The 68,310-nt window shown below is 60.5% G+C and overlaps 3 protein-coding genes and 1 long non-coding RNA gene across 4 annotated transcripts; 2 read left to right on the top strand and 2 right to left on the bottom strand.

Annotated features, from left to right (window-relative positions):
• Positions 1-2,763: 2,763 nt before the first annotated feature.
• KIRREL2 (kirre like nephrin family adhesion molecule 2) lies at positions 2,764-20,376 on the bottom strand. The gene is made up of 15 exons (XM_054010344.1): positions 20,080-20,376; positions 12,509-12,658; positions 12,047-12,196; positions 11,748-11,905; positions 11,282-11,432; positions 10,772-10,877; positions 10,400-10,548; positions 9,913-10,040; positions 9,438-9,564; positions 9,102-9,202; positions 7,374-7,572; positions 6,688-6,798; positions 5,722-5,834; positions 5,177-5,260; positions 2,764-4,802 (listed from the first exon to the last, which is right to left on the bottom strand). Exons 1-15 carry the CDS (start codon positions 20,129-20,131, stop codon positions 4,383-4,385), a joined length of 2,199 nt encoding a protein of 732 aa, XP_053866319.1. The 5' UTR covers positions 20,132-20,376; the 3' UTR covers positions 2,764-4,382.
• On the top strand, positions 7,488-8,666 carry LOC128826839 (uncharacterized). The gene is made up of 2 exons (XR_008442897.1): positions 7,488-7,577; positions 8,248-8,666. It is a non-coding gene; the product is annotated as an uncharacterized LOC128826839 (long non-coding RNA).
• A 13,020-nt stretch (positions 20,377-33,396) lies between the features above and the next one.
• Positions 33,397-58,921, top strand: NPHS1 (NPHS1 adhesion molecule, nephrin). Its single transcript, XM_054010958.1, has 30 exons — positions 33,397-33,437; positions 37,151-37,275; positions 38,008-38,202; positions 38,485-38,607; positions 38,707-38,838; positions 39,143-39,224; positions 39,810-39,913; positions 42,486-42,607; positions 43,020-43,191; positions 43,549-43,706; positions 44,054-44,195; positions 44,645-44,769; positions 45,103-45,271; positions 45,557-45,686; positions 45,893-46,065; positions 47,018-47,158; positions 47,371-47,511; positions 50,595-50,716; positions 53,239-53,410; positions 53,796-53,952; positions 55,576-55,727; positions 55,886-55,997; positions 56,572-56,744; positions 56,996-57,046; positions 57,222-57,338; positions 57,455-57,479; positions 57,651-57,756; positions 58,279-58,387; positions 58,465-58,634; positions 58,727-58,921. Exons 2-30 carry the CDS (start codon positions 37,215-37,217, stop codon positions 58,859-58,861), a joined length of 3,771 nt encoding a protein of 1,256 aa, XP_053866933.1. The 5' UTR covers positions 33,397-33,437; positions 37,151-37,214; the 3' UTR covers positions 58,862-58,921.
• A 2,127-nt stretch (positions 58,922-61,048) lies between these two features.
• NFKBID (NFKB inhibitor delta) lies at positions 61,049-65,125 on the bottom strand. The gene is given in 12 exon segments (XM_054011348.1): positions 61,049-61,117; positions 61,331-61,495; positions 61,724-61,834; positions 62,155-62,300; positions 62,507-62,558; positions 62,711-62,857; positions 63,145-63,250; positions 63,712-63,935; positions 64,215-64,432; positions 64,435-64,486; positions 64,716-64,749; positions 65,041-65,125. Coding segments are annotated over 12 exon segments (1,341 nt in total). The 5' UTR covers positions 65,058-65,125.
• Positions 65,126-68,310: the final 3,185 nt, after the last annotated feature.

The raw sequence follows: 68,310 nt of genomic DNA, 5'->3' as shown, positions 1-68,310 counted from the left end.
GGGGGCAGATACCGGGCTGGATGGGTTGGCTTCGGGAGGTTGGGGGGGGGTGTAAGGCTGGATGGGTCGGACATGGGGTGCAGCGAAGGGGCGGGTGTGACAAAGTGTGAGGTTCTCTTGTTTTTTTCTTGTTTTTTTTCCAATGGTTTGCATGCAGAGGGTTGGGACTCAGTTTCCCTGGGTGTTACTGGTTTAACAAGGTGGTGGGAGAGGGAGTTTGTTGTTACAGAGGACCAGCGAGGGAACTTGGGACCCTCTTCAGTGTGACAGCCCTTCTCGGGCGTCCACTCTCTCTCGGAGGGTAAGCCCCTCTGCCTCCTGGAACTGCACCTCTCTGAGCCTTAGCACGTCTGTCTCTTGCCGTGGGCCCCCTCAGGGACTCCACTTGCTCTGGACCCCCGGAGCCTCCACTCTCAGGCTACATCTACACTACAGGGGGGAGTCGATTTAAGATACGCAAATTCAGCTACGTGAATAGCGTAGCTGAATTCGACATATCGCAGCCGACTTACCCCGCTGTGAGGATCGCGGCAAAATCGACCTCCGCGGCTTCCCGTCAACGGCGCTTACTCCCACCTCCGCTGGTGGAGTAAGAGCGTCGATTTGGGGATCGATTGTCGCGTCCCAATGGGACGCGATCAATCGATCCCCGAGAGGTCGATTTCTACCCGCCGATTCAGGCGGGTAGTGTAGACCTAGCCTAAGAGGGAATAATGCAACCCTGTTCTCTAGACTGGAGCGACTCTCAGCCAGTGAAAAACAGGAGGGTTTTTTGAGTGTCTGAACACCGCACAGGAAACTCTCAGGGCCTCAGGCCTGGCCTGCCTCAGTACAGCACATCTAAGTCTCTCCTGCATCCAGGTGGGCTCTGCCTGCTCTCTCTCTCTCCAGTCCAGAGCCCCCCTGCTTCCCAGCTGGGCATCTGATATCACTTCCCCCAAGCCCCACCTCTGTCCATTGTCTTCTACCAGGTAAACAGGGTCACCTGGGCGAGAGAGGGACATAGGGAGGGGGTGGGTACCGGGCTGTATTGGTTGGCTCTCGGGGGGGCAGGGAGGGGGCAAGTTCCAGGCTGGATGTGTTGGACCCAAGAGACCGGGAGGGGGCAGGTATCGGAGTAAATGGGTCGACTCTAGGGGCGGGCAGGGAGGGGGTGGGTACCAGGCTGGATGGGTTGGCTCCGGGGGGTGACTGTTACCAGGCTCAATGGGTCAGGTCCACGGGGCGGGTACCACGCTGGATGAATAGGGTCTGGGGGTGCTGAGTGGGGCTGGTACTAGGCTGGATGGGTTGGGTCTAGGGGGCACGAAGGGGACAGGTTCCGGGCTGGATGGGTCAGCTGTGGGAGTGGGGAGGGGGCAGATACCTGGCTAGATGGATCTGTTCCAGGGGGCAGGGTGGGGATGGGTTCCTGGCTGGATGCATTGTCTCTCTGGGAGCACTTACGAAGCTGGATGGGTTGGGTTCAGGGGGCAGGTTCCAGGCTGTATGGGTAAGCTCCAGGGAGTAGGGAGGGCGCGGGTACTGGGCTGTATGTGTCAGCTCCGCGGGGAAAGGAGGGGGCGGGTACCGGGGTGGATGGAACGGAGACAGGGAGGGGGCAGGTATCGGAGTGAATGGGTCTACTCTAGGGGTGGGCAGGGAGGGGGCGGGTACTGGGCTGGATGGGTCAGCTCTGGGGGGCAGGGAGGGGGCGGGTACTGGGCTGGATGGTTTAGCTCCGGGGGGCAGGGAGGGGGTGGGTCCTGCACTGGATGGGTTGGCTCCGGGGGCCAGGGTTGGTGCGGATACCGGGCTAGATGGGTCAGCTCTGCGGGGCAGAGAGGGGCTGGTACCAGGATGGATGGGACAGTTCCGCGGGGCAGAGAGGGGCAGATACTGGGCTGGATGGGTCGGCTCTGGAGGGGCTGGGAGGGGCAGGTACGAGGCTGGATGGGTCGGGTCTGGGGGACAGGAAAGTGGCGGGTTTTGGGCTGGATGGGTCGGCTTCAGGGGGCAGGGAGGGGACAGGCACCATGCTGTACGGGTCACCTCAGGGAGGGGGCAGGTACTGGGTTGGATGGGTTGGCTCCGGGGGGCAGGAACGGGGTGGATATTGGGCTGGATGGGTCGGCTATGGGGGGCAGGGAGTGACAGGAACCAGGCTGGATGGGACAGAGATGGGGGCAGGCACTGGGCTGGATGGGTTTGCTCCAGGGGGCAGGGAGGGACAGATTCCAGGTTGGATGGGTCAGGTCCAGGGGGCAGTTTCTGGGCTGGACATGTTGGCTCCTGGGGGCAGGTACCGGGTTTGATGGGTCAACTTTGGGGGGCAGAGAGGGCGTGGTTACCAGCCTGAATGGGTTGGCTCTGGGGGTCGGGTGGTACCAGACTGGATGGATCAGCTTGGGGGGCAGGGAGGTGGCAGGTATTGGGGTGGATGTGTCAGCTCCGGGGGCAGAGAGGGGGTGGGTACCGGGTTAGTTGGGTCAGCTTTGGAGGGGAGGGCAGGGGCGGGTACCAGGCTGGCTGGGTGGAATATGGGGGGCGGGGAGAGGGCAGGTACTGGGTTCGATGGATCGACGCTGGGGGGCAGGGAGGGGTCGGGTACAGGGCTGAATGTGTCAGCTCTGACGGGGGGGCAGGGAGGGGCGGGTTGGAGGCTGGATGGGTCGGATTCGGGGGGCAGGGAGGGGCCAGGTAGCGGTCGGATCCAGGGGGTGGGCCCAAGCAGTATTTGTCGGGCCCTGCCTCGTCAGGCTGGTTCCCCAATAAAAGTCTCACTGACTCTTTCCATGTGTTTTATTAATTATAAATTATTTGTCTGCACAGTTGTAATGGGAGATTGACAGGTGTGTGTGTGGGGGGGTTTACCCTGAGAACTCCCATCCCCCCTGTGGGGGAACACAGTGCCTGGGGATGGCAGGGAAACGGGGTGTTTTTAATGGTGGGGAAAAACCCAGCCCCCCCACCTGGATCGATTTGGCCCAGCTCTGATTACTGCCAGAGGCTGTGGCCAGGCCCATCTATAACATCAACATCTTGCCCCCGTGGTCTTGCAATGGGGAATTAGAATTGGTGCCCCTTGGAGGGGAGAGGTCTTGTGCTCTATTCCCTCCCCCCCGCCCCCCCAAGCCAACCAGGCCGCTGCCCGGGGGCATGCCTGAGGTTGCACGCTCTGAAAGGAGGAATCTGCCCTTAGTATCCCCATGGGCTGTTAGCTCCCAGCCCCACCAATCTGTGGGGCCCCTACCAGTCCCACCCCAGCAGGGGGGGTGGGTGGGGGTGGAGCAGAGGGCAGCAGACCTAGGCCCCCCCCATTGGTGGTGCGTGGGAGGGTGCTGCTATCGGGGGGATTCACGCATATGTCCACTGCCCCCCATGAGCCCCATGGTCAGGCTGCACAGGAAGTTGAGAGCTGCCATTTTTACTGGGCCTGCAACTCCAGCAGGTGGGGCCTAGCATCAGCTGCCATCTTGGTCCTGCGGTCGCCATCTTGCTTCCAGGCCTGGCTGATCCAGTGCCAACTGCGGTGGGGGAAGCCATTCAGAAATCCAACATCCACTGGCTCCTCCCTCCACTTGTCTCTGCAGGAAGCTGATTGGGCTGTTGGCCATTTTGAGCCCCTCTTGGTAGCCATTTTGTATCCACCTTGGCAGCCCCAGACTAAGCCAACCGGCCAATTTCAGGAAATGAATGGGACCATCAGCCATTCTGAACCCACCTCAACGTCCCAGGGCTAAGCCGGACTTCTTCCCCAGCCAATTGGATTCATCACCAGGCCCAACCGAAGAAGCTGGGCAGTCGGCCATCTTGAAACACTGGAATGCGTTACCTAGGGAGGTGGTGGAGTCTCCTTCCTTGGAGGTTTTTAAGGCCCGGCTTGACAAAGCCCTGGCTGGGATGATTTAGCTGGGAATTGGTCCTGCTTTGAGCAGGGGGTTGGACTAGATGACCTCTTGAGGTCCCTTCCAACTCTGATATTCTATGATTCTATGATTCTATGAACCCATTTTTGATGGCATTAGCGTATCCAACCTTGTGACTTCTTCCCTATCCAGTGCGAATCCATCCCCAGCTCCAAAGGAGGAAGTCAACAGGGCTGTCAACCATTTTGAACCCCCCTTGTCAGCCATTTTGAACCCATGCCCTGATTCCTACCCCCAGCCAATAGCCACTCATCCCCACCTCTAGAAGCAAAAGTCAGTTGGGGAGACAGCCATTTTGAACCTCTTCCCCCAGCCGATGGCCACTCATCTCCACCTCCAGCAGCACAAGTCAGCTAGCCTGTCGGCCATTTTGAGACAGTTGGCTAAGCTGAACCTCCACCAACCCCCTCCCACACCAGGGATGGCCCTGGGTGTCTGTCCCCCAATGGCTTGATGTGTGTTGGGGAGGAAGAGTCACACATGTGTCTGCATGCGCTGCTGGGCGGGTCGCCCGTAGTCCGACTGTTGCGAGAGGGAGGTGTAGGAGAAGCGGGAGCCACCCGACACCTTGCTGGCCTGGTCTGACTGTTCGTAGCCGTTCTCTGCCTTCTCGTAAGCGCTGGGCTTGATGTAGCTGGTGAAGGCCCGGGTGTAGGGGGCTGTGAGGTAGCCCCCCCCGTACACCCCATCCTGCGGGTAGTGGGGCTCGTAGGCTGTGCGGGAGCTGGGTGCCCCTAGCGTATAGCGGTGGCTGTAGGGCTGCCCTGAGGGGGGGAACATGGCGGCGTGGGACCCGGCGTAGAGGGGGCGCGAGGCCGGGGCGTATTCCGAGAAACTGCCAGACAGGTGGGGCTCCTCGTGAGCATGGACCTTGTAGTAACCATTGGTGGGGTCCTGGGGGGGGGGTAGAAGAGAGACATCAATGATCCAGAGAGGGGAGGGGAGATTGGGGGCTGCCCCTCAGAGGGAGGGAACTGCCCCAAGTGCGACCGACACAGCGACGCTGCCTGAGTCTGCAGAGAGCCTGTGCCCCTCGCTGTTAGGAAGAGAGGAGCTGCTGTCTGCATCCCAATGCGATGTGAATTCCCAGCCCCCTAGCCTGGGGGGACCCCCAACCCCACACCAGCAGGGCACTCAATGTGGGGCAGGAGGGGGACAGGGGAAGTATAGGGGGGCTACTGTGCCTTTAAGAGAGGGGGAGGAGACACCATGGCATTGCCTCTTGGGAGAAAGGAGGCGGGGCCTGGGTCTGGGGCGGGGCTTCCCACCTTAATGTCCTGGCTGCCCTCTTCCTCCTCCAGGATCTCGCTGTGCTCCGTGTGCGACGTGGCTGGGGACTCGCTGCTCGTGGCCTGTGAGGGTGGGGGGGACGGGCTGAGTCTCGGGGTAGGGGGTCCAGCTTTGTCACCCACCCCACACTCCCTGCAGCCAGATCCCGGGGCTTCCACCCCCCATGAACCAACTGAATCTGGATGCATAGCCCAGCGTGGCATTGTGGGGCGCTGGGCTGTGGGGAGCAGGGTGAGGGGCTCAGTAGGGGGTGCTGTGCTGTGGGGAGTGGGAGGTTTGTCAGGGAGCTGTGCCATGGGGCAGGGGCGCAGTGCTGTGGGGACCATGGGGCTCGGTAGGGGGCACAGGGGTGAGGGGGCTCAGTAGGGGGCGCTGTGACATGGAGACCGGGGGGCTCAGTAGGGGGCATTGTGACATGGAGACCGGGGGGCTCAGTAGGGGGCGCAGTGCTGTGGGCACTGGGGGGCTCAGTAGGGGGCGCTGTGCTGCGGGGGCTCAGTACAGGACACTGTGCCACGCTCACCATGGGCTCCTTGACATCATCCTCTGTATCGCTGGGTCGGCTGGGGCTGCTGTCGCTCGTGGTGATCTGCACCAGGACATCCGTCTTCGAGAGCTTGGTGCCTTGTTTGGCTGCTGGACAGAGATAGACACAGGGGCGTGAACCTCTCCTGGGTCCCTAGCTCCCCTATGGGCCCCACCCACCACTGGTTCGGGTGTGGGGGGGAATCTGTGCGCCCCATGGGTGTGGTCCCCCGTCCCACCTCTGGGGTGGGGCAGCTGGGTAACAGCTGTACATAACACTGCACGGGGATGACTCCCCTGGTGCTAAGATGCAGCTGCCTCTGCATGGGAACAGCTCGCCCGGCACTGAGATGCAGCAACTGCCACTGGAACTGGAGGAGTCACTCCATCGGTGGGTAGCAGTAGAGGTCTGTTATCCTGCACCAGCCATTGGAGGGAGAGGTTACACTTAGCCAGCGAGCTGTCCAGATCCAGTCACACACATGTGTTAAAAGAAACACGCAGTGGGGTTACCAAATCAGTGCAGACGTGTCTGAGACACGTTATGGCTCCAGGTGCACATGGGAATGACTCGTATGTTCATGTGTCGGGGGCCTAGGCACATGTTAAAGGGGCTGCCCACGTATGTGAGGGTATGTTTGTGTGACCTTTACATGGGACACGTTTCATGTCTGTACAGATATGTTCTCCGGAGCATCAATGTCATCACAAGACTGCTAACACCAACCCGCGTGGGTTCCTGTATCTAAACCGGCGTGTCCATGTGTGTCCTCATGTGTCCCTACCCACAGAAGCACGGGTCTGTGTGGTACCATGTCGGGGCGTGTGTGGATCCATGTATTAGCCCAGGCATGTTAACACATGTTAGAAGTGTGTCTGCATGTGAAGGGGGAAAGGCCCATCTCAGCCTTGCAGGTGATCACATCTGTAAGTGGGGAGGGGCAGAGCTAGCCAGTGACCTCACCTTTCCCGTGGCACCAGCGCAGGCAGCAGACAGACACGCCAACGACCAAGACCAGCAGCAGGGTGATGGCGGCCGCGGCTGAGGCCCCGATTATCATGATGGGCAGGACCTCTGTGGGGGAAAGAGCAGATGAGAGCGGGTCCCTGCTGCTAAAGCACACGGACAGCTTGCCCAGTGCTGAGATGCAGCCACCTCTGGGGTGGGGCAGCTGGGGAACAACCACACATAACACCACATGGAGACAGCTTGCCTGGCACTGAGACACAGCCACCTCTGGGGAGTGGGGGCAGCAGGAGAAAAGTCGCACATAACACCTCACAGGGACAGCTTACCCAGCACTGAAATGCAGCCACCTCTGGGGCTGGGCAGCCGGGGAGCAGCCACACATAATGCCTCACAGGGACGGCTCATCCGGCATTGAAATGCAGCCACCTCTGGGGCGGGGCAGCTGGGGAACAGTCGCACATAATGCCTCACGGGGACGGTTCATCCGGTGACAGCCACCTCAGGAGCGGGGCATCTGGGTAAGTTGTAGCCGGTTTGGTGTGGGAGGGTGGGGCAATTGGGTCAGGGGTTGGAGCCCATGGGGCCCATACTGTCAGCATGGGGCTAAGTGGTGCCAGGGTTGGGTGTGGGTGGGGCCAGTTGGGCTGTGGGCAAGGCTATGGGCGAGAGGCAGGGCTTACCCTGCCGGCGCAGCGTGACGGCCGCCGAGCGGGCCCCAAAGCGGTTCCAGGCCGTGCAGTTGTAAGGCAGGGCAAAGTCCTCTGGGCGCGTGGGCTGGATGAGCAGGGCCGAGAGCACCCCCTGCTCCGTCAGCGCTGTATCCACTGTGAATCGCTCCTCCGAGCCACTGTCCAGCACCCGCTCGCCCCACGCCCACACCTGCCGTGAGACCGGACACGGGCCCTGTCAGTGGGGGGCAGGCTGGGGGGTGGGCAGAGGACAGCAGCACTCACGATGCGGTTGGGGAGTTCAGGGGGGTCAGTCAGGGGCCAGCCCTCACGATATGGTCGGGGCAGATTGGAGGGCCGGGGGGCATCAGCACACACAATGTGTTCGCGGGCAGGTTGGGGAGCTGGGGGTGAGTTGGGGGGCAGGCAGAGGGCAGCACTCACGATGTGGTTGGGGCAGGTTGGGGAGCTGGGCGTGAGTTGGGGGGCAGGCAGAGGGCAGCAATCACAATGTGGTCGGGGCAGGTTGTGGGGCTGGGGTATCGGTGGGGGCAGGGGGCAGCACTCACGATGTGGTCGGGGCAGGTTGGGGAGCTGGGGGTGAGTTGGGGGGCAGGAGGGGGCAGCACTCACAATCTGGTCGGAGCAGGTTGTGGGGCTGGGGTATCGGTGGGGGCAGGGGGCAACACTCACGATGTGGTCGGGGCAGGTTGTGGGGCTGAGGTGTCGGTGGGGGCAGGGGGCAGCACTCATTGCAGTCAGGGACTGTGACCAAGTGATGGATTTTCTTGGTTTTCCAATGGTTTGCATGCAGAGGAGGTGGGACTCAGTTTCCCTGGGTGTTACTGGTTTAATGAGGTGAGGGGAGAGGGAATTGTTGTTACAGAGGACCAGCGAGGGGACTTGGGACCCCAGCCAATGGCCTGGAGGACAGATACCCCTGGTGACCTGGAGGCCCAGCTCAGGAGTCACAGCGGTTCTGGCCAGTGGGAAGACAATGGGCTGCGAAGAGAGGACCCCAGTGACCTGACCAGCCAGAGGGGGCCAGAGGACAGAAGAGAGGAGGGGAGGCCACGGTGACCCTGTTTACCTGGACAGACAACAATGGACAGAGGCAGGGCTTGGGGCCGGTGATATCAGATGCCCAGCTGGGAAGCAGGGGGGCTCGGGGCTGGAGAGAGAGAGAAGGCAGAGCCCACCTGGATGAGGGGGAGACTGGGATGTGCTGTGCTGAGGGAGACCAGGCCTTAGGCCCTGAGAGTTTCCTGTGCTGGGTTCAGACGCTCAATAAACCCTCTGATTTTACACTGGCTGAGAGTTGCTCCGGTCTAGAGAACAGGGTTGCATCATCCCCTTTGGGGGTGGAGGCCCCGGGGGTCCAGAGCGAGGGGACTCCCTGAGGGGGCCCATGGCGGAGACAGACATGCTAAGGCTCCGAGAGGTGCGGCTCCAGGAGGTGGAGGGGCTTAACCCCCAAGAGAGGGTGGACCCCCACAAAGGACTGTCTCACTGAAAGGGGCACCCCCCCACACAGACCACACAGGGCCAAGAGTGGGCTTGATCTGTGAGTCCGTGACAGGGACAGGTTGTGGGGCTGGGGTATCGGTGGGGGCAGGGGGCAGTACTCATTGCAGTTGGGAGCAGGTTGTGGGGCTGGGGTATCGGTGGGGGCAGGGGAGCAGCACTCAATGCAGTTGGAAGCAGGTTGGTGGGCCGGGGGAGTCAGGGGACAGCACTCACGATGCGGTCAGGGGGCGGCGTGCTCCTCACTAGACACTCCAACTGTGCCTTGTCCCCCAGCGCCGTCTGCTGGCTGGTCTCAGTGGTGATGATGGGGGGCCCTGCAATGGGAGGAGGCAGAATTAAGGGGGGAGGCACCTACTCGTACCCCTCCCCCAGCACAGAGACACCCCCCTCCTCAGACGCCTTCCCCACACCCTATGAGAAGCAACCCCCATGGGGATGGGCCACCTGAGGCTCCACCCATGGAAGCCCCACCCCCAGGCAATGCCCAGCCCCCAGGCAATGCCCACTAGGATGCCCCACCCCCAGGGAATGTCCCACCCCTGCCCTCACCGTTGACCGCCAGCGTCACCTCCTTATCAGCCACACCGATGCGTGGTACGATGGCCTTGCACACGTAGGTGCCAGCGTCCTCCTGCGTCACGGCCTTTAGGTGCAGGGTGTTGCCATTGCTCAGCACCTGCAGCCACATGGCGGGGGTTAGAGCAGGGGGCCAGGACTCCTGGGTTCGATCCCTGGCTCTGGGAGGGGAGTGGGGTCTAGTGGTTAGAGCAATGGGTCGGGGGCCAGGACTCCTGGGTTTGATCCCTGGCCCTGGGAGGGGAGTGGGATCTAGCGGTTAGAGCAGTGGGGCTGGGGGCCAGGACTCCTGGGTTTGATCCTTGGCTCTGGGAGGGGAGTGGGGTCTAGTGGTTAGAGCAGTGGGGCTGGGAGCCAGGACTCCTGGGTTCGATCCCTGGTTCTGGGAGAGGAGTGGGGTCGAGCAGTTGGAGGCGGGAACCAGGACTGCAGTGGGCAGGTCACTCACCACACTGGATCCCTTCTTGGTCCAGGCCAGGGTGAGGGGCGGGTTCCCAGCCCAGGTGCAGGTGAAAGAGGCGTCGGCCCCGACATCCACGGTGAGGGGCTTAGGCTGGGAGACCAGGCGGGGCCCGACTGCAGGGAGGGGATCCAGTCACTGCTTGGGTGGGGCTTGTGGTGTGGGGGTGGGGTCATCCGCCCAACACTGTCAAACCCACCCCCTATGGTTCCCTGCCAATACTGTACCCCTCCCCCATGCATGCCCACCTTCAATTGTCCTCCCTCTGCTCAGTGCCCAGCCCCTGCAGCAACCACAGCCTGGCTCCCTGACTGTGCCCTTCCCCCCAACCCATCCCTCACCCTCCCATCCCATCCCCATCCCCATACTCTTCCCCACTGACAGCACCTTCACAGCATCCTGCCCCCCATATCCCCATCCCGCCCCTGCAAACCCCCCACAGACAGGGATCACAGCGCTCATCCCCCCCACTCACAGTGCACATCCACCAGGGTGCTGACATTGGTGCTGCCCACGGCGTTGGCCACCTCGCAGGACACAGGCTGGGTGAAGAAGGAGTGATCCACCCTGGCCTCGTAGCTGTCCCCATTGGCCTCGGCAATGACTGCGCCGCCCTTCGCCCACCTGCCCCACAGCCGGCGGGGGGGAGAGACGCAGAATTAGGGGGAGCCGCTGCTACATCAGCTGGGGGCAGTACCTCCTGTGCCCACCAGGGGGCGTGGATTCCCCTCTGCTCCCGCACGTAAGGCAGCAAGAGCCGGTGGGAGGGGGCCTGCACGTCCCCACTGCAGCCACCAGAGGGCAGTGCATCCCCGCCCCCTCCCCTGGCTGGGCCCGAGACTCTTACCGGTAGCCGGTCACCTCGGGGTTGGCAGTGGCGGTGCAGAGGAAGCTGACCTTGCCCCCCTCCGGGACAGTCTGTGGCTGGACAGAGAGGATCACGGTGGGGGGGTCTGGAGGGGGGAAGGGGAAGACAGTCAGAGACATGCGACCAGCTCTTGGGTGGGGCTCACCTGCCCCCCGCCGAGCCCCCTGCCTTGCCCCTCACAACACAATGCACCCCACCAGGCACCCCCACCCACTGCAGCATGGCTCCCCTCGGCCCCCACAGCACAGTCCCCTCCCTGTCCTCACAGCACAGTGCACCCTGCTTGGCCCCCCCACCCCTGCAGCACAGTGTCCCCCACCTGACCCTCCCCTGCTCCCTGCAGCACAGTGCCCCCGCTGAGCCCCTTGCCCGGTCCCCACAACATGGTGCCCCTGCCAGCTCCCCTACCCCCGCAGCACGGCGCCCCATGCCAAAACCTGGCCCTGCCTCCCACAGGGCAGCGCCCCTGCCCCCCGGGTCAGGACTCACACAGCACGTCAAGGGTGATGGAGGTCTGCTTGCCAGCAGGTGCGGCCGGGTTGGCGACGCGGCAGGTGTAGGCGCTGCCCATGTCCTGGGTGCTGGACGTGAGAAGCAGGGTGCTGATGGCCGTCGCCCGCTTCCCATCCTCCATCAGGGCCTGGGGGGCAGGAGCAGAGGTCAGGCCTCAGCCTGGGGCCCACTAGGCCCATCCCCCAATGGGTCCAGGGGGCTGGGAGGGAGAATCTCCCACCCCCCCACTGTGCCATCCTTTCATGCCATATCCCACCTCCTCTTTAATACCCTACCCCCCCCCCCCACTGCCCCTTTAATAGCCTGTGTCCCACCACACACCTGGGCTGCCCCTTTAATTCCCTGCACCCCACACACTTCAGGTTGCTCTTTAATAACCTGCCCCACACACATACCCTATGCCCCCCCTTTAATGCCCTACCCCTGCACCCTGGCACCTCACCTTGGCATAGAGGGCAGAGTCTTGCAGCTGCCCATTGCGGTACCAGCTGATCTCAGGAGCAGGCTTGGCACCAGACACCTGGCAGGTCAGGTTGTAGGGCACGCTGGCCTGGACCCGGACGATGGGGCCGTTCTGGATCACGGGGTCATTGGGCGGTACTGTGGGGGGCAGATGGGAGACAGGGGATCAGTGATGGGGTGGGAGTCCCCAGGGTGGTGCCCCAGCTGTGGGGAGAGGGGGCTCCAGTGCTGTGAGCTTCCCCAGGGCGGTTCCCCAGCTGGGGGGGAGGGGACACTCACGGAGCACCGTGAGCTGGGCACGCTGGGAGCGCAGCGCCGCCTGCGTAGCCTGGCACTCGTACACAGCGTCGTCGCCAAGCTCAGCGGACTCGATCCTCAGGTTGTGCTGCCCAGCCGCCGGATCCCCGACGATGGAGTACCGGGACCAGCCTGCGGGAGAGAGGGACAGACTGCAGGGACTGGCACAGCGCCCCCCAGGGACCCTCAGTCCCCTCCCACAACATGGCACCCTATGAAGTCTCCTGGTCCTTCCCCCCACTGAACAGCACCCCCTGGGGACCCCCAGTCCACTCCCCTGCAGCACAGTGCCCTCTGGGGACCCCCAGGCCCCTCCCCTGCAGCACGGCGGCCAGTGGGGTCCGCTGGTCCCTGCCTCCCTGCAGCACAGCCCCCCAAGGGACCCCCACTACCCCTCAAAGCACAGCACCCCCTGCTGACCCCCCCCTGCAGCCGCATACGTACCAGGCAGGTCTCGCTCTCCGCCCAGTGCCAGGCCATCCTTGGTCCACTGCACCATGCCCTGGTAGCCCACAACCACACAGGCCAGCGTCACCGACTGCCCCGCCACGATCACCTGGTCCATGGGCTGCTGAAAGAAATACGCCCCCCAGCCTGGCGGGCGGGGGAGGGGGAGGTGTTAACCCGACAGGGGCCCAGGGATTACGGGAGGCGTGGGGAAGGGGGGACTGGGAGCCAGGACTCCTGGGTTCAATCTCATCTTGGGGAGGGGAGTTCATGAGGGAAAGCTCCCAACAGGAGCACAAGGTGGGGGGAGATTGGTTGGGGAAGGGGAGCAGCATGGGGAGCACAGGCCAGGGGGATGGGGGATCCTGTCAGCAGGGGAGGGGGGCATGGGGAGTGCAGGCCAGAGGGGATGGGGGATCCCAGCAGCAGGGGAGGGGGGCTTGGGTAGCACAGCTGGCAGGGGGATCCTGGCAGCAGGGGAGCACAGAAGGGGGGGATGAGGCATCCCAGCAGCGAGGAGAGGGTGCATGGGGAGTGCAGGCCAGAGGGGATGGGGGATCCTAGCAGCAGGGGAGCGGGGCGTGGGGAGCGCAGGCTGGGGGGGATGGGAGATCCCATCAGCAGGAGAGGGGGGCTTGGGTAGCACAGTTGCGGGGGATGGGGGATCCCAGCAGCAGGGGAGGGGTGTGTGGGGAGCGCAGGCCAGTGGGGATGAGGGATCCCAGCAGCAGGGGAGGGGGGCTTGGGTAGCACAGCTGGGAGGGGTGGGGGATCCGGGCAGCAGGGGAGAGGGGCTTGGGTAGCATAGCTGGGGGGGGGGGGGGATCCCGGCAGCAGGGGAGCACAGAAGGCGGGGATGAGGCATCCCAGCAGCGGGGAGAGGGGGCGTGGGGAGTGCAGGCCAGAGGAGATGGGGGATCCCGGCAGCAGGGGAGGGGGGCGTGGGGAGTGCAGGCCACAGGGGATGGGGGATCCCAGCAGCAGAGGAGGGGGGCATGGGGAGTGCAGGCCAGAGGGGATGGGGGATCCCAGCAGCAGGGGAGGGGTGTGTGGGGAGCACAGGCCAGTGGGGATGAGGGATCCAGGCAGCAGGGGAGGTGGGCACGGGTAGCACCGGAGAGGGAGCTGGAGAATCTTGGCAGCAGGGGAGGGGTTGATGTGGGGAGTGCAGGCCGGGGGGGGATGGGGGATCCAGGCAGCTGGGAAGGAGTGTAAGGGGAGGGCAGGATGGGGAGGATGGGATATCTAGCCAGCGGGGAAGGGGGCATAGGGAGCACAGAATGGAGGGGGAGAATGGGGGATCCCAGCAGCAGGGGAGGGGGGAGCTGGGATGAGGCCCCCAGTAAATCCATTTGATATTGCAAGTGAGTGAGGGACTGGTGCAGCTGGAGGGGCCTTTCTGTGGGGCCTGAAAGGGGTGAGGTAGGGTGGGGGCAGGGAGATGGAAGGGGCAGGCAGAGAGGGGTGCATGGAAGGGCAGCTGCTGTGGTTGCCAGTGGGACAGGGAATGGGACCCTGGCTTGCTGGGGGGATCTGGTCCACCTGCACTGCCCTCCCCAGGAGTCAATAGGGGAAGGAGGGGGTTATGAGGTCTCTGCCAACCTCCCCACCCTGGGCACCTTAAGCAGGGTTGTAAGGGTGTTGTGGTGCCTATCCCCACAGAACTGGCCCAGCCTTTCTGTGGGGCTGGCAGGCTGGTAGGAGGGGACACGGGGGGGGGGGGACGGGACGTAGGGGCCAGGGCTAGGGAACAGGAGTCAGAGACCCCCGCAATGTACTCAGGGCTATCTGCCCCGCACAAGGTGGGGGGAGATTGGATAGCGAAGTGCCCTCCTCCCTTGGCCCCCCCAGCTCCACCCCCCACAGACACATCCTCCCCAGGGTCCCCCCAGCCCTTCCCCAGGGACCTCTGTCCCCTAGCCCAACCCCACAGATACCCACTCCCCCAGCAACCCCCAACTGTCCACCCCATCCCACTATAGATACCAGGGCTGCCCTTAGGATTTATGGGGCCCTATGCAGTATTATTAAACTGGTGCCCCATGCCCAGCTTGGGGCACAGCCACCACCCCCGCCCACAGACTCCCCAGAAGAACCACCTCCCCATTGCTGACACACACTGAGCCGACGCTGCGGCAGCCCTGGGGGGAAGGGACAAGGTAGCAAAGGATACCAGCCGCCCAGCCCGCCTCACGGCGGTGGAGTCACAGTTCCCCGCCCCATACCCTGCGCGGCGCCAGCGCATTTGGCTCTGGGAATATGGCATTGCCTAAGGAGACTGCAGCGTGCGCTGGGTGTGCGGGAGCCGACCCGCTCTTACCTGCTGTCCCGGTGGTGCCCCAAATTTTCGGATACCCTCTGCAGCCGTGAATGCCTAAGGACAGCCCTGATAGATACACCCTCCCCGCACCTAATTCTGCCCCCCGATTGCCCTGCACTCTCCCCACTACCCCATTCCCCCTAGGCCTTGCCCGAGACACCCCCACCCCAGCCCCCTGGGGCAGGAACTGCTCCATTTCTGCAGAGAAGGAGCCCAGAGGCTGAAGGGTGAAAGATCCTTTTTGCACCACTGAGATTCCTCGGCTCTGATCTCCTGGCTAAACCCTTCTTAATTCCAATCCAATCACACCGCCCTTTGTCCCGATTGTTTCCAAGTTTACCCAATAAACCAGGATCTGAATAAGGGGATAATCCTCTGAGGAGGGTCAGGAGGGGCTGGGGGGAGCGAGACAGAACAAATCAGAGGGAGATGCACATATGCCAGGCTTTGTGCAGCACAGGGGATCCAGGAGTCCCAGCTCGAACCCATTACACCCCACTGCCTGGGCCAGAACCCAGGAGTCATAGAACCTCAGGGTTGGAAGGGACCTCAGGGGGTCATCTAGTCCAACCCCCTGCTCAAAGCAGGACCAATCCCCAGACAGATTTTTGCCCCAGATTGCACTAAATTCTCACCCACTTGCAATGCCCAGCGGGTGGGGGGCTGGGCGTGCGCTGGTCATCGTGGGAGGGCAGAGGGGGCTATGTATGCACACACACAGATGTGACACACACACACACACACACAAGGAGATGCACACACACAGCTGTGACAGATGCACACACACAGGGCTCTGATACCCATACACACACTGCTCACTGACGCACACAGAGCTTTGGCTTGATACACAAACACACCTCTCTCCTCAGTAGCCAGTGACACTGACTCTGACCCCCTCTCCATCACACGCTGACTGAGACACACTCGGTGATATTGCCAGATTTACAGATCCACAAGGGATCACGCACACCCTGACCCAGATTCACCCCTCCTGACACCCCCGCACACCCTGACACACACACACAGGCTTAGCCCCCTCCCCCTGCACGGACACAACCACGCACAGACTCACACTGGCTCTGGGGCATAGTGTCACACACACACACACAGAGTCCAGGAATGACCTGGACTCACCCCCAGGCTCCCCAAGAACATTCGCACCCCATGACGCAGACCCGCAGCAACAGCTGCAGTGCGCCGCGCTGGCTGACACACCCGCTCACCAGCGCTCACATCCTGACACACCCGCTCACCAGCGCTCAGCTTACCAGGCTGGTCCCGTGCCCCCACTCCCAGCCTGGGGGAGAAGATACATGGTACCCTGGGGAAGACCCCTGCTACAGCACCCCACTCTTCTCCCAGAGCAGGGGAGAGAACCCAGGAGTCCTTGCTCCCAGCCCCCCCTGCTCTAACCACCAGACCCCACTCCCCTCCCAGAGGCAGAGATAGAACCCAGGAGTCCTCACCAGAACCCACTCTTGGCCCACAGCTGGAAATAGGGGGAATGATTCCCAGTGGTTAGAGCGAGAGGGGGCCTGGGAGTCAGGACACCTGGGTTCTATCCTGGTTTGGGGACGAGAGCGTGTCTAGTGGTTAGAGCCGGGGAGAGGGGGAGGGCTGAGAGACAGGATGCCTGGGTTCTCTTGCCATCCCTCCTTCCCCACTTGTCAGTTCTCCCATCCCCTCCACTGAGAAATACTTAGCTGCATTTCCACGCTCAACAGCAAATCTGCTTGGAAGCTGCACAGAGGCCTCCACAGGCGTGAAATCTGTGCCCATTGTGCGCCTGCCTCTGGGGAGGGGGCGCTGGAAGCCGCGCAGTTCCAACAAATAGCTTTGTGCAGAAAGTGGGGCCCTGCTGATCCCAGCCTGGCCAGGCCCTCTGCCCCCCAGTAACCCTCCCTGCACAGAAGGGGGGGACAGAATGGGGGAAAGGGCCAGCAGAAAGCACTGAGCCTCCGAGGATGGATATAGCCAGAGGCACGGTGGGTTAGCTATTAGAGCATGGGACAGCGAGTCAGGAAACACGGACTCCACCATGTGAGCTCGGGGTGGGGGCGGGCTGGGAGCCAGGACTCCTGGGTTCTCTCCGTGGCTCTGCCTCTATACTGCTGCCCAGGTGAACTTGGACAAGTCCTGTTGCTTCTCCATGCCTCAGTTTCCCACATCTACATAAAGGGGATAATGAGAGTGACTGGCAGGGGGGCAGCCTCAGGAGGCTGTCCCATTCCCCACCCGCCTGAGCCACCCAGTGTCCCCCATTAGCCCTGGGGCCAGTATCTTGTCTCTCATGGGGCAGGGAGGGGTGGATGAGGCATGCGAGTGCAGTGGAGGGCCAGGCAGACAGAGGCCAGGCCATGGGGGGCTGTGGGGTTAATGCAGTGCCCACACAAAGCCGGTGTTGTTGTGCTGGGAGTGGCAGTGGGAGGGGGTGGGGCGGGGAGGAACATGGGGGGCCCCACCTTGGGGCAGACAGCTTGTGAGAGCGGGAGCTGCCAGGACCCACAATGGACCCCTTTGTGCTGGGGCTCATTCAGCGCCCATCCCCCCTCCTCCGTCCGGCCACCCCCACGCCTGCTGCCTTGGCAGCCCAGAGCAGGGCCGGCCACTCCCCCACCCTCCTCCCGCCAGCCTGGCCCTCCTGCCCCACAGCCTGCGACCCCTCTCCACTGGCCTTCCTCCCCCACGGTCTGCACCCGCCACAGCCTGCACCCCCACCTCCACCAGCCTGCCCCCCTCACCTCCACCAGCCTGGCATCTCCACTAGCCTGCCCCCCCCCATGGCCTGTGACCCCCCTAGCCCCACGGCCAGCACCCCTCCACCTACGCTGGCCTGGCCCCCCTGCCTTCACTGGCCTGGCCCCCCATGGCCTGCACCTCCCACACAGCCCTCCAGTCTGAACCCCCCACCCATCTCTGCCGACTTGGCCCCACTGCCCAAAACACAGCCCAGCATTGCCCCCCCCCAGCCCACTGGCAAAAGGGGGGCAGCAGGAGAGAGAGAGAAAGTGGTGGGGCGGAGGGTGGGATATGGGGATAGATAAATGGATGGGTGACCGTGTGTATGCGGATGGATGGATGGCCAAACAAACCCTGCACCTTCTCTCCCCTCCTCTCCACTGACCCTCCCCGCTTTCACTACGAGGGGGTGGGTGGAGACTTGCAGCTGCACAGGACCACCCCACTGGCATGAGAAACCCCCCTCATGCCCAGCCAGGCGCCCCATGGCAGGGGTTGGGGGGCACATGCCCAGCAATGAGCATAACACCCCCTGGCAGGTTTGCCAGCACCACCTGGCACCAGCTCAGCCCCCAGAAATTAGGTCACTTCCAAACAGCCAACAGATGTTAATTTTGTATGTGTGTCTGCAAAGCCGGCCCCTCCCCCATGCCCAGAGGAAAGGCAACCCCCCCACCCGAGCCAGGGATTAGAACCCAGGAGTCCTGGCTCCTATCCACCCCACTTCCCCCCCCCCCCCCCCCAAGCTGGGGAATAGATCCCAGGAATACAGGTTCCCAGTCCCGCAGCAATAATCCACTAGACCCACCACCCAGGAGTCCTGGCTCCCAGCCCCACTGCTGTAACCTACTAGACCCAACTTCTCTCCCAGAGCAGGGGATGGAACCAAGGCCTCCTGATTCTTACAGAAAGTATCACCAGAGCCTGGGTTAGTTACTGAGCTCGCATGGCCAGACCATCAGGCCCCCTGGGTTTGACATCCTGAGCAGCAGGGAAGGGGGGAGGGGCAGGTACCAGAGTCAGTGGGTCTGATCAGGGGTGGGGGGAGATATGGGGCTGGATGGGCCCATGGAGAGCTGCTACAGAACAGTTACAGTCCCCTCTCCTGACCCCTCCCCCCAGCAGCCCTGGAACCCCCCCCCCAAGCACCTGGGCCCCCATCCCTCCCCTGTCAGATCCCGATCCCCCCAGCCCCATAACCCCATGATTTCCCCCTCAAGCACCTGGGCTCCCATCCCTCTCCTGTCAGATCCCAAACCCACTCCCCCAGTTCCCACCCAGCCCCCTGCCAGCTCCTCTGACCCAAGTGAATGGAAAACAATGCCCCAAGGCAGACACCCCCTGCTCCATCCAGCCCCCCTCCCCCCCGACTCTCTGCCCCAAACCTCTCAGAATTCATTAGTGTTTCCGTAAAGGGAATTCATAGCTGGGGGGCCCAGCAGCCCAACCAGGCGTGTAAGTGTGAGCTTGGCTCGGCTCCCCTGACACCTCCAGAACCCCCTCACACACACACCCTGGGGACGACTGGCACCCAGCCGTGCCTGGGCACCTCCACACCTGCCCCAGGGCAGGTCTGCTCCTTTCTCTGTCAGCACAGGAGGAGAGGATCTGACAGACACACTGGGAAAGGGTGGGGGGAGGGGGGAAATGGAGCTGAGATTTTGCTCTCCCCCATCCCCCTCTGTATCCCTGCCAGAGTGTAGGATAGCCCACAATGCTCTGGGCCTCCAGAAGGGGAAATTGAGGCAGTTTTAGCAATGGAACCCAAGAGTCCTGGCTCCCAACCCTTCCCCTCCAACCACTGGTCCCCACTCCCCTCCCAGAGCTGGGACAGAACCCAGCAACCACCTCCTCAGGAAGTCTGTAGGGGATGATCCAGGAAATTGCAGACTCGCAGGACTCATTTGGTTCTTTCCCCAGAGCGCCCCATGAGGTGGAGGAGAGGCTGGGGGACAGCTCCCCACTGCCTGCTACCCTTCTCCCCCCATGGGGGCTGTATCACAGCACCCCACTATGGGCACTCATTGGGGCCCCTTCCCAGTAAGATCCTGAAGGGGTGGGACAGGCACTGGGGAGCAGGATAATTATCCTGCCCTGAGCTTAGTGCATTTACTCCCCCTCCCCACACAGACACATACATATCCCCCCCCCACCCAAAACACACAGCTTGGCACCATCATCCTGAGTGGCAAAGACCAGAGGAGCTCGCTCAAGGTCAGGATGCCAGTAGCAGAGCTGGGGAGAGACCCCAGGAGTCCTGACCCCCAGACCCCACTTCCCCAACCCACTAGACCCCACTCCCCTCCCAGAGCCAGGGAAAGAACCCAGGAGTCCTGGCTCCCAGCCCACCACTGTAGCCAGTGGTGTGTGTGCAGAGTCCTGGGAAGGAAGGCTAAGAAGACCCCTCCAATTGCTCAGCCCGCTTTGGAGATTAGTGGAGGATATGACCCGGGGGGACCCAACTGATCCCCACCCCACAAGCCCAGGTCCACATCCCCCCAGCTCCTACCTATGTGGGCGAGGCAGCTCAGGGCCAGGATGCAGGGGAGCAGGGCTGACATCTCTGTGCTGGGTTGGGGAGCCCTTGGGGGATCCAGCTCCCGTTCCGGTCCGCTGCTGGTACTGGGATGGGGATCGGTAAATCCACACTGCAGCTCTGCTCTGGATTCCTCTACACCCACCGGGGGAGGGTGGTGGTCAGGACTCCTGGGTTCTATTCCAACTCAGGGAGGGAAGAGGAGGGAGGTCTAGTGATTAGTGTGTGGGGGCTGGGAGCCAGGACTCCTGGGTTCTATCCTGAGTTCTGGGAGGGGACTGGGGGTCTAGTGGTTGGGGGAGCTGGGAGCCAGGACTCCTGGGTTCTATCCTGAGCTCTGGGAGGGGACGGGGGACTAGTAGTTGGAGGAGCTGAGAGCCAGGACTCCTGGGTTCTCTCTCGATCCCGAGAACCCACTCTGCACAGCCAGGCTGATGATGCTCTGGAGTCCTTCAGCTCTGGGGATAGCGACTCATTGAGGCCAGCAGCCGGCAGGCCCCGCCCAGGGTGTGCACTGATTGGTGGAGAGAGTGCTCTCATTAATAAAAAAGATCACACACACAGAGCCTGGGTCATCTGCTGCTGAGTGGGGGGAGGGGGAGCTCCTCATCCCAGACAGAGGGTCGTCCCCCCCCCCAGCAGCATGAGAAGGGCATTAGGGAATATGGGGTGTTGGGGAGGGGGGTGGAGGTAGGTAAGTGTGTTACACAACACAGTGCACACATGCATGGATCAAGCCAGCTCACAAGAAGAGTAAAGGCAAGAGTGGGCACATAACACATGCACCTCCACAACCCCAGGAGGGGTGTGACCCGGTGTGTGTGTAGTGAGGGTTGTGTTTGTGCAGTGGTGTTGCTGTGCATAGAGGGATGTGTGTGTGTCTGTATGTGGATTGCAGATGCAGTACGTGTGGACATTCTGGGTGTCATTTGTGTGTCTCTGCGCTGTGCTCGTGTGTTGCAGTTGGTATGTGCGCTGTTTGTGTGTGCAGTGTCTGGTGCTGTGTGAGCACAACCGGAGCTGGTTGCTCCCCTTGCCGCCCCCCCCCCAGCAGGGAGGCCTAAGAATAGGAACTGGGAATCCCAGGGGGCAGCCACTGCATAACAACCTGACGCAACCCCCAGCTTCCTGCCAGCTCCTCGCTAGGCACAGCCTGCTGCCCCCTCAGCTTAGCTAGATCCTCAGCCCCCAGGCCCAAACAGCTCCATCTTCCCCAGCCCCCCAGCCTGGCCTGCTCCCCCTCCTTGGTTCCACCCTCTTTCTCTGGTTGCCCCTGTTCTTTCTTGGCCTTTCACAGCTGCCTACCCTCATGCCCCCTCTCTCTGTCTGAGCAGGTAGCACCAGCTGACAGAGCGCATCCCCCGGCCTATGACCCTGCCCCCTGGGGAGTCTTGCAGCCACATGAGTGGAAATGCCATGGGGCTGGGAATTCCCCCACATCTGTTCCCAATTATCTCTTGGGAGTTTGTGCAACAGGGGAAATGGGGGAAGCTGAGACCTCATGGAGTTGACTTACCCCACACAGGGAGATAGAACCCAGGCATCGGACGTCCCAGCCCCCCACCTCTAAGCACTAGACCCCAGAACTCCTGACTGCCCCCTCCCACTTTAATCACTAGTCCCCACTCCCTTCCCAGGGCCAGGGATAGGACCCAGGGGTCCTGGCTCCCAGCTCTAACCACTAAATATCACTCCCCTCCCAGAGCTGGGAAACAAACCCACTAGCCCCTACTCCCCTCCCAGAGCTGGGGATAGAACCAAGGAGTCCTGGCTCCCAGCCCACCCTGCTCTCTGTGCTAGGCCATGCTGCAGGCACATGCCTGCCCTGCCAGTCCCCGGGTGATGAGGGTGAATGGGAAGCAGATTGTGCTAGGGTGTGTGTGGAGGGGGGGAGATTTAAGGGGATTTCTGCTGGTTTGTGTTTTCTTTGCTAGACAGATTTAAGCCCCCACCTTGGTTTCGGCGTGTTTGTGCAGTGCGTATAGTTCTGTGTGTACCTGCATGTTCATGTGTGTTTCGGCATGTTTGTGCAGCGTGTGTAGCTCTGCATGTATCACGCCCTAGTGTGTGCGTTGGTGTTGCTGTATCTCTGGGGTCAGTGAGCAGGACTGTGTCTGGCTCTGGGTGTGTCCAGAGTGCTGTGAGTGGGGGTGTAGCTTGGAGACACCCAGCGAGCCGCCGTTGGAATCTGTCCCAAGAGGATTTGGAAAGAATATTCTGAAGATTTGGGGATTAAACAGAAAAAAAAATTGGCATCTGTATGGAGTGGGGGAGGGTAAATCACTGGGGCTGGGGCCAGGGCCCAGCCGCACCAGAGCTCCTAGAGCACTGGGAGGCAGGACTCCAACATACAATTCCCACGTCCTTGAGTCTAACCACTGTACCCCACTTGCCTCCCAGAGTTAGGGAGAGAACCCAGGCATCCCAGCTCTCCCTCCCCCAGTCCAGCCCTCCCCGAGCTGGGGATGGAACCCAGGAGTCCTGGCGGCACAAACTCTTCCTAAGAGACCACCATAGGTCCCAATCCTTTGCTGGTGCCATCGGCTCACAGGGTGGGGAGGTGGGCACTGCTCCCCCAACACCTGCCCCTCACCCCTCCCCGCATCTGAATGGTGAGTGGCCCATCAATTGGTGCGGGCGTCAGGAAAAGCTGTCGGGCTTCCCAGGCTCAGCAGGGCCTGTCGCCCGGGTAACGGGGCCTTGTGGGAACGGGGCCTGCTGCGGCCCTATTGAGGGCGGGCGATGGAGGAGGGGGACAAAGTCTCCAAGGGAGGAGTGTGAAAAGGCCAAGGGACCCCCCCCCAAGCCCCAGCAACATGTGGCTGCACTCCCACCCAGATCCGCACCCCCCAGCTGCCTGGCAGTCCCGCCAATCACCAGCCCCTGCCCAGAGTGGGGGGCTGGGAGCCAGGACTCCTAGGTTCTCTCCCTAGCTCTAGGAGAGGAGTGGGGTTTGGTGGGTTAGAGCAGGGGGGCTGGGAGCCAGAACACATGGGTTCACTCCCTAGCTCTGGATTGGAGATGTTAGAGTAAGGAGTCTGGGGGCTAGGATGCCTGGGTTCTCTTCCTATCTCGGGGGCGGGGGAGGGAGTGGAGTCTGCTGGGTTAGAGCAGGGGAGGCTGGGAGCCAGGACTCCTGGGTTCTATGCCTTGATGTGTTTTTTTCAACTTTCCCTTATGGTACTTGTTGACTATCGGGCTCATGACAGTATTTAGCCTTAGATGGAGTTTACCACCAGCTTTGGGCTGCATTCCCAAGCAGCCTGACTCCAAGAAGACCCGGTCCCAGCGCGCTGGGGGCTGCTACCGGCCTCACACCGTCCACGGGCACCTCTTAACGGTTTCATGCTGAGGGCATGAAACCGTTAAGAGGTGCCTGTGGACAGTGTGAGGCTGGTAGCGGCTCCTCGGCGTGAAACCGTTAAGAGGTGCCCGTGGACAGTGCGAGGCCGGTAGCGGCTCCTCAGTGTGAAACCGTTAAGAGGTGCCCGTGGACGGTGTGAGGCCGGTAGCGGCCCCCGGCGCGCCGGGACTGGGTCTTCTTGGAGTCGGGTTGCTTTGGAATGCAGCCCAAAGCTGGTGGTAAACTCCATCTAAGGCTTGATGTGTTTTGACTCTTAGGCAATGGTTCTTCCCAGCACTTGGGAGGGTTCCTGTTTGTTGTGGGGCCCTGTAATGGGTCAGTGAGTTCTCACACCCCAGTTTGATTAATGACAAGGGCCCAGCTGGTACTAAACTGGGCCCCTCAGCAGGAAGAAAAGGGCTGAATGGACTAAGGGGAGAAAGCTCCTTCCCCACCCCAGAAGGTTTCCCTTGCCTTTGACCCTCACTTGCCCAGCACTGAGATGCCACCACTTCTGGAGCAGGGCAGCTGGGGGACAACCGCACAGCTGGGGCAGGAAGTGAAGGAGAATCCCGTACCTGAGCACAACCCCAGTGCATATGTCTGTGTATCTGTGTGTGTGTGTGGAGGGGCGGGGGGGAGGGGGGGACGCGTCAGCCTGGTGATTGGGGTTAACAGGCCACAGCATCATGTCTCTTGGGAACTTTTTTCCGAGCGCACGCCCGGGGGGACTGCAGGGTGAGATCATGGAAGAAAGCGGGGCAGAGCGCGGAGGGTAATTACCTCCGGCGGGAGGCTGACTTCGTGCCATGCATGGAGCCGAGGCTGTGGCCAGGGCACCAGCTCCATGGGGAGCGCGACCTGTGGAAAATAAACAGTGCCTGGTGATGAGGCTAATTAAAGCACCTTCCGTGAGCTGCCTGGGGACAGCGTGCCAGGGCTTCTTCGCACTGGCTGTGGGTTGGATGGGAGACTCTTGGTGCAGCAGCGGGGGGATTTAGTGGATGGAGTGCAGGGAACAAGGGGGGCATCTGTATGCAGTGGGGGATGGGGGGATGGTGTCACAACTTGTGGTTGATAGGAGATTGACCCCTAGCTGGAACCTTGTCCCAGAGTGCACCCCTGTATACCTCCCACTGCACCACCATATATCCTTCTTCCCCCCTCTACCCTCCACTCTGCCCCCTATAGACAGCCACATTATAGCCCCTTGTACCCTGCCCCCACTGTCCCCCAATATACACAGACCCATTATATCCCCAATGTACCCTGCCCCCACTGTGCCCTGCCTCCACTGCACACCAATATACAGAACCTCATTATATCCCCCATGTACCCTGCCCCTCAATATACACAGCCCCATTATATCTCCATATACCCTGCCCCAAATGTACCCCAATATACACAGCCCCATTATATCCCCCATGTACCCTGCCCCCGGTGCCCCCCAATATACACAGCCCCATTATATCCCCCATGTACCCTGCCCCCACTGTCCCCAATATACATAGCCCCATTATATCCCCAATGTACCATGCCCCCAGTGCCCCCCAATATACAGAGCCACGTATATCTCCATATACCCTGCCCCCACTGCACCCTAATACACACAGCCCCATTATATCCCCCATGTACCCTGCCCCCACTGTCCCCAATATACACAGCCCCATTATATCCTCCATTTACCCTGCTCCCACTCCCCCCCAATACACAGAGCCCCATATATCTCCATATAACCTGCCCCCACTGTGCTCCCCCCCCACTGCATCCCCAAGACTCCCAGCTCCCCCAGACTCACTGGGTACCCTACCCTGCCCCCCATCTCCTCCACTCCACCTCGGCCTGCCCTGCCTGTGGCGCCCTGTTGCCATTCAGGGGCTGACAGGCGGTGATGGACGGTGTGGCGGCCATCTGCTCCCCGTGTGGGGATGGGCTGGTAGTCGTCTGCCCTCGCCAAGGGCCGTGGAGGCCTCCAGATGGGGCTAGGCCTCCGCGGCCATCGTGGCCTTGTGTCCACAACGGGCACTGAGCCTGCCCTGATCGTGGGGAGTCCTACCCTTTGCCCCCCAGCAGGGCAACATGGATGCTGATGTGATCCCCACAGCCTCCTTCAACACACAGGGGAAACTTGGGATCAGAGAACGGTTCCCAGGAGTCCTGGCTGTCAGCCCCCCCTTGCTCTAACCACTAGATCCCACTTCCCTCTCACAGCTGGTGGGAGGGGCAGAACCCAGGGGCCCGGGCTCTGAGCTCCCATAGGCAGAGCGATGAGGGGCACATCCAGGGTGTTGGGGGGAGGAGGCCAGGGTGCTGGGCTTTGCAACAGGCTTCCCCTCCTTTCTCCATGCCAGGCCCTGTCCCCTAACCCCCCATTCCTCCTTCAGGAGCTACCTCATGAGCTGCCCATTTCAGTTACAGGCCAATGTACCTGCCACAGACACTGGGCCGAGTGGGTTGGAGCAGGGAGGGCTGGGAATCAGGACTCCTGAGTTCTATCCCCAGCTCTGGGAGGGGAGTGGGGTCTAGTGATTAGAGCAGAGGAGCTGGGAGTCAGGACTCCTGGGGTTTGTTCTCAGCTGTAACCTTGTAGAACCCACTGCCTAAAGCTGTGCCTCGGTTTCCCCATCTGTGAATTTGACACAGTCACCCAGAGCAAGATGGGGAATTTCAGCCTTGGGCAGAGGCTGGACAGCAGCTGTGAGCAGGACACTGAGCTCCCTCTGCCATTACAAAGCACCTCTCGTGTTGGAGCGGAAGAGGGCAGGCTGAAACCAGCTCCAATCCCTAGGCCCTTAGGCTGGGCTGCTGGGACTTTAACTTCTCACGAGCACTTTGCACTTCGCAGGACTCCAGAGTCCCCAGGGCTGCCCTTGCCCACCTGGATATCTGCATCTGGGAGGGGGAGGGAGGAACTGCCCCTCACCTAACTAGCTAGCTATCATCCCCAGGCACCCTCTCTAGCTAGCTAGCTATACTGGCAGTTGGTTTACTATATAACTAAGTGCCAGCCCCTCCTCCCCCTTTTGTCCCTATGAGGCGAGGCGGGCGGGGGGCCCGCTCTCACCATGACGACCTCTGCCCCCCTCCGCGGGGTCGGGGACCCCAATTGTACTGCCACGTCGTGCTTCATTAAATCTTGATCGGAGTTCATTAAAAGTGTGGTTTGGACATTCCTGCATAGTCTATTAATCCTGGCCCCCCGCCTCCTCCGCTCCCAACCGCGGCACCATTATCCCCTGCAGGGGTCACAAAAGTACCATCTGTTTCTGCCGTGTTCATTCCCTGCTGACATGTTGGCAGCGCGGGAGGGAGGGGATGGGGGGCTGCGTAGCTGGGCCTGCCTGCCTTCCTCTGGGCATTGCGCTGTGGCCTCCTTCCCTCGCTGGGGTGAAGAGCCTGGGTACTGGCAAACTACGGACCTAGCTAACCCCAGACACCCCCTCTGTCTATCCCCAGCCCCCCATCTATCTATCTATCTATCTATCTATCTATCTATCTATCTATCTATCTATCTGCCCTGTCTGTTTGGGGTGCAGGCCAGTCGGTCTCCATGGCCCATTCTGATAGGCTGCTTCTCTAGAACGTGGCACCTGTTAAAGGACGTGGCAAAATGTAGTTCACCCCAAATCTTCATAGACAATGGAGACAGGAATGGCTTTCACTCCTCTCCCTGCCCTGGGGCCGGAGAAAATAGAAGAAAGGGTCTGTGTCCCATTCACCACCCCCTGAGCCAGCCAGTGGCCCCACCCCAGGGCTGGATTACAGCCATCGTCCCCTGGAGGAGAAAGGCCCCAGCTCCCATTCCCCACCCACCTTGATGGGTAGGTCTTACAGTTGTGTGGGGCTGTGTGTGGTGGGGGGCACAGAGACAGGCTCACCCCACAGGGGACCCCTTCATTCCAGCACCGGCATCATTGTCCACGCTCAGTTCTCTGGGAAGTATTTAATTTGGATTTTCAGGAAGCTCTCTAATCCCTTCAAATGGATGGAAGATGGAGGCCAATACCCCAGCCAAGGTCATGGTGCTCACAAGAGCAGGCCTAGAGCAGTGCTGGGGGGAAATACCCCAGGGTTAGCTTCACCACACCAGCAGGCCTCATTTGGATGACAGGACCAGGGTTAAGCTACAGGACAGAGAGTGGGGGGGGGTATGAAGAAGGGCAAGACGGGGTGGCAGGACCCCATTTTCCTCATGGGGGGGTCTTTCAAAATTTTGGGATGGTCTGAAATTTGTTTGGATTCCACTGACCACCCAGAGATCCCAGCATGGGAATCTAGAGGTGGATGGCGGATTCCTTATGGCCCCTGCCCCACAACACCTCTCATCCTGATATCTGGGCACATGTCCAATTTCATGCCTGCAGTCCAAGCGGCTGGTGTGTTTGGGGTGGGTGGCCCCTCGCTAATCCTGTAATCTCGTTAAGAAAAGATGATTAATTGCCAACAATCCTTACAATTAATTAGAAAAGGGGACAGGGAGAGGAGAGGCTGGTGAGGGGCAAGGGCGGGTTGGCTGGCAGTGCCAGGTCACCAGACTGGCATTGTTTGTGTGGGGTGGGGGCAGGTATTCGGGGGGACTGTGATGAGAGGTGGTATCAGCTGGAAACAAGGCGGGAGGGGACAAGGGGGACGATCCTGCCCGTTGAGCCATATTTCCTAGCTGTGGATTTTCGCACAGTCGATCGGTTTAAAGCACGCGGCCTTAAACCCCTCGCTCTGCTGGCGGATTAAGCCCTCAGCCCGTTTGCACAGGGCATATGTCCTGCCATTATGTTCACTTGCGTGCGCGCACACACACACACACACAAAACCTGTTGACATTTTGCTGCCACCTGATGGCCAAGTGGTGTGATGCCGGGTGACTCCCACCTGCTGGGCCTGTCTCACAGCAAATTCTTTACAGGATTAAATTATTAATGGCTGGAGGGAGGCTGTGGCGAGGGGCTGGCCGTGAAAGCTGGGCAACCCCCAGAGGTCCAGGCAGACGAATTCTTCACCCCTTCGGAACACCCTGGGAAAATGCCGGGCAGGCAAGGAAATGAATTTCCTGCCCACAGCCCTAATAACTCCAGCGCTCTGTGGAAAAGAAGGAGAATCTCTGGGATGGGAAGCCAGAGCATCTGGCATGGCACTGGGCACACAAGCGGGCCAGTCACAAGAATCCTTCTTCTGAACAGCTCCCAGAGAGGGAAAAGTGTAAGGGCACTGCAATGCGCAGGCCAGGAAAGGCGGGGATAGCAGAGCCTTGGTCCTGGCCTTCCTTCACAGGCCTTGCGGAGAGCAAGGTGGCCTGCATTGTCCTCCACGTGCCCTGCTGTTATATCATTGGTTCTGAGCCAATCACATGCTTTAGGGTGGCAGCCGAGCACCTGTAGCGGTCAGGAAGAGTTCCTCCCCCCCCGACCCCCACAATGCACAACTGGCCAGATGGCTTCTGTTTTTTTCTTTCCCTGCTTTCCTCTGCAGCATCAGGGATCAGCCACACCTGGGAACAGGACACCGGGTGGGGTTACCCCTTACTAGGGAGCTATTTCTGGCTGCCTGGCTGGTGGGTCTTGCACACGTGCTCAGGGCAGGCTGATCGGCAGACTTGGGGTGGGACAGGGCCGGCAGTGGACAGTAGGGGGGACACCCAGGGCCTGGAGCCACCCAAGGCATGGAGATGCCATGGACACCAACGGCTGTAATGCCAGACTGGGCGCCGGGATCCCATCGCCTGGGGAACGGGCCCTTCTGTGTGTGTGTATGGGGGGGCAGCGCTGGGAGATGTCCCAGCTGGTGCCAGCTGGCGGGAGGGGTGGGGGGAGGGCAGGGAGCGTCACCCAGAGCTGGAATCCTTTCCCTTCCCCTCACTCTGCGGGCAGACGGAGGCAAAACTACTCAAAACAAAATACAAAACTACTTAAGACACTACTCAAGACACTACTCAAGATTGTTAAGTTAGGGTTACCATACGTCCGGTTCTTCCCGGACATGTCCGGCTTTTCGGCAATCAAACCCCCGTCCGGGGGGAACTGCCAAAAAGCCGAACATGTCCGGGAAAATGCCGGCCGGGCACTTCCCCTCCCGCGGTGGCTCTGCTCCTCCCCTGACTCTTCGGCTCTGTTTAAGAGCCGAGCACTACGGGCTTCGGGCGGCCCCCATGCCTCCGGACCCTGTGCCGCCGGAGCCCGAGAGGGGAAGTGCCCGGCCGGGGGCGCAGGGTCCAGAGGCATAGGGGCTGCCCGAAGCCCAAGCGCTACCGGCTTCACGGTTTGCCGGGCAGCCTCCAGACCCTGCGCCCCCGGCTGGGCGTTTCCCCTCCCGGGCTCCAGCTGCGCTGTGGAAGCGCCGGCCGGGGGCGCAGGGTCTGGGGGCTGCCCGGCAAACCATGAAGCCGGTAGCACTCGGGCAGCCCTTTTCATGTGGCTGGGAGTGGGAGGGAGGAGGGGGCGGAGTTAGGGTGGGGAAGGGGCGGAGTTGGGGCGGGGCTGGTGTGGGAAATGGGCGGAGCCAGGGCCCCGTGGAGTGTCCTCTTTTTTTATTTGTTAAATATGGTAACCCTAGTTAAGTCCCTGGCAGACTGCGAAGAGCTACAAAAGGATCTCACAAAACTGGGTGACTGGGTGTGATGAAGTGGGGGGGGTTTTCTTGTTTTCTGTGGGGTTTCAATGGTTTGCATGCGGAGGGGGTGGGACTCAGTTTCCCTGGGTGTTACTGGTTTAACGAGGTGAGGGGAGAGGGAGGTTGTTGTTACAGAGGACCAGAGAGGGAACCTGGGACCCCAGCCAATGGCCTGGAGGATGGATACCCCAGCGACCGGTGACCTGGCGACCTGGTGACCTGGAGGCCCAGCTCAGGAGTTGCAGCCAGTTCTGGCCAGTGGGAGAATAATGGGCTGCAGAGTGAGAATCCAGTGACCTAACCAGCCCATTCCAGCCAGAGGACAGAAGCGAGGAGAGGAGGCCCCAGTTTACGACCCTGTTTACCTGGACAGAAGAAAAAGGACAGAGGCGGAACTTGGGGGAGGTGGTATCAGATGCCCAGCTGGGAAGCAGGGGGGCTCTGGGCTGGAGAGGGGGAGCAGGCAGAGCCAACCTGGATGCAGAGAGACTGGGGTGTGCTGGGCTGAGGGAGGCCAGGCCTGAGGCCCTGAGAGTTTCCTGTGCTGTGTTCAACTCTCAATAAACCCTCCTGTTTTACGCTGTCTGAGAGTCACTCTGGTCTAGAGAACAGGGTTGCATCAACCCCTTCGGAAGCGGTGGAGGCCCGGGGGGTCCAGAGCGAGTGGACTCCCTGAGGGGGCCCACGGCAAGAAACAGGTGCGCTAAGGCTCCGAGAGGTGCAGCTCCAGGAGGTGGAGGGGCCTGACCCCGGGAGAGAGTGGACCCCTGAGAAGGGCTGTCTCACTAAAAGGGGCACCCCCCACGGACCGCACGGGGCCAAGAGTGGGCACGATCTGTGAGTCCGTGACACTGGGCAACAGAATGGCAGATGAAATTTATTGTTGATAAATGCAAAGTAATGCACATTGGAAAACATAATCCTAACTATACATATACAATGATGGGGTCTAAATTAGCTGTTACCACTCAAGAAAGAGATCTTGGAGTCATTGTGGATAGTTCTCTGAAATCATCCACTCAATGTGCAGCAGCGAACAGAATGTTGGGAATCATCAAGAAAGGGAGAGATAATAAGACAGGAAATATCATATTGCCTCTATATAAATCAATGGTACACCCACACCTTGAATACTGAGTGGAGATGCGGTCGCCCCATCTCAAAAAAGATATATTGGAACTGGAAAAGTTTCAGAAAAGGGCAACAAAAATTATTAGGGGTATAGAAAGGCTTCCGTATGAGGAGAGATTAATAAGACTGGGACTTTTCAGCTTGGAAAAGAGACGACTAAGGGGGGCTATGATAGAGGTCTATAAAATCATGAGTGGTGTGGAGAAAGTAAATAAGGAAGTGTTATTTACTCCTTCTCATAATACAAGAACAAGGGGCCATTAAATGAAATTAATAGGCAGCAGGTTTAAAACAAACACAAGAAAGTATTTTTTCACGGAACGCACTGTCAACCTGTGGAACTCCTTGCCAGAGGGTGTTGTGAAGGCCAATACTATAATAGGGTTCAAAAGGGGGTTAGCTAGATTCATGGAAGATAGTTCCATCAATGGCTATTAGCCAGAATGGGCAGGAATGGTGTCCTTAGCCTCTGTTTGCCAGAAGCTGGGACTGGGTGACAGGGCCTGGATCATTCCTTCTGGGGCACCTGGCATTGGTCACTGCCAGAAGGCAGGATACTGGGCTTGATGGACCTTTGGTCTGACCCAGTCTGGCCATTCTTATGTTCTTATGTTCTTGGCACACACCGGCTGACGTAGCCCCACGGGGATTCTCCTGCCCAGAGCTGGGGATGCTGTGTGGGCCTGGGCACCAGGTGAGTGGGGGGATTCGGGGTGGGACAGGCCCATAGGTCTGATTGGGGGGTGGTGATATCGGATGGGAAGGGCCCATGGGTCTGATGGGGGAGGATATGGGGCGAGACGGGCCCATGGATCCGAACGGGGGTGGGGGATATGGGGTGGGATGGGCCCATAGGTCTGAACAGGGGCGGGGGATATGGGGCAGGACGGGCCTATTTGTCTGATGGGAGGGGAGGATACGGGGCTGTACCTGCCATGGGTCTGATCGGGGTGGGAGGGAGAACACGGGGCGGGATGGGCCCATGAGACTGGTCAGGGGTGGGGTAGGGAAGCAGGTTATGTGGCAGGGGTGGTCGGGCATCGGGGCACCTCAGTCCCTCCTGTTCTCTGCGTTTGCACTCAGCAGCTGAGTCTACTGAGGCCTGAAATGCTCCAACCTAAAGTTACGGGGTTCATTATCTGGGGTCAGGGCCGGCTCCAGGGTTTTGGCTGGCCCAAGCAGCCAAAACAAAACAAAGCAAAAAAAAGCCGCGATCGCGATCTGCGGCAGCAATTCGGCGGGAGGTCCTTCACTCCCAGGCGGAGTGAGGGACCGTCCGCTGAATTGCCGCCGAATATCTGGACCTGCTGCCCTTCTCCAGAGCTGCCGCCCCAAGCACCTGCTTGAGAAGCTGGTGCCTGGAGCCGGCCCTGTCTGGGGTTCTGTGGTGGTCCCCGGCCTGGGCTCTCCTGGCGCACCGACTAGATGGTCAGGGGTTGAACTCCATGACACTGTGAATGGCGGATACACGGGGGGCAGCGTGGCACGGAGGGCGGGGGATGCAGAGGGGAAGGCGCCTGCACATACAGCCACCAAGCCCTGGCTTTCTGTTCCTACCCCCAAATCCCAGGACAACGCCCCACCCCCCCTCCCCCGCCCGCCAGAGCCTGCAGCTCCTGTCTATGTCAGGGCCAGCAGTGGACAGTAGGGGGGACACCCAGAGCCTGGAGCCACCCAAGGCGTGGAAATGCCGTGGACGCCGACGGCTGTAACGCCAGACTGGGCGCCGGGATCCCATCACCTGGGGAACGGGCCCTGGTGTGTGTGTGTGTGTGTGCGTGTGTGTATATACGCAGGCAGGTGGGCACGTATGCCCCTGCTGGATGGAACTAGCCCTGCTCTGTGTATCATAACCCTCGTACTGCTCCTGGCTGCGAGGAATTCTCCTGCAGCTGATCCCTGAGCGGTGGGGTGGGTGGGGGCAATTGCTGAGCTCTTGCCTGAGGAGCTCTGAGCTCAGCCAGCCCCTCGCTTGCCTCTGCCTCATCCTGTAATTAACTGAGCCGCCCTCAGGGACTCCAGCCGCATCCCTGGGCCAGGTTCACAGGCCAGTGGAGGCAGCGCTGGGAGATGTCCCAGCTGGTGCCAGCTGGCGGGAGGGACGGGGGAGGGCAGGGGGTGTCACCCAGGACTGGAATCTCGTCCCTTCCCCTCACTCTGTAGGCAGCCAGAGGCTGGGCACACTCGGGCTGGCGTAGCCCCACGGGGATTCTCTTGCCTAGAGCTGGGGACACTGTGTGGGCCTGGGCACTGGGTGAGTGGGGGGATATGGGGTGGGACAGGCCCATAGGTCTGATGTGGGGGTGGTGATATGGGATGGGAAGGGCCCATGGGTCTGATGAGGGAGGAAAGGGGGCGGGATGGGCCTATGGGTCTGGTCAGGGTGTGTGTGGAGGATATGGGGCAGGATGGGCCCATGGATCTGATCTGGGGTGGGAAGGATATGGGGCGGGATGAGCCCACAGGTCTGAACGGGGGCAGGGGATATGGGGCGGGATGGACCCATAGGTGTGATCGGAGAGGAGATATGGGCCAGGACGGGCCTATTGTAGGGGCCATGGGTCTGATCGGGGTGGGAGGGAGAACACGGGGTGGGATAGGCCCATGGGACTGGTCAGGGGTGGAGTAGGGAAGCAGGTTATGTGGCAGGGGTGGTCGGGCATCGGGGTACCTCAGTCCCTCCTGTTCTCTGCCTTGGCACTCAGCAGCTGAGTCTACTAAGGCCTGAAATGCTCCAACCTAAAGTTACGGGGTTCATTATCTGGGGTTCTGTGGTGGCTCCCGGCCTGGGCTCTCCTGGCGCGCCGACTAGACGGTCGGGGGTTGAACTTCATGACACTGTGAATGGCGAATATATGGGGGGCAGCGAGGCACGGAGGGCGGGGGATGCAGAGGGGAAGGCGCCTGCACATACAGCCACCAAGCCCTGGGTTTCTGTCCCTACCCCCAAATCCCAGGACAACGCCCCACTCCCACCCTCCCCGCCTGCCAGAGCCTGCAGCTCCTGTCTATGTCAGGGCCGGCAGTGGACAGTAGGGGGGACACCCAGGGCCTGGAGCCACCCAAGGCGTGGAAATGCCGTGGACGCCGACGGCTGTAACGCCAGACTGGGCGCCGGGATCCCATCACCTGGGGAACGGGCCCTGGTGTGTGTGTGTGTGTGTGCGTGTGTGTGTGTATATACGCAGGCAGGTGGGCACGTATGCCCCTGCTGGATGGAACTAGCCCTGCTCTGTGTATCATAACCCTTGTACTGCTCCTGGCTGCGCGGGATTCTCCTGCAGCTGATCCCTGAGCGGTGGGGTGGGTGGGGACAATTGCTGAGCTCTTGCCTGAGGAGCTCTGAGCCCAGCCAGCCCCTCGCTTGCCTCTGCCTCATCCTGTAATTAACTGAGCCGCCCTCAGGGACTCCAGCCGCATCCCTGGGCCAGGTTCACAGGCCAGTGGAGGCAGCGCTGGGAGATGTCCCAGCTGGTGCCAGCTGGTGGGAGGGATGGGGGAGGGCAGGGGGCGTCACCCAGGACTGGAATCTCGTCCCTTCCCCTCACTCTGTAGGCAGCCAGAGGCTGGGCACACATGGGCTGGCGTAGCCCCATGGGGATTCTCTTGCCCAGAGCTGGGGACACTGTGTGGGCCTGGGCACTGGGTGAGTGGGGAGATATGGGGTGGGACAGGCCCGTAGGTCTGATGGGGGGGATACGGGGCTGGGTGGGCCCATGGGTTTGATCGGGGGTGTGTGTGCAGGATACGGGGCAGGCCAGGCCCATGGGTCTGTTCCGGGGGGCGGGATGAGGGGCAGAACAGGCCTGTTGGTCTGATGGGAGGGGAGAATACGGGGCTGGACGGGCCATGGCTCTGATCAGGGGTGGGAGGGAGAACACGGGGCAGGATGGGCCCATGGCACTGATTGGGGTGGGGGAGAGGAAGCAGGTTACGTCCCCAGCATCTCCCTCCGGCAGCAGGACTGGCCTCCAGGCAGGGGAGATGGGGCACGGCCAGGGGGATGAAGGGCAGTGCTCCCTAGAGCCAGGCAGGGGAGATGGTGCACAGCCAGGGGGATGAAGGGCAGCAGCCCCTAGAGCCAGGCAGGGCCGGCTCTAGGTTTTTGGCCGCCCCAAGCAAAAAAATTTTTGGCTGCCCCCCCACCCCAGCCCTGGGTTCTCTCTTCCCCCCTCCCACCTGCACCCCCTGCCATTCCAGCACTGGGCTCTCTCTTCCCCCCCACCCCACCCCTTGCTGCCCCAGCTCTGGGCTCTCTCTCCCCCCCCATCCACACCCTCTGCCGCCCCAGCCGTGGGCTCACCCCCACCAGTGATGACTCTGCCCGCTCCCCGCTTACCTCCAGCCGGTCCAACGCTGGCAGGGTCGGGGAAAGCAGCGTCGGGGAAAGCAGCGGGGCTCCCGGGCCGCGCCTCAGCCCAGGGTCCCTCCATCCAGGGCTCCCGCCTCCAGGACCGGCCGGGACCCGGGAGAGCAGAGCCGGGGGACTGCCCCGGCATGGGGCTGAGGAGCTGGGGCAGGGTAGCCCCAGAGGGAGCGGAGCCCCAGAGAGCGGGACGCAGGCCCCGCACGACAGCGCCCCGCCCTCTATGGCCCCCCTGCTGCTGCTGCATCTGGCCACCCTGCCACAGTCCCTGGGTGGCTCAGGCCGCTTCGTTCAACCCCGGCTGCAGCGCTGGGGGCAGCCGCCCTGCGGCCTAGGGTGACCAGATGTCCCGATTTTATAGGCACAGTCCCGATTTTTGGGTCTTTTTCTTATATAGGCGCCTATTACCCCCCACCCCGTCCCAATTTTTCACACTTGCTGTCTGGTCACCCTATGCGGCACCTGCAGGCAGCTCCGTGTGCCCCATGGGGTGTCCCCCAGCCTGAGTGTCCCCCGCTCGAAGCCTGCCCGGCCCAGCCACAAGGTGTGCTCACTGCTCCCCCGTGGCGCGAACCGCAGCGCCTACAGGGTCCCCCCCGCGCACGACGTGCTGCTGCTGCCAGGGCCGGCTCTAGGCGTTTGCTGCCGGAAGCACACACACACACACACAAAAAAGGGCCAGAATGCTGCCCTTGAAAATGTGCTGCCCCAAGCATGTGCTTGGTTTGCTGGTGCCTAGAGCCGGCCCTAGAGCCAGGCAGGGGAGATGGGGCACGGCCAGGGGGATGAAGGGCAGCACCCCCTAGCGCCAGGCAGGGGAGATGGGGCATGGCCAGGGGGATGAAGGGCAGCCCCCCCAGGCCAGACGGCAGAAATGCGTCATCACCAGGGGAAGTAGGACAGCATCCATTAGTGCAAGGCTGGAGAGAAGGGGCACAGCGATGGGGATGAACGTCAGCACCCCGTAGCGCCAGGCGGGGAGATGGGTATGGTGAGTGGGATGAAGTGTAGCGCCCTCTAAAGCCAGGCTGGTGAGATGGGGCACGGCCTGGGAGTTGGAGAGCAGTGCCCCATAGCACCAAGCTGGTGAGAAGGGGCACAGCCAGGCGTGAAGTGCAGTGCCCCTAGTACCAGGCTGGGGAGAAGGAGGAGAGCTGGGGGATGAAGGGCAGTGCCCCCTAGTGCCAGGCTGGTGAGATCGGGGACATCCTCGGGGATGAAGTGTAGCGCCCCCTAGTGCCAGGCTGGGGAGATCAGGGACAGCAGGGGGATGAAGTGTAGTGCCCCCAGGGCACAGCCAGGGGGATGAAGGGCAGTGCCCCCTAGTTCCAGGCTGGTGAGATGGGGCACGGCCTGGGGGGATGAAGAGCAGTGCCCCATAGTGCCAAGCTGGGGAGAAGGGGCACAGCCAGGCGTGAAGTTCAGAGACCCCTAGCGCCAGGTGGGGAGATGGGGCTTTGCCAGGGGATGAAGGGCAGTGCTCCCTAGAGACAGCCTGGGGAGAAGGAACATGGCTGGGGGGAGGAAGGTAGTACCCCCTAGTGCCAGGCTGGGAAGATGGGACGCAGTTGTATTTCAGTATATCTCCAATTGTATTTCAGATTCACAACCATCCACAGTGGTCCCAGTTTATCCTCCCAACCTGTCCCAGGAGCACTGGTGGGGATGGTGTCCAAGGGACCAGTCACCACATTCCTCTGTCTTCTCCTTGGTGCCTTCACAAGAGGTGAGAGAACTTCCGCCGATGTTCTCTGCAGATGATTATCTCCAAGTAGTGACAGCAGCCAGACACGGACCGACTCTCCCCTGCCACCCAGCCACCTGTTCCCCATTGCTCACAGCTCTCCCAAACAAAATCCTGCCAGGCTGAAGTTTTCCATGATGGGTCTCGCTCCAGAGGGCACCTTTTTTGGGAAGTTTCATTCAAATCTGTCTGAGCTTTTCTGAGTTACAACCAGAGGATCCCAAGCCCCAAAAGTCATCAGTGTTGGGTTTTTTTGCCCAGCTTTCACGCCAAAACACCTGTACCAATTTATTTCAAACTTGGCTTGTTTTGGAGCTCTCACTGGCATCTAAACAAGCCAAGAAGGATGAGAAATGGAATAAGGGGATTTAAAGTTACGGATATTTCCATCTCTATTTCCACCAATGATCCCATCAGAAATTTTGCATGTAAGTCAATTGAGAAAATCTGGGCCAATTTCTTTCAATCTTGGCTCACTTTGGAGTTCACAGAAAGATCTAAAGAACAGGCCAAGTTGGATGAAAATGGAACAAAGGATTTAAAGTCACATGGTGCTTCAGCATATTGTATCTTTTTGAGCTTGGGCAAGAAGGTGGGCCAGAGTGGGGGATTCTGGTGTGTGATTTCCTGGGATAATTAATTAATACTCAATTTTGACATGAAATCTTTAAAAATTGGAGGTTAATTAAGTCCCTCCTGTGTTTCCTCTCCCAGGGGCCAGCACCCAGCAGGCTTTCACAGTGGAGCCAGATAACATCACAGTCCTGGAAGGGGCCGTGGCTATCTTGCAGTGCGTGGTGGACAATCCCTCAGGCGTGGTCCAGTGGGTGAAGGATGGGTTGCTGCTAGGACCAGACACAAACATCCCCAGCTTCCCCCGCTACAGTATGATGGGAGACCCCAGCAAAGGCGAGTGGGTGGTCTGGCCTCCAGACAGCCAGATGGGGCTAAATGCGTCTATCCCTCCCACCCCCACTTCAGCCATTGTGGCTGTGAACCAGCTCTGGGGACACCTGTGTGTGTGAGAGCCCTGACTGGCCCAGTTCTAGGACTCCTGGGTTCTGTCCCCGGCTCTGGAGGGGAGTGAGGTCTAGTCACTAGAGCGGGCTGGGAGCCAGGAGCAGAGCCAGCACAGAACCCAGGCATCCGGGCCGTATAGATTCACCATTCCCTCTGTGTCCTGCCCAGCAGGGGAGCACCACCTGCAGATCGTGGACAGCCGGCTGGCAGACGACGGGGACTATGAGTGCCAGGCGGGGCGCTCCAAGGAGAGCCCAGGCATCGTGTCGCACACGGCACTGCTCAGTGTGCTGGGTGAGCTGCCAGGCTGGGGGCGGGAGGGTAACCTTAGCTCTGGGGAGCTGGGGGAGGGGTTACTCTTCAGGGCCATTCCTCTTTTCCCCTCCCCCGCAGTGCCTCCCAAGACACCTGTCTTCAAGGAGTATGAGGCCAACAGCACCGTGACCTGGGTGGCCGGCGTGGAGTACACGGTGACCTGCAGTGCCGGGGACGCCAAGCCGGCTGCGGAGATTTCCTTCAGCAAGAGTGAGTGCCCCCCGTGGGTCTGATTGGGTGGGGGGGGGATGGGCTGGAGGGGCCCATGGGTCTGATCAGGGAGGGGGGACTGGGCTATTATATAAGACCAGCACTCACCGTGTTGGACCATAATGTGAGAGGGTCTTTCTTTTTCCATATACACCCCTCTATCTAATCCAGCCCATCCCCTGGTATCTGGGCATCTCTCCCCAGGGTGCGTGGCTGTGGGGGTGCCCTCAGCAATGCTGTTATATATTGGCCGGGGTGGGAGTGCTGGGAACCCCCCTTCCCTCACGATCCCTCCCGCCCCCAGGTGGCAGCCCCCTCCCCGACGTGTCACACCAGGTGCACTCCGGGTCCAGCGAGAAGCTCTCCAGCACCATTGCCGTGCTCAGGTGAGAGGGTCCAGGGGATGCCCCCCCCATTGAAGCAGGGGGGCCCTGACTTAGCCCAGGGGGTCGCCAGCCAGGTGCCCCCAGTGCCCCTTTGAGACACCAGCGCAGTGCCCCCTTCCCGCCCCAGCCTCCGCTAGGAGACCTGAGCCCTCTACAGCTCTGCCAGTGCCCTTCACACCCGACCTGCAGCCCCTGCCAGCCCAGCCCTGGGCTTCTCCCTCGCCCCCAGCTCTGCTGGTGCCCCTCACTCCCAACCTGCAGCCCCTTGTAGGCGCTAGTTCAGGGTGGGCAAACTTTTTGGCCCGAGGGTTGCGAAACTGTATGGAGGGCCGGGTAGGGCAGGCTGTGCCTCCCCAAACAGCCTGGCCCCCGCCCCCTATCCACCCCCTCCCACTTTCCGCCCCTTGACTGCCCCCCTCAGAACCCCCGACCCATCCAACCCCCCTGCTCCTTGTCCCTTGACTGGCCAGAGTGCTGGTGGCGTGGCAAGCTGAGGCTCCGGGGGAGGGGAGACAGCAGGGGAGGGGGCCGTAGTTTGCCCACCTCTGCGTTAGTTGGTATAGCCCGTTCCCCTTCTGTCCCCAGGGTCACCCCACAGAGCTTGGACAACGGGAAGCGTCTGGTCTGTGCAGCCACAAATGAGGCCGTCTCGGCCGCTGTGGTGGCTGGCTTCACTATGAACATCTTGTGTGAGTAACGCCCACCATGCCCTGGGCATCCCTCCAATCTCTGTGGGGACTCACTCCCAGCTGGGGACACCAATGAAAGGGTTAAAAAGATCCCCACAGCCATATTCTCCTGCATATACATCAACTCCACCTATCAGCTGACCCTCAATGGCTCCCCACTTAAAATATAAGCCTCACCCTTTTCTCTTCTGGGTGTCTCCCCTTCCATAGCCTGCACCCAGCTGTAGTGTTTGCCTCTGACTCTTCCTATTTGCAGGCTTTCTGTTTACTACAATTAACTCATCAAGGAGACTGTATATAAATCGACCCCTCAGCCATTAACCCTTAGGAAAATGGGGAGTCAAAGATCAGGAGGTGACATTTATATAAGTCAACCCTCAATGGCTCACCCTTAAAACAATGAGGTCCTGGAGACTCCTGTTGGTTCATGTATATAAGTCCACCTCTCAAAGTTTAACCCTTCAGACAATGAGGCTACAAAGACCTGTGTATATAAGTTGGCCCTTCAATGTTTAACTGTTAGAACAATGGGGATTGGAAGACAAGGAACATCACTGAAGGAGGAGTGGGGGATGAGTTGGGTCTAGTATTTCAGTTGACCCCTCAACCTGTCTGTGGTGCCCTGAGGAGGTGACTCATTGGTAATCCCTAGAGCAGTGGTTCCCAAACTAGGGTTCGCGAAATGTTACAGGGGGTTCTCAGGAAAAAATTCCCTAATGGCGGACAGAGCTGTCCCTAGGGACCCCAAGCAGCACTTTGCCAGCAGCCCGGAGCCCCTGGACTTCCAAGAGCTAACCAGATCAAAGCAAGCATATCTATCACACTGAGGAGATTTAAACTTCAAGACTCCTTATAAGAAATGGAAAGGGAGGTGGATATTTTTTGCTGTTTTTAAAATTAAATAGGCAGCTAGTATTGTTTTTAAAATTATTGTCAAGAACAAGTTTAAGCTTTGTTGTAACATGGGTTTTTGCGTGTACTGCTCAAGACCTGAATGCTTGTGTAGGAGGAACTCTGAGTTGGCTTCTTAAATATCTTCGTGCTGTTTCACATCTGATACTTCTTGATGAAACAGAGGAGCCTTGTCTTATAACAGGCTTATTCAAAGTGATACAAGCTACAAAAGTAAGATCTTGGAACAGAGTTGCCATTTTCATAATGTAATACAAATACAGTAATGATAAATAATAATAAATAGTGTGTAATAAGCATGACATAAAAACAAATTTTATATTTCCAAGATCACTACTTTTATTATGGTGAAGGAGAAAATCCCTGGAAATATTCATTTTTAGGAGGGGGTTCGCGAGACTTTACATTTTAGTGAAAGGGATTGACAGGTTGTTAAAGTTTGGGAACCACTGCCCTAGAGCAATGATTTTCTGAAGAGCTGAAGTTGGCCCATGGATGTAATTTGAGCCCTCAGAACCAGCTGTGGAATCCCTTCACTCTATAAGCTGAGCCTTTCCGTGATCAACTCTCAGGAGAATGAGGGGGTCAGCTGTCGTGTATATAAACTGGACTCTCACCTCTTAACCCCTAGAACCCTGAGGAGTTGGGGGCCTGTGTCTCAGTCAACCCCTCCTCAGTTACTCCTTAAAGCAATGGCGAGTCAAAGCTGAGGATGTGACCATCACCCCACCACCATTAATTTCACTCCCTATATAAGTCGACCCTCTTAACCATCAACCCTTAGAAGATTGAGGTTCTGAAGGGGAAGAGCTGAACATATATAAGTCGACCCTTCAATAAGTAATGCTGAGAGTACCAAGGAGCTGTATTTTGAGTATATGTCGACCCCTCAACCGTTAACCCTATGAGTGCTAGAGATGAAATGGGTATATAAGGCCAAACCCTAACCATTAACCCATACCGCACCAAGGAGCCAGAGATGCTAGGAGGGTCTATGTCTAGCTGGCTCGGGGAACATGGGATACATTGGTGTGGGGTTGGAGGGGGTGGGGAATTCTCCCTGCTCCAACCCTACTCTGGGGAAACCCATGGGGCTCTGCCCCCAGTTGGCGAAGGGGGTGGGGGAGATTATTTGATGGGGGGGGGATTCCACGTCTGCTTGTCTCCCAGCATGAGAGTCATTAGGCAGCTCGTTAATCAGCCTAATTACGCACCCAGCACCCCGGGCTGTTCCCCTCCCCAAGCACCCTGATGAGCGAGCAGCTGCAGGGGGCCCCAGGTCATGGAGGGGGCCCAGCAGTGGGGAGAGGACCGTGTATGTTTCACGCATCCTTCCCATCCCTTTGTCTGTCCAGGTCCACCCCCTTCTCTGTCTCCTCACCACCACCTCCCTTCTGTTCTGATGCCCCAAGTCAGCTCCCTGCCCATACTGCCCCCCACCGCCACAGCTACAAGATCTGTCTGCCCTCCGGAGCGGGGTGGGGGGCAGCATATTTCAGCTCCAATTGACTGGGGGCATCTATGCCCGCCTCCCCAGCTGGCCCCACTGACTCCCCACCCCGGTGGCAGGACATGGCACTGTCATGCCACCAGGGGGTGCCCCTGAGCACAGGCTGCGCCTGGGTTCCCCTACCACCCATCCTTGTCTCTTCCCCCCCAGTCCCACCTCAGCCACCCACCATTGAAGGATACAAACGCCCCGAAATCAAAGCTGGAGAGACCCTGAAACTCATCTGCATCTCGCTGAGCGGGAACCCACTGGCCACGCTGCAATGGCTAAAGGTAACAAGGAGAACAGACAGCGGGGGGCTGTGGGTCAGGAGTGAGGGGCACCTGGGGGAGCCCAGGGCTGGGCTAGCAGGGGCTGCAGGTCGGGAGTGAGGAGCACTGGTAGAGCTGTGGGGGAAAGCCCAGGGCTGGGCTAGGAGGGGCTGTGGGTTGTGAGGAGGGGCACCAGCAGAGCTAGTGGGAGCAGGGCTTGGCTACCAGAGGGCTGCAGGTCAGGAGTGAGGGACACTGGCAGAGCTGTGGTGGGGGGAGCCCAGGGCTGGGCTAGCAGGGGCTGCAGATCGGGAGTGAGGGGCACTGGCAGAGCTGGGGGTGGGGAGCCCAGGGCTGGGCTAGCAGGGGGCTATGGGTCAGGAGTGAGGGGCACCGGCAGAGCCATGGGGGATGCTAGCCTATGTTCCCGCAGAACGGGAACGTGATTTCCACCAGCTGGGAGACGGAGGATGCCAGCAGCGCCTCCCGCAGCCTCCTGACGCTCAGCATCAAACCCGAGGACAACGGGGCTCAGCTGCGCTGCGAAGCCATGAACCAGGTGTCGCCCCTGCCCCTGGTGGCCAGCGTCACCCTGCGTGTGGTCTGTGAGTGCCCCACCCCCCCAGCACCCTGCACCCCCCCAGTGCTCCCTGCTGGCCAGTGTCACCCTGCGTATGGTCTGTGAGTGCCCCACCCCCACGTCCCCAGCACCCTGCGCCCCCCAGCACCTCTGGACTGCCTCCCGGTTTTAACCCACCAGCGCCCTGCTCCCCCCAGTGCCCCCTGCTGGCCAGCGTCACCCTGTGTGTGGTCTGTGACTGCCCCCCACACAGCGCCTTCTGCTGGATTAAGCTGGGTCAGGCTGGAGTAGCCGGGAGTAGGGAGCTCCTTCCAAACCAGTGCCCCCATGCCCCCCTGGCAGTGGCTGGGTCTGCAGTTCTGAGATCTCTCCCCCTCCCCAGTTCTCCCCACAGAGGTTTCCATCCTGGGCTCCAGCAGTACCCCGGAGAACAAGCAGATCTCGCTGTCCTGCTCCACCACCCCCAGCAACCCCCCGGTGCAGCTGCGCTGGTGGCTGGGCTGGCGGGAGCTCACCACCACTGAGGTCACCGTCACCGAGGTCAGTGCCCAGCTACGGCCCCCCAGAGCTGCCCCGCCTGCTGTCCCCATGGCCACCACAGGGGGAGACATTGAGCCAGGGGAAACTGGGAGGGGCTGGGAGCTAGGACTCCTGGGTTCTCTCCCTGAATCTTTTGTGAATTTCAATGAGCTCCTCCCGTTATGGGTACTTCAGTTTCCCTCTCTGCGTAACAATAGTGAATATCCCATTCCCTGCCCTCTAAGCGGCACCCTGGGACAGATCAGGGCCAGAGCCCCCTGGAGGGAACAGGCCCTGGGCCCCATTCCCTGCCCCCAAGCCCGCCAGGCCCCAGGAGCAGGGGCTGGGTGACAGGTTCTCTTCCGCAGGCAGCACACGGCGGGACAGTGACCGTCTCCAACCTGACACACATGGCCCGGCGCGAAGAGAACGGGCTGCCCCTCACCTGCGAGGCCTTCAACGAGGTTGTGCTCTTCACCCGCAGCACCAGTCTGCCCCTCAGCGTGAAGTGTGAGCCCCCACCCAGGGCAGGGGGGTGCCAATGAGTGGTGGGGCTGAGCAGGCTGCGAGGGGGCGGGAGGAGGGCTAGAGGAAGGGGAGGGGGCAGGGAGGGATGAGGGGGCAATGGGGGAGGAGGGATAGTGGGGTGGAGCTGGAGTGAGAGCAGAGGGGGCTGGGGGCAGAAGAAGTGGAGGACCGGAGGTGGGGAAACGCCTCCTGTGGAGACTTAAGACCCCCTCAAGTCCCCACCTATGTGGAAGCCCCACCCACCAGCAGCCCCATCCCATATCACCCCAGCCTGGGGCGCATGGCCAGACCTACAGGTGGAGAGGGACCCTGGGGAAGGGGGGTCTGCACCCCCTGTGATGCTGTTGGGGAGGGGGGGTGCTGACACAGGTTGTCATGGCAATACAGGAGTTGATTGACATTAACCCTCTTTTTGTTCCCCATCCCCCTAGACCCACCCCAGAAGGTTTGGATTGAGGCCCCGCCCCCTGACAGCCGATTCCGGGCTGGCACTAAGGTCAGGCTGACCTGCTTTGCCAGTGGGGGGAATCCGGCCCCCCGCCTCGTCTGGATCAAGGTCATGGGGGGCACCAGGCCATGGGGAGCTCAGCAGGGGGCACTGTGCTGCGAGGAGCGGGGCGGGGGGCTCAGCAGGGGAGGCTGTGCTGCGGAGAGTGGGGCGGAGAGCTCAATGGGGAGGGCTGTGCTGCGAGGAGTGGGGCTGTAGCACTGTGCTACGGGCAGTGGGGTGGGGGGGCTCAGTGTGGGGCAGTCTCCCTTTGGAATGAAACCCACCCTAGCCCAGAGCCCTACCCATGGGGCGTTCTATGCAGCTGTTTCCCAGCTGCCCTGCCCCAGAGGTGGCTGCATCTCTGGGTTGCTCACTGGACTCTGGGCTCTCTCCCGACAGGACACCAAGTCCCTCAAGGAGGGGACCCAGGTGGCCTCCGGCAAGATCGTCTCCAAAGAGCTGATCCTGACCACTAGCCCCAGCGACAACCTGGCCATCTACCGCTGCAACGCCTCCAACGACGGCAAGAGCCCAGCGCTCACGGCCCAGACCCGCCTCCGCATCCAGTGTGCGTCCTCGGGCCGGAGGAGGGGCGGGGGGGCGGGGAGGGGTGGTCTGTACACAAGGCGGAGTCAAGTAAACCCACCCCTTAAGGGCACAGCACTCCTATTGGGTGGTGACAGCAACGCACCTAGGGTGACCAGACAGCAAGTGTGAAAAATCAGGATGGGGGGGAATAGGAGCCTATATAAGAAAAAGACCCCAAAATCAGGACTGCCCCTATAAAATCAGGACATCTGGTCACCCTACACCAGTCTCAGTTCTGCCCCTTTTCTCCCCCCCCCACACCCAGTTCCCCCCATAGACGTGAAGATCACGACCATGGCCAAAGAGGTGCGACGTGGCCAGACACTGACCCTGACCTGCGTCACCGGCAGCAGCAACCCCTTCGCCACCCTGGCCTGGTTCAAGGACGCAGAGAAGTAAGAGAGGGTGCCCCTCACTCCTGACCTGCAGCCCCCTGCTGTCCCAGCCCTGGGCTCCCCCCACCTGGCTTTGCTGGTACCCCTCAGTCCTGACCCACAGCCCCCTGCTGTCCCAGCCCTGGGCTCCCCCCACCTGGCTCTGCTGGTGCCACTCACTCCTGACCCGCAGCCCCCTGCTGTCCCGTCTTGTGCTGCTCTTTCAGGCTGAAGGGTGTGGATCTGGGCCAGAAGCCGGCAGAGTTCGGGGGTCTCTCCACCTCGGGGAAGGTGACCCTGGTAGTGTCATCCTCTGACAATGGTCAGCGGGTGACGTGCCAGGCCTACAGCTCCATCCTGGCTGAGGCAGTCAACACCTTCTACAAGCTCAACATCCTGTGTGAGAGCTTCCCCTGCCTGGGGATAGGGAGCACCGTGCTGCAGGGAGTGGGGCGGGGGTTCAGCAGGGAGCACTGTGCTGCAGGGATGGCGTGGGGGCTCAGGGGGGTGCAGTGCTGCAGGGAGGGGGGTTCAGCAGGGGGCACTGTGCTGTGAGGAGCAGGGCAGGGGCTCAGCAGGGGGCGCTGTGCTGCGGGGAGCAGGGCAGGGGCTCAGAAGGGGGCACTGTGCTGTGGGGAGCAGGGCAGGGGCTCAGCAGGGGGCGCCGTGCTGCAGGAGGGGGGCTCAGCAGTGGGTGCTGTGCTGCAGGGAAGGGTGGGGGCTCAGCAGGGAGTGCTGTGCTGCAGGGATGGCGTGGGGGCTCAGGGGGGTGCAGTGCTGCAGCGGGGGGCTCAGCAGGGGGCGCTGTGCTGCAGGGAGCAGGGCGGGGGCTCAGCAGGGGGCGCTGTGCTGCGGGGAGCAGGGCAAGGGCTCAGCAGGGGGCGCTGTGCTGCAGGGAGGGGCTGGGGGCTCAGCAGGGGGCGCTGTGCTGCAGGGAGCAGGTGGGGGCTCAGGGGAGTGCTGTGCTCCAGAGAGCAGGACAGGGGCTCAGCAGGGGGCGCTGTGCTGTGGAGTGAGGACTCGGCAGGGGGCGCTGTGTGCAGGGAGCAGGTGGGGGCTCAGCAGGGGGTGCCGTACTGCAGGGAGGGGGGCTCAGCAGGGGGCGCTGTGCTGCGGGGAGTGGGGTGGGGACTCGGCAGGGGGCGCCGTGCTGCAGGGAGCGGGGCTCAGCAGTGGGGAGCTGTCATGCAGGGAGGGGCCGGAGGCTAAGCAGGGGGCTCCGGGCTGCAGGGAGCAGGCAGCGGCAGGGGTCAGCAGGGGGCACTATGCTGCAGGGAGTGGGGCAGGAGGTCCAGCAGGGGGCACTGAGCGGGGCGGGTTCTCAGTTGCTGCTGCCCCCTGTGTGGCCCCAGATCCCCCCGAGTTCTCGTCGGAGCAGCCGGCTGTGGCCCAGGGTGTGGAACATGGAGCCGTGGAGCTGCCCCTGCACGTCTCCGCCAACCCCCCCAAATTGAACTGCAGCTGGAGCTTCCGTGGGAAGGTGCTGAGACCAGGTGTGTGTGGAGGGGCGCTGAGACCAAGTGTGTGTGTGTAGGGGGGAGGCGCTGAGACCAAGTGTGTGGGGGGGGCGCTGAGACCAGGTGTGTGGTGCAGGGGAGGCACTGAGACCAGGTGTGTGTGTGTGGGGGGGCTCAGGGGGGGTGCTGTCCCTGCCCAAGCTGGGCATAGTGTTCCCGCATGACTCCTCCCTCTGTCTCTCTCACAGAGGGGTCCCCCCGGCACCACCTGCGAGCAGGGGGCAGCCTGGCCATCTGGAACCTGAGTCGAGCCGACATGGGTCAGTACCGGGCACGGTGCCAGAACCCCGAGGGGCAGAACGAGACCCACCTCCACCTGGATGTGCACTGTGAGTTCCACCCCCCCACCCCGCTGCCCCCGACCTCAGTGCCCCCATAAGAACGTAAGAACATAAGAACGGCTGTACCGGGTCAGACCAAAGGTCCATCTAGCCCAGTATCCTGTCTACCGACAGTGGCCAATGCCAGGTGCCCCAGAGGGAGTGGATCACAGGCCATGATCAAGTGATCTCTCTCCTGCCATCCATCTCCATCCTCTGACAAACAGAGGCTGGGGACACCATTCCTTACCCGTCCTGGCTAATAGCCATTAATGGACTTAACCACTATCAATTTATCCAGTTCTCTTTTAAACGCTGTTATAGTCCTAACCTTCACAACCTCCTCAGGCAAGGAGTTCCACAAGTTGACTGTGCGCTGGGTGAAGAAGAACTTCTAAATTTGTATTTAAACCTGCTGCCTATTAATTTCATTTGGTGACTCCTAGTTCTTGTATTATGGGAATAAGTAAATAACTTTTCCTTATCCACTTTTTCCACATCACTGATGATTTTATATACCTCTATCATATCCCCCCTTAGTCTCCTCTTTTCCAAGCTGAAGAGTCCTAGCCTCTTTAATCTCTCCTCATATGGGACCCGTTCCAAACCCCTAATCATTTTAGTTGCCCTTTTCTGAACCTTTTCTAGTGCCAGTATGTCTTTTTTCAGATGAGGAGACCACATCTGTACGCAGTATTCGAGATGTGGGCATACCATCGATTTATATAAGGGCAATAATATATTCTCAGTCTTATTCTCTATCCCCTTTTTAATGATCCCTAACATCCTGTTTGCTTTTTTGACCGCCTCTGCACACTGCGCGGACATCTTCAGAGAACTATCCACGATGACTCCAAGATCTTTTTCCTGACTTGTTGTAGCTAAATTAGCCCACATCATATTGTATGTATAGTTGGGGTTATTTTTTCCAATGTGCATTACTTTACATTTATCCACATTAAATTTCATTTGCCATTTTGTTGCCCAATCACTTAGTTTTGTGAGATCTTTTTGAAGTTCATCACAGTCTGCTTTGGTCTTAACTATCTTGAGCAGTTTAGTATCATCTGCAAACTTTGCCACCTCACTGTTTACCTCTTTCTCCAGATCATTTATCAATAAGTTGAATAGGATTGGTCTGAGGACTGACCCTTGGGGAACACCACTAGTTACCCCTCTCCATTCTGAGAATTTACCATTAATTCCTACCCTTTGTTCCCTGTCTTTTAACCAGTTCTCAATCCATGAAAGGACCTTCCCTTTTATCCCATGACAACTTACTTTACTTAAGAGCCTTTGGTGAGGGACCTTGTCAAAGGCTTTCTGGAAATCTAAGTACACTATGTCCACTGGATCCCCCTTATCCACATGTTTATTGACCCCTTCAAAGAACTCTAATAGATTAGTAAGACACGATTTCCCTTTACAGAAACCATGTTGACTATTGCTCAATGTTTTTGTTTTTCTATGTGTCTGACAATTTTATTCTTAACTATTGTTTCGACTAATTTGCCCGGTACCGACGTTAGACTTACCGGTCTCTAATTGCCGGGATCACCTCTAGAGCCCTTTTTAAATATTGGCGTTACATTAGCTAACTTCCAGTCATTGGGTACAGAAGCCGATTTAAAGGACAGGTTACAAACCTTAGTTAATAGTTCCGCAACTTCACATTTGAGTTCTTTCAGAACTCTTGGGTGAATGCCATCTGGTCCCGGTGACTTGTTAATGTTAAATTTATCAATTAATTCCAAAACCTCCTCTAGTGACACTTCAATCTGTGACAGTTCCTCAGATTTGTCACCTACAAAAGCCGGCTCAGGTTTGGGAATCTCCCTAACATTCTTAGCCGTGAAGACTGAAGCAAAGAATCCATTTAGTTTCTCCGCAATGACTTTATCATCTTTAAGCGCTCCTTTTGTATCTCGATCATCAAGGGGCCCTGGTTGTTTAGCAGACTTCCTGCTTCTGATATACTTAAAAAACATTTTGTTATTACCTTTGGAGTTTTTGGCTAGCTGTTCTTCAAACTCCTCTTTGGCTTTTCTTATTACATTCTTGCACTTAATTTGGCAGCGTTTATACTCCTTTCTATTTGCCTCACTAGGATTTGACTTCCACTTTTTAAAGGAAGTCTTTTTATCTTTTACTGTGTTTCTTAATTTGGGGTATACATTGAAGTTGGGCCTCTATTATGGTGTCTTTAAAAAGCGCCCATGCAGGGATTTCACTTTAGTCACTGTACTTTTTAACTTCTGTTTAACTAACCCCCTCATTTTTGCATAGTTCCCCCTTTTTAAATTAAATGCCACAGTGTTGGGCTATTGAGATGTTCTTCCCACCACAGGGATGTTGAATGCTATTGTATTATGGTCACTATTTCCAAGCGGTCCTGTTATAGTTACCTCTTGGACCAGCTCCTGCGCTCCACTCAGGACTAAATCTAGAGTTGCCTCTCCCCTTGTGGATTCCCGTACCAGCTGCTCCATGAAGCAGTCATTTAAAGTATCGAGAAATTTTATCTCTGCATTTTGTCCTGAAGTGAAATGTTTCCAGTCAATATGGGGATAATTGAAATCCCCCACTATTATTGGGGTCTTAATTTTGATAGCCTCTCTAATTTCCCTTAGCATTTCATCATCGCTATGACTGTCCTGGTCAAGTGGTCTATAATAGATCCCTAATGTTATATTCTTATTAGAGCATGAAATTTCTATCCATAGAGATTCTATGGAACATGTGGATTCACTTAAGATTTTTACTTCATTTGATTCTACATTTTCTTTCACATATAGTGCTACTCCCCCCCCCACACGACCTGTTCTGTCCTTCCGATATATTTTGTACCCCGGAATGATTGTGTCCCATTGATTGCTCTCAGTCCACCAGGTTTCTGTGATGCCTATTATATCAATATCCTCCTTTATCACGAGGCACTCTAGTTCACCCATCTTATTATTTAGACTTCTAGCATTTGTGTACAAGCACTTTAAAAACTTGTCACTATTTATTTGTCTGCCCTTTTCTGATGTGTCAGATTCTTTTTTATGTGAATGTTTATCATCTGATCTGGCCCTCTCTCTGCCCCCCAGATGCCCCCTCCATCCGCAGCCTGGGGGACCCCGTCTATGTGGACCTGGGCGCCACGGCTGAGCTTGTATGCGTAGCCAATGCCAACCCCATCCCTGAGGGCATGTTCCAGTGGACGTGGTTGGTAAGGGGGGGGGCGTCTCTGGCGGCGTCTCTCAAAGGGGCACAAGCCACCTGTGACCTTTGCCGCCTGGCCGCCCCATCTGACATTTGCCATCTCCTGTCTGACCTCTGACCCTTGACATCTCTTATGTGACCTTTGGCCCCTCTGACCTTTTGATTTAGCTTATGATCTCTGACATTTGACCCTCATGTACACAAGTCTGCCCTTTGCCCTCTGATTTGTGACCTTTGCACTATCCCGTCTCTGACCTGTGCCCTCTGACCCCTCTCCTCAAACTTAGGTTTGCTGTCACCATATAGCTGCTGACCTCCGCAAGGTGGCTTTTGATCCATGCAGTTATGTGGGTGACCTTTGCCCCGGTGGCAAAACTTTGTCTCCGCTCTGACCTTTGCCCTCTCCTATTTGACCTCTGCACAGAACTCTGACCCTTGATGTGTAGGGTTACCATATTTTAATTTTTAAAAAGGAGGACACTCCATGGGGCCCCGGCCCGCCCCAATTCCGCCACTTCCCCGCCCCCAGCCCCGCCCCAACTCTGCCTCCTCCCCTGAACGCTCTGCCCCCTGCTCCTCCCCGTCCCCTGCTTCCCGCGAATCAAATGTTCACGGGAAGCCTGAAACAGGGAGGCAGCAGGTAGGCTGGGGCGGGGTGCGGCGCGGCTCAGTCCGGCCCTCCTGGCCGAGCGGCTCCCTTCGGCGGCCAGCCAGCCCAGGCCAAGAGGCTCTGGCCCCGGCGTCTCTCGCCCGGCTTGGGCCCTGGGGCCCCAGCCCCAGCTGAACACCGCACCGGCCCCCGGCCCAGCACTGCACCGGCCCTGGCCCTGGCCCCCAGCCAAGTGCCCATGCCCCCGGCCCCCGGCTGAGTACCGCGCCAACCCCGGCCCCCGGCCAAGTGCCCGCGCCCCCGGCCCAGCCCCCGGCCCCCCATCACGCCGGCCCCGGCCCCCAGCCAAGTGCCTGCACCCCCAGCCCCGGCTGAGCACCGCGCCGGCCCCCGGCCCCTGGCCCAGCATTGCGCCGGCCCCGCGCCCCTGGCCCAGCCCCTGCCGAGCACCGCACCGGCCCCCGGCCCCGCACTGCCGGGCCCTCCCTCCCTATTTTCCCGGACATGTCCGGCTTTTTGGGATTTCCCCCCGGATGGGGATTTGAGGCCCAAAAAGCCGGACATGTCCGGGAAAATCCAGACGTATGGTAACCCTATTGATGTGTCTTATGTGACCCTTGTCCCTCACCTAGGGTTACCATATTTAGTGCCTCCAAAAGGAGGACACTCCACGGGGCACCGCCCCCAGACCCGCCCACGCCCCCGCCCCAACTCCCCCCCCTCCCCAAAGTCTCCGCCCCCTCCCCTGCTTCCCGCAAACATTTGAGTCGCGGGAAGCCTGAAGCAGGTAAGGGGAGGTGTGGGGGGAGGAGGCGCGGCCCACCCCCGGCACCGCACCGCCGGTCCCCAGCCCGTCCCCCGGCACCGCCGGCACCGCCGGCCCGTTCCCCGAGCCCCCGGCCCAGCCCGGCACCGCCGGCCGAGCCCCCAAGCCCCCAGCCCGGCCCGGCACCGCCGGCCCGGCCCCGGAGCCCCGTACCGGCACCCCCGTCCCATCCCCCGAGCCCCCGGCCCGGCACCACCGGCCCGGCCCCTGAGCCCCCAGCCCAGCCCGGCACCGCCGGCCCGGCCCCGGAGCCCCCAGCCCGGCACCCCCGGCCCGTCCCCCGAGCCCCCGGCCCGGCACCACCGGCCGAGCCCCCGAGCCCCCGGCCCGGCCCGGCACCGCCGGCCCATCCCCCGAGCCCCCGGCCCGGCACCGCCGGCCCGGCCCCGGAGCCCCCATCCCGGCACCCCCGGCCCGGCCCCCGAGCCCCCGGCCCGGCCCCGCTGGCCGAGCCCCCGGCCCGACCCCGCCGGCCCAGCCCCCGAGTCCCCGGCCCGGCCCAGCCTGGCACTGCCGGCCCGGCCCCTGAGCCCCCAGCCCGGCCCGGCACCGCCGGCCCGGCCCCCGAGCCCCCGGCACCGCACCGCCGGCCCGGACCCGGAGCCCCCGGCCCCACTCCGCCGGCCCGGCCCCCGAGCCCCCGGCCCGGCACCGCATGTCCCGATTTTCCCGGACATGTCCGGCTTTTTGGGATTCCCCCCCGGACGGGGATTTGGAGCCCAAAAAGCCGGACATGTCCGGGAAAATCCGGACGTATGGTAACCCTACCCTCACCGGCCTTTTTTATTTCTTTTGTCACCTTTGACCCTCATTTATCCAGATCTACCCTTTGCCCCTCATGACCTTTGCACCTTCCCCTCCCTGACCTGTGACTTTCGACCCTCTGCTGACCTTTCATTTTTCTCTAACCTTTAACATTGCCCATCCAACTGCTGACCTCCCCAATGTGGCCTTTGAGCCATGCAAATATCAGGGTGACCTTTGCCCCTCTTTGACCTTTGTCATCTCTGTGGTAACCTTTGACCCATCTGACCTTTGCCCTCCCTGGTTTGTCCCCCCCCACCTTTGCCCACTGACCCTGACCTTCCCGCAGGGGGCAGAGGAGCGCAGCCTGGAGGAGCTGGAGCTGGAGCCGGAGGCCTCGGGGGCTGTGGGGCGGCTGCGGATCCGGGGGGCCCGGCAGGCACAGGCCGGGCTCTATGAGTGCCGCGTGGACAACGGGCTGCCCCCCCCAGCCCGGGGCAGCGCCCGCCTCATCGTGCGCTGTGGGTGCCCCATGCAGACTCCCGCACCCCAGGGACCCCCCAGAAACCCCCACCTCCCAGGGCCTCCGACTCACTGGTCCCCCACCTCAGAGATCTCCCCACCCTCTGCCCCTCCCCCAGCCTGAGGATCCACCCCATGTACTGCTTCTCCATCCCCGGGGACCCCCCAGCCCCTCTTGTGCCCCCCTCTCCAGGGACCCCCCCCCGAGAACATATGAGAACCCAGCACCCCCTGATGTGACCTTTGCCCATCCCCTCTGATCTCTTCCCTCCCTCCTCCAAACCTCCTCCCCTGGGGACCCCCTTGAGGCCTGTCCCCCCCCACAGAACATCCCCCTCCCCCCCCCGATTCCCAGACCGCCCTTCACTCTCTCTCTCCCTGCAGTCAAGCCAGAGATCGAGAAAGGCATGGGGCTGGGGAAGGTGGCCATGCCCGGGGACGGGAGCTCGCCCGCCACCCTGCTGTGCCGTGCCCAGGGGGTCCCCAGCGTGCAGTTCAGCTGGACCAAGAACGGAGTGGCCCTGCACCCTGACAACCCCAGGTAGGAGGGGGTCCAGCATGTGTGAAGAGGGGAGGGGACATGAAACCCCACAGACCCGTGCAACCCGCCAGTATGGGCAGAGACTCCCTGGGGCCTTGGTCAAGTTGGGTGGGGTTGATTAATCCCCGGTACACAGGCATCGGGAAGCCCTGAGCTTGGCATAGAGAAGCAAAGTCAGAGACCCAGGCCAACCCGGCACTGCCCCTGCCCGACTTCGTCCTTTTCCAGCTCCATCTCACTGGCAGCACCAGGGCACAGCTGGGCATCGCTCCAAAAGCTGGCCCGTATCCCAGGCATCGGTCATGCACCTCCTGCAGACCCCAGGACCCATGTAGGGTGACCAGACAGCAAGCATGAAAAATCGGGACACTTTTTTGGGTGGCAGTGGGGGGGATAGTTGCATATATAAGACAAAGCCCCTAATACTGGGACATCTGGTCACCCAAGAACCATGTCCTCTGCCAGCCGGAGCTCGCCGGGGACCCTGTCAATTGGCTCCATTACAAAAACTCCCCCACCGCAGAGCACCGCTTTCCTGAGCGGCTGGAATTTAGGGCTGCCTGCCAGTGGCAGGAGAAGGCTAGAAGGATCCGACTTTCATCCCTAAATGCTGATCACTGTTGATTTCACCGCCTACGCCCCGGTCAAGGGCAAGATCTTTGCAGCAATATGCCCGGGAATTTACGAACGGCACTGGCTGAGACCTTGGGAGAGGTTGCTTTTCGGCAAGTTGTTTGACATATTTTGGCAGGTGACCTTGCTGATTTGTGTTTTCACAGTTAATCAAGCTTTCACTTTTGGAATCTTACTGGCTGCTGGCATTAAATCATGATTCCCTCCCCCCCGCCCCATCATTTCCCACAACTGTGAAAACGTCAGCTAAGAAAAATAGGAAAAAATGCTTTAAAATAAACATTGCGATTGTCTGGCGAAAGTACCAAAACTAAAATTTGCCAGGCCGGGAGAGAAAAAGATTCTTTGTTGAGAATTGCTGGTCCCAGCGGGGGCAGCCTGATTTCACCACTAGGGTCACTTGAAGATAACTGGCTTCTGGGGACCCGGGTTGGTTCCAGCCAGTCCTTTAACCCACCCCAGCCAGCTCTGGGACACACACACCCCATGGCTCCGATGCTGCTCCAAGAGCAGCATGTTAGCCCATTTGCACCCCCTGAAGAGCAACATGAAGCAGAAAGGTAAACTGAGGCAGGCACCAGCTTCATAAAAATGTCACAGAAAATTCCTGCTTTATCACAGAAATGACTGGCAGAGGCAGACCCCCATTCTAATGTGCCCCTTGTTGCCTGGACACAGGGCACACCAGTGACCCCCAAACACTGAGACCCCAACCCTGGTGAGTGCCCCTCCACAACCCCTCCTCCTTAGAATACCAGTGGGTCCCTGACCTACCTCTGCCCCCCTTGAGTTTGCTGCTTCCATCCTGCTTTTGATCCAGTTCCTGGTTCTCATCCAGTCTCTCTCCTGATCAAATCCTTGTTCTAGTCCAGTCCCTGTTCTGATTCAGCACCTGGGTCTGGATTGGTCCCTGGTTCTGATTCAGCGCCTGGGTCTGGGCTGGTCCTGGTTCTGACCTGACCCCAGTTCCACCCTGCCCCCTCCCCCCAGGTACACGGAGCGCACGTGGCACGAGGGCGCCTGGCACAGCAGCACCCTGACCATCGCCAATGTCAGCGCCATGCACGACTACGCCACCTTTACCTGCCGTGCCAGCAACGCATTGGGCACGGACAAACTGGACATCCAGCTCCTCAGCACCAGTACGGCCTGGGGGGCTGTGGGTCAGGAGTGAGGGGCATCGGCTGAGGGCGGGTTGGGGGAGTCCAGGACTGGGCTAACAGAGGCTGCAGGTCAGGAATGAGGGGCACTGGCAGAGCAGGGTGATCTCTCTCTCTCTCTCTTTCTCCCGCCTCTGCAGGCCCCCCAGACCCCCCCACAGGGTTAAAGGTCGTGAGCGTCACCCACAATTCAGCCACCCTGGAGTGGATCCCCGGATTTAATGGGGGGCTGCCCCAGAGATTCCGCATCAGGTGGGGAGCAGTGGTGTGGGGTGGAGGAGGCAAGGATGGGGTTGGAGGGGACTCTGGATGGGCAGTAGGAGGATGAAGAGGAGTGGGAACAGTGGGGCTCAGAGCTGGGGGGGTCTAGTGGTTGGAGCTTGGAGGGCCATGTGTCTGTGTTAGGGTGTCATAGTGTGACAGGATGCACAGAACTGGGGGGCTGGCATGGGTGGGGGAGGAGGCTGGACACAGTGGGGTTCAGAGCTGGGAAGCTGGTGTGGGTGGGGGAGGAGGAGGAGGAGGCTGGGGACTGGAGCTCAAAGCTGGGGGGCTGGCATGGGTGTGGGAAGGAGGAAGGGATGGGGGGCAGGTGGGGGTGGGAGGAGGACAGGGCTGGGGGCAGGGATAGTGGGGTTCATAGCTGGGGGCTGGTGTGGGTGGGGAACAAGGAGGGGAAGTGGGGCTCAGAGCTGGGGGCTGGCATGGGTGGGAGCTGGGGGGCTCAGAGCTGGGGGGGCTGGCATGGGTGGAGGCCATTGGGTGGGGATGGATGAGGCAGGGCCCCCCCTGGGGTCTGGGGTCCCTCACCCCCTGTGTCCCCCAGGTACCGCTGGCCAGGCGCCCCCAGTGCCCTGTACATGGACGTCTTCCCCGCCAAGACCTCCGCATTCACCCTGACGGGGCTGAGCCCAGCCACCCCCTACAGTATTGGTGTCAGCGCCCACAACACCCTGGGGGAGAGCGCCCAGGGCCCCAGCGTCACCGTCACCACTGCAGGTAGGGGGTGCCATGCTGGGGGTCAGGGGGCTCAGCAGGGGGTGCTGTGCTGGGGAGGGCAGGGGGTGCCAGGCTAGGGAAATGGGAGTCCCAGCAGGGGGCACCGTGCAGTGGCAGAGAGTGTAGTGGGGGTCCTGTGCTGGAATGGGGGGGCTGTGCTGGGATGGAGGGAGCCATGCTGTGCAGAGGTGGGGGCTCAGCAGGGGGGGTGTCTGTGGGTTTCGACCCTGACGGAGCTGATGTCGTTTCAGAGCTGCCCTTAGAGGAGCTGCCAGTTGTGGAGCCTGAAGCGCCGAAAACAGGTGGGTACTGGAAGGGGGCGGAGAGCCCTGTCCCAGCTCTGGGAGGGGAGTGGGCTCTGGTGGTCAGAGCAGGGGATGGGCTGGCTCAGGGGGTGGCGAATGGGACCCCAGGTGTTTCCCCTCTGGCGGATGCTGGCTCCTGGCCGCTCTCTGACATTCTCCTTTGCTTTCCCAGAAGCCCCATCGTTGCCCCCAGCCCTCATTGGGGGGCTGAGCGCACTGGGGGCCCTGCTGCTACTCTCCAATGCTGCCCTCCTCGCCTGCCTGCTCAGACGGCGCCAGGCCTGGGCAGGTAATTCCCCACCCCCCTGGACCAGGGCACTGCCCCCGGGAAGCTCACAGCACCAAACAGTGGCCAATGAGGCCCAACCTGGGCTGATCCTTGCTGTTTTCTGGTTCTGACTGCAGGTGTCCGGGAGGAGACCAAGGAGAGGTGAGTGTCAGGGGCAGGCACATGGGGGGCAGGCAGTTCTGTGCATCCTGTCGCACTATGACACCCTAACACAGACAGATGGTCCTCCCAACTCCAACCCCTAGACCCCCCTCCCCTTCCAGAGCTGGGGAGAGAATCTAGGCATCCTGGCTCCCACCCTTTGCCTTTCAGGAGGAAGCCCAGTGCTGGGAATGACTACAACTTGGGGGAAGCAGTGAATCCAGCGGCACGGCAGACACTCCTGGACAGTTACTCAGAGAGGAGTGCGTCCTCTGGGGTGAGAGGATGAGGGAGTGGGGCTCAGCAGGGGCGTCGTGCTGCTGGGAGTTAGGTGTGCTATGGGGATAGGTCAAGGGACTCAGCGGGGGTGGGGGCTCAGTATGGGGTGCTGTGCTGGAGGGGCCTCAGCAGGGGGTGCTGTGCTACAGGGAGCAGGGTGGGGGCTCAGCAGGGGGCACTGTGCTGCGGGGAGCATGGTGGGAGGGCTCAGCAAGGGGCGCTGTGGTGCAGGGAGAGGGGTAGGAGCTCAGTAGGGGGCGCTGTGCTGCTAGGACCAGGGCCGGGGCTCAGCAGGGGGTACTGTGGTGGGGAGGGTTCAGCTGACAGGTGGGGGTTGTGTCTGGCCTGGCAGGGAGGGAAAGATATCAGGGTTGGGGGTTACAGGGCATGTCACTGGCAGAAAGGGAGCAGGGTCAGGCAGTCACAATGGGGGATGGGGGAGCCAGGACTCCTGGGTTCTCTTTTTGGGGACTAGTGTTGCCTTGGCGGGTGACAGGGTCTCTCTGTGGCTCCCCTGTAGGGCAGTTCAAGAGGCACCTGGCCGGGGTACTTGCCCAGCCGTGAGCATCGACCCCAGCTGCTCCCCCACCCCGAAAGAGCCGAGGGGGAAACAGATGCCAGCACCACAGGTGGGTCTGAGTTGTCAGAGCTGGTTCCCCCTAGAGGGGACAGGCTCCATAGTCCTTTGCTGCGATCCACCCCACAGATCCCTTTGCCATTCCAGACTCTAGGTTCCCTGCACGCGGGCCCGGCCCCTCAGTCCCCCATGAATACGAGGATGTGATGGAGCCTGGGGTCTATGAGGAACTGGGGGCACTACACCTGCGAGCTCCTGCCCCACTGTACCCAGGGGCACTACCCTGCCGGGACCATGTGGTGAGTGGCCAGCCGCCCAGCTCCAACAGGATTCCTGGGTTCTCTGCCTGGCTCAGCAAGGTGTTAGGGTGACAGGCTCTCTCTCTTCCCAGGGCACCTATCCATGGAGGGGCTGGTCCCTGGCTGACTCTGAGGACCCCCTGAGGATCTACGACCAGGTGGCAGACACTCCACCCCCTGCAGCAGATGAGGGGCTGCCCTTTGAGCTAAGGGGGGAGCTGGTGTGAGGAGACCTACGCTGGCAGCCTGATGTCTGTCTGACCATAGAATAAACCTCCTGAAACCCACCCTGCCTGGACCTGGCCACTGTTGTATGGGGGACCATGGGGTGCCAGGGGAGGGGCTCAGCAGGGGGAATTATCCATCTGTCCTCCCACCTCCACTCGGCGCCTGCCCTTCTCAGTGACTGCAAGCCAGGTAGCAGGATGTCAATAGCCATTTATTATTTGGAGATGTCAGGAGCCCCCTTTGGGGGCCAGGAGCCCCTGGTTCCAACATCCCACTCTGGCTTCCCCTCCCACACCTAATACAAAGCAACAGGCACCTGCCCAGGTGCGCCCCCCAGGCTGGTTTGTGGGAGATGTAACACCTCAGACCAAAGTTTGCTCCCTATCCCAAGGGGTGGGGCCAGAATCTCTGCCCCCGGGGGGTTGTTGCTGACTAGCTGGGGGCTACTAGGGGCACTGGGAACAGGAGTCATCATGGGGAGGGAAGCTGCTGGGTTAAGGGGAGCAGCTGTAATGTTTATCCCTGGACAGGTGAAAAGGGGTCTTGGATGGGGGCACCCTCCCCCGCTAGGCAGGGCTGGCCTCTATGCCCCAGCCTGGCACAGTAGCCCCAGTATTATGCTGGCTAGAGCCAGAACAGCTCTGGCTGTCACTGGGAAGTGGGGGGGGGGGCGGGGAGAGAAGGTGTTTAGCTGGGGGGGGCCTATTGATTCCCCCCGGGGTCCGGACATGCCCTTGTCTTAGTTCCATCATGGCAGTTGGCAGGAGCTCCAGTCATAGGCCCGGCCCACACGGTGCCAAGGGCTGTACAAACACAGTCCTGCTCCCCAAGGAGCTTACAGTCTGCCCCTCCCCCCCTTGTATAGTCAGAGCTCAGGGGACATGCACTGAGATGCAGCCACCTCTGGGGTAGGGCCACTGGGCCCAGCTATAAGTTGAACCAGGGTATCTGGCCTACAGGTTTCCAGTAACACAGATGCTGTGCGGGAAGTTTAAACAGGCAAGAAGCACTAAACCTTATTTCGCAATGAAACATCTCATGTTCCAACAAGGGAACAAACTTGGGACCCCCCTGTGTGTATGTGGGGGTGGGTAATAATAGCAACGCTGGACCCCAGCCTGCTGCCTCCCAAGGACAATAGCCCTCAGCAGTACAGGGACTATGAAACAGAGGCAGCAATTTTGCTTACTGCCCAAAGAGGGCACCGCCGTGCCATTACCCTTATCACAGTCAGTCACTCAAGGCTGTTTGGGGACACAGCGTTGTGTTAATGCGGAGGGTGTGGGTCAAAGGCCGGTCGGACACGTGGGTCCGCCCCACACTCTGCCTCACTCTCCCTCCCCTCTACGTGAACCACTATGGTTCATAAAAGTTCATTTCACAGAAATGATAAGACTGAAGGGGGGGGTAGCTCCTCCCCCCCCTTAGTGGGGCTAGACACCTGGGTTCAATTCCCAACCAAGACATGATTTCATAGAAATCAGGGGGGCTCCCCTAGCCATCCCTGGGGCTGAAATTAACACAGGACCCTCTGCTGCCCCCCCCCAGCAATATGTGGGGGGGGGAGATACACCACACGAGGTGTGGGGCTACCCCCAGACTGAGATTTGGGCTGAGTCAGTGCTCAGCAGAGGAAAGGTTAATGGGGCAAACCAACCTCCCTCCTCATGGGGGTGGGTGGGAAGAAGGCTGCTGCAACCAGGATGCCTGGGTTCTATCCCTAGCTCTGGATGGGGAGTGAGGTCTAGGGGTTTAGAGATGGGGCTGCCCTTGGCCTTCCCCTCAGCTGCCACCCACTGCATTGGCATGAGCACATGTAGCCTCACTGGGGGAGGTGGCTTGGGCAGGGTCTCACCTGCTCAGTCCAGTAGGGGGTAGTCACATGCCCAGCCCCAAGAGGGGGAAGGCAAGGGGCTGCAGCCCCACATGGCAGGCAGCAGCAGACCCAGGCATCTGGGTGGCCATGCTACCTCCTACTGTGGGACCCAGGGGGGTCCAAGCAACAAGGGAGCAGGGGACTTGGAGAACCCAGGTGTCCGGGGGGCCCCCATACAATAAGTTAGTTAAATACAGAAAATATTACAGACAACTTTCCAGAGAAATGCCAAATCCTCTCCCCCCCACCCCACTTCACTGAGCGGCACCAGATGAGTCCCTCCCGCCCCCTTCCTTCAGCAGCCATGGATCTAGGGGGGCTGGGCGGGACGGCGGGCAGCGCCAGGGAGCGGGCGCCGGCTCTTCAACAAGAGGCGCAGCTGGGGGGGGAAGAAGAGGAGAGGTTGAGTTAGGGGGGGATCCTGGAGAACCCCCAACCACACACTATGGCCCCCCTGAAGGCAGGATGCACCTGCTTCCGTTGAGGCCAGGCAGGGCTGGGGGAGAGTTTTGGGGTCCACCAGGGCTAGGGAGGCCTCCAGGTCTGGGGGGGCGGAGTGTCAGAGGGGAGGTGGGTCTCCTGGGGGTCTCACCTGGTCTCCCCCAGGCCCGGGGGGCAGCAGATGGGCCGGCTGCTCATTCTCCAGGTTGCGAGCGCTGGGGTCAGCTCCCCGGCTCAGTAGCAGCCGCACGAGGCTCTCCTGGCAGGGGGGGCTCGGCAGGGCTGCGGCCATGTGCAGAGCCGTGTTCCCGTGGGCCTGGGGGGGGGGAAGGGAGGGGAGGGACAGAGGATCACACACAGCCCTGCCCCCCACCAGGACAGCACCCCCTCCCCAGCAGGCCTGGCTGAGCCCACCCCACCCCCTGCAGCCCAGCTTCCCCCACCCAAACAGCCCCCATCCCCCTGCAGAATGGGCTCTCCCCCATCCATTCCCCCCCGCCCACACACACACCCCTCAAGCAAGGAGATACCCTCACCCCCTCACCTTCATGTTGATGAATTGCCGGGGCCCAGGCAGCTGCAGGAAGAACTGAACCAGTGACAGGTTCCCATCCTGCACGGCCAGGTGCAGAACCGTCTTGCTGCTCTTTATGTCCTGGGAGGGCAGGGATGGGAGGGTGGTGAGGGCAGATCCTGCCCCCCCCTCCCCACCGAAGAGAGAAGGCCAGGACAGCTGGGGCTATGTGGGGGGGAGGGGAGGGGAGGAATTCCCAGCACCACCCCCATGATATCAGCAAGGTCAATTTGCCCCCGCCGCCACATTGCAATTGAAGGGGGCAGGTAGCTAGGGGGCAGGTCTGCCCTCGTGATGAATTCCCCACCCATCCTCCCTCACCCTGCACCGAGCATGGGTCAAGGCTGACAGACCCTGGGGAGCGGGCACAGAACTCCCCCTCCCCCACTCCGGTCACCTACCTGGCTGGTGTGATCTGCCCCCATGTGCAGCAGGGCCTGGATGCAGGCCAACATCTCCTGCAGCCGCTCTGGGGTCAGGGTCCCGACGCCCAGCGCTCGCAAGGCCTTGTTGTGGGAGATCACTGCACAGTGCAGAGGGGTCTGCCCTGGGGGTGACAAGAGAAGGGGTGAGAGCAGCCCCCTCACAGCCAGCACTCCCTGCTGGGGGAGGTCAGGCGCCCCACCTCCAACATGCTCCCCCGCACTCCCCCCAGCATGGTCTCCCCCTTCCCACAGCACCACCTGCTGGGAGAGGCCGGGAGACCCCGTCCCCAGCATGCTCCCTCACTCCCCATAGCTGGATGTGTCCTACCTTCAAAGTTCCTGGCCTCCACGTTGACAAGGACCCCAGATGCCATCACAGCCTTGGGGAGAGAAACTGGGTTAAATTCAATTGGGGGGGTGGAGGGGAGGGGCTGGGAGACAGGACTCCTGCATTCAATCCCCAGCTCTGGGAAGTGAGGGCGGAGGGCCTGTGATCCCAGACACCTGGGTTCCTTCTCGGCTACGCACTCACCATGAGGACGTTGGGGAACCCGTAGGTGGCTGCCAGGTGCAGCAGCGTCTGGCCCTTGTGGTCAGCGGCATTGGCATCGGCTCCCAGCGCCAGCAGGTCCCGCACCAGCTCGGCCTGGTTGGCCGTGGCAGCCACCAGCAGCGGGGTCTGGGGAGGCCGGGAAACCCCAGCGTTAGAGAGCAGCAAAGGGGCCCAGGGCAAGACCCTTAGCCCCTAGTAATGCCCTTATCCTGACCACCCAGTGACCCTTGACCCCTACCTTGGTGTGATCCTTGACCCCTGGCAGTGCCCTCACCACCTAATGACCCTTGACCTCTACCCATGGGCCCATCAGCACTGTTGGCCAACTCATCTGCACGACCCTTACCATCCACCCACAGCTCTGCGACCTTTGACCCACAACAGCTCCATTCTCCTGCCCAACCCCCACTCACCTTGCCCTTGTGCTCCTTGATCTCCAGCCGCCCGCACTCCTTGAAGGCCTCGGCGGCCGCCTGGGCAAAGTGACGCAGCCCCCGGGCAGCCAGAAGGTGTAGGATCCTGGTGGGGGGGAAGGAAAGATTATGTCAGTCACCTCTTGCACCCTGAAACTCCTGCAGATCCCTCATCCAGTGCCACCCAACTCTGCACCCCCTCCACCTGCCTCCTGACCCCCTAGTGCCACCTGCTCTCTGCCCATCCCTAAACCCCAGATCCCCCCCCATCCCCTCTGTGCCACCCTCCCCTCTGCTTTCACTGCCCTGCCCCATCCCTCCCCCCAAGCTTCCACTAACATTACCAACCCCCCCACACAGACCATCCCATCCCCTCACCACTACATGCCCCCCCCCCCCCAGTCCCATTTCCCCCACCAGCTCTATCCATTACCCTCCCTGGGACACAGCAGCTCAGCCCCACCCCCCCATGCCCCATCGGGGGAGGGGAGGGCTGAGAAGCCCCCTTCCCTCCACTACCAGGAGTGGGGGGGCAGGGTGAGTTTTGGGGTCCCCCCAGACACTCACGTGTCCCCATCTTCATCCTGATGCAGCAGCCGCGCCGGGTCCATGCTCCGGATCTCAGCTCGGGCCGTAGCCAGCTCCCTGGGATCCAGCACCCCAACCGGGTCCCCGAAGCTGCCCAGCTCTAGGGGGTCAGAATAGGGGGTGCTCCGGGCAGGCTGCATCCAGGGGGCAGTGGATGCCTGTGGAGTTGGGAACAGGCCCAGTGAGGGGGCTGACACAGGGACCTGGCGAGGGGAGAGAGCAGGGGGTTATAGCCCTCACTCCCGACCCACTGTGCCCTGCTAGCCCAGCCCCACAGGTCTGCTGGTGCCCCTCTCTCCTGACCCACTGCGCCCTGCTAGCCCAGCCCCACAGCTCTGCTGGTGCCCCCCACTCCCAACCCACTACCCCTTTCTAGCTCAGCCCCACAGCTGCCAATGCCCCTCCCTCCTGACCCACTGCTAGCCCAGCCCCACAGCTCTGCCGGTGCCCCTCACTCCTGACCCACAGCCCCCCCATCTCACCTCCAAGTCCCCTGTGGCTGCCATCATGGTGCTGTAGGGATCCCCTGCTCCAAACACCCCGGTCCCCACGGGGGCATAGGAGTCTGTTGCATCGTACGTGGGTCCTGGGGGCTGGTAGCTGCTGGCCGCGGCCGAGCAGTGATAGTGGCAGTCGGGGAAGGCCGCATGGCATGAGGGGTCGACCTGCCAAGGTGGGTAGGGAGCCAGGGGGGGGGCAGGGGCAGATTCCCCCACAGATCCCCTTCCCAGCCCCATGGGCTCCGGGCACTCATCTGGATGGGAGAGAGACATGGATGGTGGGTGCAAAGCATGGGGGGGGGGGGGAGGGGAGACTGGGAGACTGCATGGGGATCACAGAGGGAGGGGATGGCACTCCTGAAGGATCAGAGGGTCTGGGGCACTGTGGTTGTCATACCACAGACAGGGAGTGGGGACCCCAAGGGAATCAAAGGGTATCTAGGGTTGGGGAAAGCTACAATGTGGGGTCCATGTTTGACTCACCTGTCTGGGAAGGGTCAATGGCATCTGTTGGGACCTAGAGAGAAAAAACAAATTGCTGATGAGTCACAGGGCAGCTTGCCTGGTGCTGAGATGCAGCCACCTCTGGGGTAGAACAGCCAGGTAACAACTGCACATAACACTGTGTGAGTGGCCAGGAAGTAAAGGAGAAGCCCCTTGCAGCATGCGCCTTGGGAGGCAGAATGGAACTGACATGAAGGGATTTGGCCCACACACCAGGAGTCACGCCTGAGGTCCGGGGCTAGAGGTCTCAGCTGTGGCCAAGACAACCAGGGAAATTGGGGGGGCAGGGCAGAGGGGCGCTCACCTGAGAGCTGGCCGCATAGCCCAGTGCTGTCTGCTGCCGTCTCTTCTGCTCCAGAAGCTTCTTCACTGTCTGGGGTGGGACTGCGCTTCTGTCTCCTCTACCGCCTGGCGAGGGGAAGGGAGACCAAGCATTCAGCCCAGGACTCCTGGGTTCCATCCCCTGGCTGTGACAGGGGAGTGGGGTCTAGCAGTTAGAGTTGGGGTGGGAGCCAGGACACCTGGGTTCTCTCTCCAGCTTTGGGGTCTAGTGGTAGGTAGAACAGTAATGGGATGTCTCAGGCTCTCTCCGACCGCCCCTCCCCACACCCATGGAGCAATCGTTTCCACCCAGGCCGGTGCCTACACAGCGGATTTTTCCTTTCCAAGCCGCCCCAGGAGGAAAACGTGTCATGGACCGTCTGAGACACGGAGACACAAAGGCCGCTGCTGCTGGCTGCGGCTGCCGCCGCCCGCCCTGTGCCCCCGGCAGCTCTGCCCCTGCCACCCGGCAGCGTGTTCCTTCCATGCTGGAAAGCAACAGCTCACTCAGCCCCCACGCCGCCCGCCGGGGAAGTGACGTGGGCCCCAGCGACTGGTGGGGGCGGGGGCTGGGAGTCAGGATGCTAGGTTCTCTCCCCGGCTCTCACCTGGAGCTGGGGAGTCCTGGCTCCCAGCCCCCTCCAGCTCAGCTACCCCACTCCCCTCAGAGCCCAGGCGTCCTGGCTCCCAGGCCCTCAGTCCTCCAACCACTAGCTCTCTCCCAGAGCTGGGGCTGACACACCCAGAACTGGGGCGGGGGGGGGGGGAAAGAGAGAGTCAGTTTCTGGAGTGGTTTAGCCCGGGGTGGTTTAGCCCAGGGTGGGGGAGAATCGGAGTCACCATTCTTGGGGGGGGGGGACAGGAGGCAGCCCCCTGACAAAAGCCTACTGTCCCCAGCCCTGTGACCCCCTCCCCATCTGCTACCCAAGAGCAGCTCCCGACCCACTCCTGTGTCGGGGGTGGTCCCCATCTGACCAGTCAGAGCTCCCCGTGTTTCTCTTCTGGGGGGGGGATCTCACCCCCGCCTGCCCTTCCGCTCTGTAGCTACCCTGACCATGTGCCCCCTTTCCCTGTCGTCCCCCCCCTTCTCATCCACTCCTTGGTCAGTCCTACCCTTCCCCACCTCAGCCCAGCCTCCTCCTTCTCCTTCTCCCTCTCCCTGAATGCCCCCAACCCTCCCCTCGCCCCCCCAGTGGATTTAATTTCCGCCTCCCTCGCCCCCACATTCAAACCAAGACTGAATGAGAGACACTCGCACGCACCCCGATGACACCGACCAATGAGACTGTGTCCTGGAAACGGGTGTGGAAGGGTAACGCGGGGGAGTGGGGACCCCTGGCTCTGGACTAGGAGTGCTTAGAGCGGGGCTGGGGGCGCTGAGAGTCAGGGTCCTGGGACAGGATTCCTCTATCAAAACCAGGGATAGCGCAGGGACGCTCCGCCCCCTCTGCTCAGGGGAGACCCTCAGCGGGGTCTGGGGAGGGTTGAGAGTTCCCCAGACCCTCCACTCCTCCTCGGGCTCGAGGCCTGTCATTGGCTGCCCGCTAGAGAGGTAGTTTCCTCCTCATCTTCAGGGCTCAGCGCTAGCAGGGGTTTCCCGGTGACGCAGGGCTACTGCTCGGGGATTCCGCTCCACGCACCAGTGCCCTGGGACTGTCAGGCCCAGAGGGGGCAGGGGACAGCCCAGACACCTCCCCCCCCCGCCCGTGCCCCAGAGAAGATCCCTTTACCCCTCCACCCACTAGCCCCCACTCCCCTCCCAGAGGTGGAGACAGAACCGAGGAGGTCCAGGCAGCCCTTAACCACCTAACTCCCCAGTCCCCCTGTTGCGTATATCGCTGCAGTCTGGGCACCAGCTGCCAGTAACAACCGGTCCATAGCCAGTCCTTATTACAGCACCAGTATATAGAGACCATACAGCCCTGGGAACGCCTCCCATCCCACGTATTATAGCCCGGTTTCAGCTCGGATAGTCTACACTGAGACCAGTCTAATATAGAACAGGAGTACTTGTGGCACGCCTGTTCCTTTTGCGGATATAGACTAACACGGCTCCTACTCTGAAACCAGTCTAATATAGGTTTCCCCTCCCCCGCTCAATGCAGAATAGTCTATACGGCTGTAACTCAGATGTCAGCTACCCTATTCTGTATAGGGACTGCTCCAATATAAAAAGCCCCTACACCCGGTCTATGATAGCAATGTCCCAGGCCCAGCGATATCGGTCCAATATAGAGCCCCTCCTGCACAATACATTCCAGTCTATGATAGCAATGTCCCAGGCACAGCGATATTGGTCTCTACACCATACAACCTAGTCAATGATAGCTACAGCCCAGACACAGTGATACCGGTCCAATACAGCGCACCCCCCCCCCCGCGCCGCACAATACAGCCCACTCTAGGATTCTCAGGCACAGAGATACTGGGCCAATACAGCCCGGTCTATAATAGCTGTATATCTCACGGAACAGCTAAGCAAGTCTGTATACGGACTGGTCCCATATAGATACCCCTCCTTAAAGGCACAGCACCCCGCTTTTGTTCAGTAGCTCATAAAAGGAGCAAAGAAGCAACAATGTATCTCCCGAAAGCAGCCACGCCCCTCTTTTAAAGGGCCAGTGCACCCCACTCACCTTTCTGAGAGCGCATGCCCCTCGGCCGCCGTTCCCCGCGAGCTCACTGCCCCAGTAAGCCGAGCCGCCGTGTGTGTCTCGGCTTATAGGGGGCAAGCACTGCCCCGCCCCTTGAAGTGGAAACACCTGCTTTCTGAGGCCGGCCAGAATGACATCTCCCCACCCCCTCAGCAGGGCGGGGCTAAAACTAAATAACTTTCTGATTGTCCCCAGATCACTGAGAGCCTGGACTCCTGGGTTCTGCGGGGGTGCTAGTGGGTTAGAGCAGGGGGGCTGGGAGTCAGGACTCCTGGGTTCTCTTCCTGGCTCTGGGGGGCTCCAGTGGTTACAGCAGGAGGGGTCCTGGGTTCTACGCCCAGCCCTGGGAGGGCAGTGGGGTCTAGTGGTTGGGAGGGCTAGGAGCCACGATTCCTGGGTTCTCGCCCCATCTCTGGGAGGAGGGGTTCCCCATGCATGACATCAGAGTTCCCAATGACCGCGTTTGCAGAAGTGACACCGGACGGGCGTACTGCTCTGGGGGCTCAATATGTCACAGCGGGGGCGGGAGCTTCCCCCCAGCCCTGGGGTGTTCCCCAAGCCACGGTCTAGCGCCCAGGCATTGCCGATTGGCGGCCTCT

This window comes from Malaclemys terrapin, chromosome 21 (assembly GCF_027887155.1).
Source record: "Malaclemys terrapin pileata isolate rMalTer1 chromosome 21, rMalTer1.hap1, whole genome shotgun sequence".
Lineage (NCBI taxonomy): Eukaryota > Metazoa > Chordata > Testudines > Emydidae > Malaclemys > Malaclemys terrapin.
The sequence above is the reverse complement of the archived record's forward strand: the minus strand, read 5'-3'. Positions and strand labels throughout refer to the sequence as shown.

Coding starts and splice junctions, on each gene's coding strand:
- KIRREL2 (XM_054010344.1), bottom strand. CDS start 20,131: ATGTCAGCCCTGCTCCCCTGCATCCTGGCCCTGAGCTGCCTCGCCCAC. Junction 12,659..20,079: donor GAGCTGCCTCGCCCACATAG/GTAGGAGCTGGG, acceptor CCCGCCCGCCAG/GCTGGGGGGCGTATTTCTTT. Junction 9,203..9,437: donor GGTGACGCTGGCGGTCAACG/GTGAGGGCAGGG, acceptor CTCCCATTGCAG/GGCCCCCCATCATCACCACT.
- NPHS1 (XM_054010958.1), top strand. CDS start 37,215: ATGGTGTCCAAGGGACCAGTCACCACATTCCTCTGTCTTCTCCTTGGT. Junction 38,839..39,142: donor GGAGATTTCCTTCAGCAAGA/GTGAGTGCCCCC, acceptor TCCCGCCCCCAG/GTGGCAGCCCCCTCCCCGAC. Junction 57,339..57,454: donor ACGGCGCCAGGCCTGGGCAG/GTAATTCCCCAC, acceptor TTCTGACTGCAG/GTGTCCGGGAGGAGACCAAG.